The 72,089-nt window shown below is 36.8% G+C and overlaps 3 protein-coding genes, 3 long non-coding RNA genes and 1 pseudogene across 6 annotated transcripts in view; 3 read left to right on the top strand and 4 right to left on the bottom strand.

Annotated features, from left to right (window-relative positions):
- Nucleotides 1–19,650: 19,650 nt before the first annotated feature.
- LOC110900313 lies at nucleotides 19,651–21,134 on the top strand (annotated as a pseudogene).
- A 4,540-nt stretch (nucleotides 21,135–25,674) lies between these two features.
- On the bottom strand, nucleotides 25,675–34,898 carry LOC110902339 (putative disease resistance RPP13-like protein 1). Its single transcript, XM_022149027.2, has 2 exons — nucleotides 34,743–34,898; nucleotides 25,675–31,865 (listed from the first exon to the last, which is right to left on the bottom strand). The coding sequence occupies exon 2, from the start codon at nucleotides 29,620–29,622 to the stop codon at nucleotides 25,675–25,677; it is 3,948 nt and encodes a 1,315-aa protein (XP_022004719.1). The 5' UTR covers nucleotides 29,623–31,865; nucleotides 34,743–34,898.
- Nucleotides 34,899–35,810: 912 nt separating this feature from the next.
- LOC110900319 lies at nucleotides 35,811–37,557 on the bottom strand. Its single transcript, XR_002570909.2, has 3 exons — nucleotides 37,105–37,557; nucleotides 36,235–36,367; nucleotides 35,811–36,077 (listed from the first exon to the last, which is right to left on the bottom strand). It is a non-coding gene; the product is annotated as an uncharacterized LOC110900319 (long non-coding RNA).
- A 10,355-nt stretch (nucleotides 37,558–47,912) lies between these two features.
- LOC110900314 (protein SICKLE) lies at nucleotides 47,913–51,336 on the top strand. Its single transcript, XM_022147214.2, has 4 exons — nucleotides 47,913–48,191; nucleotides 49,802–50,098; nucleotides 50,725–50,795; nucleotides 50,862–51,336. The coding sequence occupies exons 1-4, from the start codon at nucleotides 47,930–47,932 to the stop codon at nucleotides 51,282–51,284; spliced, it is 1,053 nt and encodes a 350-aa protein (XP_022002906.2). The 5' UTR covers nucleotides 47,913–47,929; the 3' UTR covers nucleotides 51,285–51,336.
- A 14,967-nt stretch (nucleotides 51,337–66,303) lies between these two features.
- On the top strand, nucleotides 66,304–68,857 carry LOC110900317. The gene is made up of 3 exons (XR_002570906.2): nucleotides 66,304–66,687; nucleotides 67,057–67,197; nucleotides 68,002–68,857. It is a non-coding gene; the product is annotated as an uncharacterized LOC110900317 (long non-coding RNA).
- Nucleotides 68,858–69,056: 199 nt separating this feature from the next.
- LOC118485541 lies at nucleotides 69,057–70,468 on the bottom strand. The gene is made up of 3 exons (XR_004876578.1): nucleotides 70,287–70,468; nucleotides 69,695–70,089; nucleotides 69,057–69,602 (listed from the first exon to the last, which is right to left on the bottom strand). It is a non-coding gene; the product is annotated as an uncharacterized LOC118485541 (long non-coding RNA).
- Nucleotides 70,469–71,124: 656 nt separating this feature from the next.
- The window catches only part of LOC110900312 (putative disease resistance protein At3g14460), a 3,073-nt gene continuing 2,108 nt past the window's right edge, over nucleotides 71,125–72,089 (bottom strand). The window contains exon 3 of the mRNA XM_022147212.2: nucleotides 71,125–71,440. The gene's annotated coding sequence lies outside the window, so the exon portion shown is untranslated. The remainder of the gene's footprint in view (nucleotides 71,441–72,089) is intronic.

A 72,089-nucleotide genomic window follows, 5' to 3' on the forward strand; every position in this document is an offset into this window, starting at 1 on the left:
ACACGAACAAGACCTTGTTCGTGTTCGTTTGTTAAGAAATATATGTGTTCGCGAACCGTTCACGAACACTTATCGAACGAGATTTTATGTTCGTGTTCGTTTGTTAAGGAAATGAACCTGTTCGTGTTCGTTTGTGTTTGTTTGTTAATTTTAGGCAACGAACGTTGACGACCACAAATGAGCACAAACTAATGTTCATGAACACAAATGGAAAGAAACGAACACAAACAATCATTCATGAACAGAATATATAGTACTCTGACACTTATTAGATATTTAATTTGTCGGACTTTTGAAGTATTTAAATAAATGTAAAAACTAAAAACAGTAATGAACTATCAAACACAAACGAACATGTTACCGAACGTTCACGAACATAAATGAACGAACACTTCCTATATTCATGTTTGTTCATTTAACTAAACCAACGAAATTTCTTGTTCGTGTTCGTTTGTTTAATAAACGAACGAACACAAACAAACTTCCCGCCGAACGGTTCACGAACTGTTCGCCAAACGTTTGGTTTGTTTACAGCCCTACCCTTTGATATTATTGGCCAAACCCATTGCTTTTCAAATTCAATATAACAAGAATGTTACAAAAACAACTTTTTCCTTTGAAGATGATGTAGATCCTGTTGCATTTCTGTATCAGCTAAAAAAACTATTCTCAAAACATCAAAGTAATCAATTTTGAAGTCAATTTTAATTTGTTTGACCTCAAAAGTCAAACTGTACTTCATAATGTCGATGCAATTTCAAGTCATTTACGTTTAATGGTTGATGAGGTTATGTCTGGGGGTTGGACTGAAAAATTTAACTACATGGATAACGAGTCAAATGGGCAGATCCACCGTGGAGGGTAGGGCATATCCAAACACATGTTACTTTTTAAACACTCCTTTAGAAAAAAATATATATTAGGAGGGGTGATAAGAAGTTATTTCGAGAGGACCACTCTCCAATTAAAAATAAACGACAAACAAACTGGAACAATTTTCTTCTTGATTTCTTAATGCAAAATGAAAGACAATTTATAGGGAAATACTGTAACTAAACGTGATCCTAAATTAATGCAGGAAATGTGAAAATGGAATGAGTGGGTCCTAGATACATGCATGCACGTGGGAATTTAAAACAACTAAATTAGAAATGGTCTTCTCTTTATGCGGCTGGACGTGGGGCTCCACTTTCAATCTTCTTAACTGAATCGGTTGTTGGGTTTATACCAAGTCGGGTTTGCGGTTTTGGTTTAGATGGTTTGTGGGTCATATCAATACCCCGCCCATGAAAATTGACCTTGTCCTCAAGGTCCGAAATCTGTGCTGCAGCCGAGCGAGAAGGAGACGGAAGTGACCCCTTTAAGGTGATGGTGTTGCAACCTTGCTGAAAGGTGAGTGAAGGAACTGAGAAGTCGGCTGTAACTGGGCCCAATGAGCGTAACCAATCGAACCCATGAATAACATCAAATCCTTTGAATGGCAATACAAACAATTTAACCGTAAAGGAAGCCATGTGGAGTGTAATGGGAACGTCCTGGCAATAACCAGTGCATTGTAGGGGATCGCCATTCCCGATAAGGACTGGAAAGGGCGGTGCAGGTTGAACCACAAGGTGCAAATCAGCAGCTATGCCGGGCTGAATCAAGTTATGAGTGCTTCTGGAATCAACGAGAATTTGAACCCGTTTTTCGTTGATATAGCCGGTGAGACGTAAGGCGGTTGTAGGCGCCATGCCATAGAATGTTGTAGCGGATAGTGCAAGATAGTGTGGTAGGTTTGGTGCCTCCTCAAGAATGTGAACATGTGGTGCCGCAGGAGGGTTGGTTGCTTACACGTAATTGTCGGCTATGAGCAAGAACTGTGGTGGATCACATTTGTGGCCGGGGTGGTACTTGGCCGGGCAACGTAATTAAAGACAGTGATTTTCTTATTTTTCTTGTTCATGATGAACACTTCAATTTGAATGTTTGACTCCCTCACGTTTAAGTTGTGAGTGTGTAATAAGATACACATTTAAGCTGTGAGTGTGTAAGAAGGTATCATATGTAAAATATATGCATAGCCACTACAATCAAACAATCAATCATGCCGTGTGAATGTGTAATAAGATATAAAATTATATCGTTATTCTGTGTGAACGTATAATTAAATCAATATAAAATTGAGTTTGTTTAGGGGTAGAATTTTGTGTTTTAAGCAGTAACATCGCGCATGTTAAGGGGCAGAATTTTGTGTTTAGCAGGGTAGGGTTTGCTATTCAGAAAGGGGTAGCGGCGCAACTTGTTGCTCGTCTACCTGACATTAGTTTGTAATCGTATTGAGTTTGTTTATAATTAATATTTTGGTTTGTGAGTTAAAAAAAAGAAAAGAAAAAGGCATATAAAATTATATAGTTTGTGATAAAAACCAAAGAGAAAATAAAGATAAACTGAATTCTCATATTTCATTCTATTCAACATTACAATATATAGATAAACAAAACTATAAACCCTAAAGCCCATAAGTAATGGGTTGGGCCTAAAATATCTGGTTTATAACACTCCCCCTCAGACATTTAGAATTATACACAGTTTAACGACATACTTTAGGATGATGTTAAACAGGTACTTCAGGACCTGAATAAGTTACCATTAACTACCGTTAGGCAAATCTTTACAGTCGAAACTGCAGATGGAAATTCAATTGAAATCAATCAGGTTTTGCAAACATAGACATAGAACTTCTAGGTCATAAGTTTACTGCAAACCTATTTCCTATGAAATTAGTTGAATTTGATGTTGTGCTAGGAATGGATTGGTTAATAGCCAACCATGCGCAAATCATATGTGATAGAAATTCTATAGAAATCCAAGCACCCACTGGAGAGGTAATTAAGATTTCAGGAGATAAACCTCGGAAACCATTAAAGTTCATATCAGTAATGAAAGTTGCTAATTATGAACGAAAACAGGGAATAGTATATATGATTTCGGTAATCATTTGTACTAAAGGCAAAGAACTCAAGGAGATCCCTGTAGTCTCAGAATACCCAGATGTATTCCCAGAAGATTTACCTGGATTACCACCAGATAGAGAGGTAGAATTTAGAATTCATCTAATCCCAGGAACTACACCGATAGCCAAGGTACCTTATCGATTAGCTCCTACCGAAATGCTAGAATTGAAAAAGCAATTAGATGAATTACTAAGCAAAGGATTTATACAACCTAGTTCATCCCCTTGGGGTGCACCAGTGTTGTTTGTGAAAAAGAAAGATGGATTAATGAGAATGTGTATTGATTATAGAGAATTGAATAAGGTTACAATTAAGAATCGATACCCATTACCTAGGATTGATGATCTTTTCGATCAATTGCAAGGAGCTAGGTATTTCTCTAAGATAGATTTAAGATCTGGATACCATCAGTTGAAAGTTCAAGAAGAAGACATACCTAAAACCGCTTTCAGAACAAGGTATGGTCATTATGAGTTTACGGTTATGCCCTTTGGTCTAACCAATGCCCCAGCTGCATTCATGGACATGATGAACAGAATCTGTAAACCATATTTGGATAAATTTGTAATCGTATTCATTGACGATATACTCATTTATTCCAAAAGTCAAGTCGAGCATTGTCAACACTTGCATGCACTCTTAACTTTGTTAAGAAAGAAAAAGTTGTATGCTAAATTCTCAAAGTGTGAACTTTGGTTACAAGAAGTGCAATTCTTAGGCCATATGGTGAATCATGAAGGTATTCACGTAGATCCTGCTAAGATCGAAGCAATTACCAATTGGAAGATTCCTCAAACTGCAATGGAAATTAGAAGTTTTATAGGTTTAGCCGGTTATTATAGACGGTTTATTAAGGATTTTTCCAAGATAGCTGTACCATTAACTAAGCTAACCTGTAAAGCCACTAAGTTTGAATGGGGACCAAAGCAAGAGGAAGCTTTTAAAATCTTAAAGCAGAAATTAACCAATGCACCAATCTTAGCCTTACCAGAAGGAACAGAAGATTTTGAAGTATATTGTGATGCTTCAAAATTAGGATACGGATGCGTGTTGATGCAACGCAAGAAGGTAATTGCGTATGCCTCCAGACAATTGAAAAAGCACGAAGAAAACTATACGACTCATGATTTGGAACTAGGAGCCATAATTTTTGCCCTTAAGATTTGGAGACATTATCTGTATGGAAGTAAGTTTACTATTTATACAGATCATAAGAGTTTAAGATATATATTCGGGCAAAAAGAGTTAAACATGAGACAAAGAAGATGGATGGAAATCTTGAGTGATTACGACTGTGATATCCAATATCACGAAGGAAAAGCTAACGTAGTTGCAGATGCCTTAAGTCGTAAGTATAATGAAAAACAAAGGCGAGTCCGTGCTCTTAGAATAAATCTACAAGTAGATTTAAGAGAACAAATAAAAGAAATTCAGAAAACGGCAATCAAGGACGATGCCGAAGAAATGAAAGGATACCTAAAAGAATTGGAACAAGGAGATGATGGAATTTGGAAATTCCACAAAGATAGAATTTGGGTACCTAAACAAGGAAACTTAAGATCGAAAATTTTAGAAGAAGCCCATAAATCTAGGTATACTATACACCCAGGAAATAATAAGATGTACCAAGATTTAAAGAAAAATTTCTGGTGGATAGGAATGAAAAAGGACATAGCTGAATATGTATCTAAGTGTTTAACTTGTTCACAAGTTAAAGCAGAACACCAGAAACCCTCAGGCTTACTGCAACAGTTAGAATTGCCTGTATGGAAATGGGAACTCATAACAATGGACTTTGTTACTAAGTTACCCAAAACCAGAAAAGGTAATGATGCAATTTGGGTAATCGTGGACCGATTAACCAAATCAGCTCATTTTCTACCAATAAAGGAAACCTTTAGCATGGAAAGATTAGCCAAGCTGTATGTGGATGAAATAGTATCATTACATGGAGTCCCGCTTTCCATTGTATCGGATAGAGATAGTCGTTTCACCTCCCGATTTTGGACAAGTTTCCAAGAATCAATGGGAACTCGACTCAATCTAAGTACCGCATATCATCCACAGACAGACGGACAAAGCGAAAGGACAATCCAGACGCTGGAAGACATGCTCAGAGCATGTGTAATTGACTTTGGAGGTAACTGGGATAGCCATTTACCATTAATTGAATTCTCCTATAACAATAGTTATCATTCAAGTATTGAAGCCGCTCCATTCGAGGCACTGTATGGACGCAAGTGCAGAACACCCGTATGCTGGGCAGAAATAGGAGAAAGTCAATTATCAGGTCCAGAAATTGTGCAAGAAACCACAGACAAGATAACTCAAGTCAAGGAAAGATTAAAGACAGCAAGAGATCGCCAGAAGAGCTATGCAGACAATCGTCGCAAACCGCTTGAATTCCAAAGAGGAGACAAAGTACTTTTAAAAGTATCTCCTTGGAAAGGAATTGTAAGATTCGGTAAGAAAGGAAAACTGAGTCCTCGATATGTTGGACCATTCCCAGTGATTCAACGAATCGGACCAGTTGCTTATCGATTACAACTACCAGAAGAACTAGCTGGAGTACATGATGTATTTCATGTATCCAATCTTAAGAAATGTCTATCAGACGAATCCCTGGTAGTACCTCTTCAAGACATAGAGGTGAATGAGAAATTGAAATTCATAGAAAAACCTTTACAAATAGAGGACCGAAAAGTCAAGTTTCTCAAACACAAACGACTTGTACTGGTGAAAGTCAAATGGAACTCCAGGAGAGGACCAGAATACACTTGGGAACTGGAGTCAGAAATGAAGCGAAAGTATCCTCATTTATTCCAGTAAATCTCGAGGACGAGATTTTTCTTAAGGTGGGGAGGATGTAACAACTCTCACTAAATTAATAAATTAGAATGATAATTAGTCAATCATAATACCCTAATTAAGACACCCAAGTAATTTGGCACTAACCCTGAAATTTCCGGAATAATCGGAATCAGGATCAGGGCCCCTAAAAATCAGGGGGGTTAAACCCTGTTGGAGATTTATCTTAAAACTCTCGTTGTAAAACGCTGAAATTCGAATATAAATGAGTCACCAAAGCTAAAACGGTGAAAAGGCTAGTCTACAAGCCTAAACCGGTCCCTTACGGACCGTAAGGGTTACCTCTTACGGACCGTAAGCTGACCAGGTCCCTTACGGACCGCAAGGGTCGAGCCATACGGTCCGTAAGCGAGGCAAATTTTGGGCTATAAATAGCCGACTTTGGCATTCGTTTGAAAATGTTCACAGTTCGTTCAAATTGTTTCTGTGCAATACGTTCGAGCATTTACACCACAATTAACACACACCGCACACATTAGGTGCTGCCGCGAAACAGGGTAATTACTCGATCGCTATTACGATTCATTTCCGGGATCAATATATCCAAGGAATGCCTAAGTGCCGCCCACATTGGGTTATGCTTTATCTATCGTCGGTAATCCGATGACTGAGCCGAAGCATTGTACTTTATCGTTGTCGATAAATCGATAATGAGCCGAAGTACTAATACTTTATCGTTTGTCATTATTGATAAATGAGCCGAAGTATTGCACTTAGACATTCATTAGAAATTGATCTCGGAAACCGTCGTAACCGCTGTATTGATTACTAACTCTGTTTTGTGTGCGTTATTGTGAAATTAGGTTAACAGGGATAAAATCATATTCTGTCAGTACTAAATCTGCAAAGTGAGTTATTCTCTTTTTATAAATTCTTTTATCACAGTTTGTGATGATTTACAATACTCCAAGTGATTTTCAGAATTATAACTTACAGTGATTAAGTTTATGTGAATCACCAAATTACAGCCGGTATGTGGGGTATTGTATACATTACTTGATAATCGTCACCATTGGGGCAGCCATTGGGTGATATGACCATAATCACAGATACCATTGGACGTATGGGCCAATGGATCGAGTGGTAAAGTACTGTGGGTAGTTGGTTGATATCAGGGAACATTGTAAAAGATCTTATCACTGTGAATTATAATAAATGTGTCATTTTCCGGTAACTAGAATAATTCACTCAGTATTTCCCCGCTGACAAAATCTTTTTCAAACATGTTTCAGGTGATCTGCTGTAATTCAGGAAAAATGCAGGGGAAGCATTTCAAGCTTAAGATAGTGGCTCAATATAAAATAAAGAAATATGTTTTATCAAATAAAATCTTGTTATTGTAAATTACTGGGGTTTTATCCCGAATTGTGAAATAAAAATAATCGGGAAAAGTTTTAACTTAGCCGATCCTGAGAATAAAATTTTCCGCTGCTAAACTCACAATAAATCAATACCGCAGAATTTCTGTCTCGCGGGTCCGGAACCGGGTCAAACCGGGTCGGGAGCCGTGACACAAAACTTATTTAAGGGAAAAAGAGTACAGTGTGTATAATTCTCCCCGTGAAATCAACAAACATCTTTCAATCTACGAAGACCGATCTTGTGTGATAACTGCTCGAAACTGCTTCTAGGTAAAGATTTTGTGAACAGGTCTGCTAGATTTTCACTTGACTTGATCTGACGAACATCGATTTCCCCTTCTTTCTGCAAGTCATATGTTGAGAAGAACTTTGGTGAGATGTGCTTTGTTCGATCACCCTTGATGTAACCTTCTCTGAGCTATGCAAGCAACATTGTCTTCATAAATAATTGTCGGCTCCTTCTTGATTTGTTCTAATCCGCATGCTTCTTGTATGTGATTAATCATTAATCTCAACCACACACGTTCTCGACCAGCATCATATAGTGTTATCAATTCAGCATGATTTGATGATGTTGCTGTAAGTGTTTGCTTAGTTGACTTCCAAGAAATTGTTGTGCCGCCGTATCTGAATATATAACCTGTCTGAGATTTTGCTTTGTGAGGATCTGATAGATATCCGGCATCAGCATACCCAACGAGCTGGGACTTTTGATCTTTCTGATAGAAAAGACCTAAGTCTTCTGTCCCGCAAATATACCGGAATATATGTTTTACACCATTCCAGTGTTTAGGTGTCGGATTCAAACTGTATCTCGCTAGTACATGTATTGCAAATGCAATGTCAGGTCTTGTGTTATTTGCGAGATACATAAGGGCACCGATGGCACTTAAGTACGGTACTTCTGGACCAAGTACTTCTTCGCCTTCTTCTTAAGGGCGATAAGGATCCTTGTGTGGATCTAGCGGTCGGACAACCATAGGTACACTAAACGGGTGTGCTTTATCCATATTGAAACGTATTAACATCTTCTGGATGTAGTTTGATTGATGGACAAATGTGCCATTGCACAGATAGTCAAATTGTTGTCCGATACATAATTTCGTCATACCAAGATCTTTCATTTCAAATTCCTTCTTTAACAACTGAGCTGCTTTCTCTATCTCTTCAGGAGATCCGGGGATGTTGATATCATCAACATAGACTGCTATTATAGTGAAATTTGAGAGTGATCTTTTTATAAAAACACACGGTCTGATTACATCAGACTTGTATCCTTCTTTTTCGAGATATTCACTAAGTCGATTGTACCACATACGACCAGATTGTTTGAGACCATATAAAGATCTCTGGAGCTTTATAGAACACATATCTCGAGGTGTTGATTTTAATGCTTCAGGCAATTTTAATCCTTAAGGGATTTTCATGTACATGTCATTTTCAAGTGTCCCGTATAAGTATGCGGTGACGACATCCATTAGTCTCATATGAAGTCCTTCAGAGATTGTGAGGGCGATTAGGAACCTAAGGGTTATCGCATCCACTACAGGGGAATACGTTTCATCATAATCAACTCCAAGGATTTGGGAAAACCCTTGTGCTACAAGTCGAGCCCTATATCGTACAATCTCATTCTTTTCATTTCTTTTTATTGCAAACAACCATTTATAACCTACTGGATTGACGTCTATGGGCGTTCGGACTACAGGTCCGAAAACATGTCGCTTTTTGAGCGAATTTAATTCGGCGTTTATGGCTTCTTGCCATCTTGGCCAATCATTTCTGTGCATGCACTCTTCTAAAGTTTCTGGTACGTAATCATTTTCATTGATTACATCCGTTGCTATAGCATATGCGAATATATCATCAACACGTGTTTTATTCCGGTTCCACATTGTACTATCTTGTACATAATTAATAAAGATCTCATTTTCGTTTGGTACCGGTGTTTCATTTGAAACTTCATTTTCCTCTGGATTCATAGTTGTCTCTTCTGGGACACTTATAATCTTTTGTGAGTTTTCACCAACTACATTACTTTGCTCTTTTCGTTTCCGTGGGTTTTTGTTTGGAACCGATTGGTCTCCCACGCTTTCGTTGTATAGTAATCACTTCTAGGATTACTTCAATTCGAGCAGGTGCATTTGATGCTGGTACATGTGACTTTGTCACTCTATTCGTGCATGTGAATGCATCTGGTAATTCATTCGCTATTCTTTGCAAATGTATGCTCTTTTGGACTTCATATTCACATTGACCACTTCGGGGGTCGAGATTTGATAGCGATGATGCATTCCACATTCTTTGCAAATGTATGCTCTTTTGGTACATATACCGCACAACCAAAAATTCTAAGGTGGGACAAACTTGGTTCTCGTCCGGAGACCAGTTGCAATGGGGAGTATTCGTGATCAGCAGTTGGTCTCAATCTAATCAGTGCAGCGGCATGCAAAATAGCATGATCCCATGCAGAAGATGGTAATTTACATCTCATTAAGAGTGGTCTAGCGATTATTTGTAATCGTTTGATCAGAGATTCAGCTAAATCGTTTTGTGTGTGAACATGAGGTACTGAATGTTCAACATTGATCCCGATTGACATACAATAGTTATTAAAAGTTTGAGATGTGAACTCTCCCGCATTATCCATCCGGATGTTTCTAATTTGATTATCGGGGAAATTGGCTCTCAATTGTATGATTTGAGCTAAAAGTCGGGCAAATGCTACATTTCGAGTAGCTAAAAGGCTCACATGTGACCACCTTGAGGATGCGTCTATTAAGACCAAGAAATAGCTGAATGGTCCACACGGAGGATGAATAGGCCCACAAATATCCCCTTGGATTCTTTCTAAAAACGATGGGGTTTCATGTATCAATTTAGTTTGTGAGGGCTGAGTTATAAGTTTGCCCAGAGAGCATGCTGCACATGATAAGTCCTGTGGTAGCAAAACTTTTATGTTTTTGAGAGGGTGCCCGGTTGCACTTTTGATTCGTTTCATCATTATGCTACCAGGGTGACCTAGACGGTCATGCCATATATTGAATGTGTCTTTGTCACACCCCCAAATTACCACCTAGGGTATGTCCCTATTAGAGGTGCAACGATCCAAAAAGAGCCACCAATCATATCAAACACAAGTCATAATGTAATAAAATACCCAATTGAAAGAAATGTATCGTTTGAAAGTTAAACCAAAACCAAAGTAATGAGCGGAAGCATAAAAGTATAAATGTATAATTGTATCGAAACCAAATCAATGTAATCGTTTATTATGACCATAACCACTCCAGCAGCATCAGACGGCAAGTTCCCAAGTTCCTTCAATAGTTACCTACAAGCATGTAAACAAGTGTGTCAGACTACGCTGGTGAGTTCAAGGTTTGTGTTTGTTTACCAAGTTGTGTTACCGATCATGTGAGTAAAACAGTTTACAAGACGATATGTTGTTTGTTGTTATAATAGTTGATGTTTCGATGTTGTTATTACTCGATTACCGAATGGCCATATGATATGTGATTGCCAACCCCAATGCCTCTATCAAAGCATTGGTCATGTTTTAAGGTAATTAGTTCACGCCCGTTCTCCTCGAACGTCGTGAGGGTGCCAAACCTAATAGCGCTATCAACTAATAACCCCCGTTGCCCTACAAGCAACAACCCGGTAGATGTAGTGGTCTTACAATGATAGAAAACTGAGTACAATAACCAACATCCCATTACCCATGCATTCCTCATCGGAACGTTACCCGTTATCCCTTCACTGGGATCCATGCTTGAGAAAGAGCAATGAACTCACCTTTGGTTTGCTCGGTTAGATTAATTACTCGTTTAACAGATGGTCATGCATATCCTAACATAGTTACCGATAGTGATTAGTTTCATGTGCACACATGCTACATATTTCACTTACGATTACTTCACGTATTCCTTAATCACATACCACACACTTTAACGTATAGGTGACACGCATATAATTCAAGTCATCACAGTTAACATGTCATCCTACTATCATCAAGTAGTATCTTAGCAGGTGCTTTGTTCACAAGCAATTTCACATCATAATTTCATTACGTACCCGGCATATTACTTAGTTCTGTGCAACAATTATACTAATGACCCAACTAATACTTGTGTGGCCTAGTCGACCCTATAGGCCCAAATCGAGTATGCATGCTATCCGTTTAATACCCATACAATTCCACTCTTTATGTATATTGTTCATAACAGCCCCTACTAATTAAATGTGCTTACTCATGAAAGCCACGTCATACAGTTTCATTTACATCAGGAAGCACATATTGTTTAAGTTGTTACCCAGACGACGAAAGACCCAACTTTCGTCGCCCCTCATTCATGGCGAAACCCCTGTTTCGTCGACCTTATTCACTTGCCAAACCCAAATCATCACATAATAAAACCAAACATATCATGAACTCAATCCATTATTAAGTCATTATTTAATGAGAACACTTAGCAGACTTTAATTCAATTAGTCATACATGCGAAGCATTAATGAATGGTACATATGTAAACTATCACATGCTCCCTGCCAAACCACATGCATACATGAACAACATGGCTGACAATTTGTAATGATCACCCTCAACTGCTAACCTCCAACCTCACTGGACCGTTACCCTTTTAGAATTTCTCATAGTGGACTTCTCATGCATAATGGCCTACACTAATTAATGTCAACTTGATCTCAATTGGACCGTAATATATATATTACTCATTCGATTCAACAGCCTACTAGTCAAAGCCTGCTACCTATGACAGAACTCATGGGTTTCGTGGGGGGTCCATGTGTAGCCAGAATCTGCCGGTTTTGTTGTGGGTTTGAACCTGCAACCCTAATTTCTTACAGTTCTGTTTTATAACAAAAATTAATTAGAATCGATTCACATAACATCATTGATAGCAAGATCATAGCACTACCGGTTCTTATCGATTCCAAGTATTCAACAAACACCATCATGCACATCAGATCATTATCTCTTCAATACAAACATCATACATACAAGGTTCTGCTAATCCCACAAGATGTATTCATGTATCGCTATTTCAACTAATCATAATAATGAAAGCATACGACAAACAAAAATAGAAATTCATACTTTGTTCACATATAGTCAAAGAAATCAACCAAGTTAACAAGCCTTAGATAACACTAACCGAGAGAGTATGAAGAGTACGATGATCGTGATTGCGAAGGGGGTGTTCTACCACTGCCGCACGTACAAAGGAAGAATAGGGTTTAGTTTTTGAATTTCTATCAACTATCCCTATTACGTACATATATAACATGAAGGCTTGGTGGGTTCCTAAAATAACAAGGAAGTGGGCCGGTTATCTAAATAGGATTCCTAATTAATTAGTGATTTGGTTATCTAAGTGGGCTAGTGATAAAAGAAAACACCATACATGTGGCCCGATGCCAGATAGTTAGGTGAACCCAGATCGAATGATAATATAAAAAGGTGTTGGGCCGAAATCAACGTGAATGCTCAGTGGGCTCGGTTACACTCCAAATATTATGGGCCGAAGGGTAGTGTAAGGTGATTAAAGTGTGTGCTAATTCATATATGAGAATTTTTAAGAAATAGAATCGTGAAACTACAAGATACTAACCTTTCAAGTTCCGGGTTGTCACAGTCTTTATCTAACAACTTTTGGTTACTCACCATGTATGATTCGATAGGATTGATATTAGTACAATATAATCCAGATGATAAGGCTTCTAATCGTTCAACGATGGTTTCTTGACCATTTTTGTTTGAAGTAATTTGAAGATATTCAATATTATTTTCAGATATTGTTTTTAGGTGGTAACCGTTTTTTCGAATATCTTTAAAGCTAAGTAAATTTCTTCTGGATTTACTTGAATATAATGCATTATCAATTGTTAGTTGGGTACCCGAAGATAATATTATGTGTGCTCTGCCGGAGCCTTCGATAAGGTTAATGACACCAGATATAGTACTAATCGGTGTCTCTGTCGGAGACAACTCAGAAAAAAATTTCATATCTTTGAGAATAGTGTTAGTACTACATCTATCTACCAGACATTCATCACCAATAATAGCTCTACTGGAGCTAGCATGCATATTTCTTCAGGCAATAAATAAAAAAAATAAATAAAAGTTAATTCAAGTGCAGTAAATTCAAGTTTTGATAAGTTTGACATATTATCTACAAAGGAAAAACAAGGCATTTTAAAAACAAGCCTTCCAATGAAATGTACATTGTATGAGAACTTCGGGTTCCCTTTTGCTAGAACTGTAGGTTCTAAACTTTAAGTATGTTTATAAAGTAGAGAAGGAAATTAAAGTCATTTATGAATTTTGTATCCTGTAATGTGGTTGTCTGATAACATTATATTGGGTTAAAATTGTATCCCACTATATATGCGTACTAAAAAATGTGATTCTAATTAAAAAAATATTCGATCAAAACTAATATTAAATAATTATTTATTAATATGTAATGGAGAACATTTGGATCAAAACATTAAATAATAATTATTATTAACACATATATTTTAAAACCACCCTCCGGTTCTTTTTCCCATCGAAAACTCCAATAACCAAAAACTGTTTATATATATAAAATATGGAACCAAAGTAAAACTAAGTTTTCAATTCCATTTAGAAAATTCAAAATCATATGGATATTTAACATCCACATAATGATCCCGAGACAAATTGCATGTTTACTAATGCCTTTGGCGAGTGATAACTTTAGCAAAAACAAAGTTTTCAAATTCATTTTTCAAAACTACATGTATCCATTAAAGAACCCACATAGACTGTAACAAAATAAAAAAAAATGTATTCACATTTAGCCCATGAATTAAAAAATATATATATGGTCCATATGAAGGTTGTTTTGGGTTGCTACGATGTACTTGGCCATAATTAAAAAAAATATGGTCCCTTTTAATTTGCAAATGTTGTGTTCAGCCACATTTATGTGTGTGTCTATAAACCCTAAATGTAAAAATACGCCCACACTCTTCTCTACTCTTCATAATTCATTTACCCATTTGGGTACCTTCATAGGAGGTTTTGATGGTATGCGGGGAGGACCTTCGCACAAGACCCACGATTTCGAGGGACATACGATTAAAAAAAAAATCCGATACGTATATGTTATTTTTTTTTAAATAGTTAACACATACCACTTCCAATATAGGCCCCATTTACAATATTTTTTTATGGTTTAGAATTTTGTCCACTTGTAATTAGGTTTATTAAGCCTAATAGTAATTTGATATTTTTTAAATAATAACAAAACATAACAGAATCGGGAGAATTTTTGTTTTCGAATAGCAAGAAAGAAAGTGGACGGCAGCAAAGGAATTTTTGCGGCTATTGTTGTTCTTTTCGAAAAATAAGAGGCAGTTGACGACAAAAGCAAGTGGTGGCCAATTTATTGTTTTCGAATTTATTGTTGTTCTTTTTGAAAAGTGGACGTGAAGTAGGGATTTTTAAGTGGATTCCTATTATTCCACAACATTAGTTGATTGCTCCTTGATTATTAGTTGTCGACAACATTTAGGAAGGATCACACAGAAGAAAAATAACAATGGGTAAGATTGTTATGTGTGATGGTAGGAAGTGTTTGATAAAAAAAATCTAATTTAATTGTATTCAATTCCGTAATTATTGAAATTCAAATGTAATATGGAAGAACTGTTTTTCGTTTCAGTCCTAATTCACAGAAACAGGGTAGTCCTAGTTTGTTCTAAAGTTCAACAGAAAATTGCAGAAAAATTACTAGTGTGCCCGGATTTGATGAACGGCAATTATCTGAATCCAAGCCGGTAAATTCCCTAATGAATAGAGCGAATCGTGCTGATAACGTGATAAAAACCAGAGAGAAAATAAAGATAAACTGAATTCTCATATTTCATTCTATTCAACATTACAATATAGATAAACAAAACTATAAACCCTAAAGCCCATAAGCAATGAGTTGGGCCTAAAATGTCTGGTTTATAACAGTTTGCACGTTAATGAAATCATTTATCAAAAAATTAATAACTAGATCTAACAAATATGCAGATGAGTTAGTTATGTAGTCGCCCAGTCCTTTTTACGTTTCTTTTTGTGAGTGGGCTTCAACCCAGCAGGATAAAACCAAGACTGGGTCTTATCGTCTCCGCCTAATTGCTCCATGCGCATTTAGGTAATTATTATTGTAGTATTTAGTATGTGTAATATTGAAAGAATGATAGGGATGTAGATTAATAAAATTCATATTTGTTTGTTGATGTTCTTGGTCCTCTTGGTCAACATATTTTAACAATTCTTTTGTTTAAGAGTAGGTAAATTGTAGGTATATATAGTTGTCACCTACCTACATAACAACGAATTGGTTTGTACTTTTTTTTTTAATTAAATTTCATGAATTATATTTATAATTAAAGTCAAGTTGTCAATGGTTAAAGAATCGCTTTTTTTTTCTTTTCTTTTTGAACGGCAACTTTCATTGAAAGGCCAACGCCCACTAGGAAACAAAGCAGTAATGCTTGAACAATATGTGATTTACCAATGTTTTAACAATGTGAGATATGATAGCTGAAAGTTTGACTCCATGTTTTAACAACATATTCTCAAATCGGTGACCGGTTGGACATCATGAGATGACTCAATAAGTTAACAATGATATATACATAGGCAGGTAAGGTGATTGATGTTGCTCTATAAAATGATGATTTCAAATAGGCTCAACCTTTGGTTCAATATAAGTGAGAGTAATGATGGTATTAAAATATCCATTAATAATCATTTATGACACTAACTAATATATAAAATATTCTTTTTTTTTAGGTAAAGGGTTCAAAGTGCTTAAATCGTTAATTTTGTAATTTTATTTAAACATCCTATATAAAAAATTCCATTGTTATAAAATGTAGTCAACTTAATCAACGGGTATATACTCCTCCTATACCTGATACAATTTGGGCCTAGATGGGCTGAAAACGGGAAATTAAGTGGCCATTTGCCTATGATAGATAGTTGTTGTTGGGCTCAAACCAGCAGCCCAAATGCAATACATATTTTGAAAAAGAATCACAGTGGGCCGGTTGCAATTGTTCTTCAAATCAGGTGCGTGCGTTCGAACCATACTTTTTCCCATAATCACGCTCCCAAAAAGTAATTTATGCCTCCGTTTTAGTTGTTGTTTTGATTTCAACCGTTGCCCCTTTGTGGGTTTGTTTTTTATGCAATACATATTTTGAAAAAGAATCACAGTGGGCCGGTTGCAATTGTTCTTCAAATCAGGTGCGTGCGTTCGAACCATACTTTTTCCCATAATCACGCTCCCAAAAAGTAATTTATGCCTCCGTTTTAGTTGTTGTTTTGATTTCAACCGTTGCCCCTTTGTGGGTTTGTTTTTTATTGTAAACGAGTTTACGTTACCCGCGCGTTGCGGCGGAATGTTGATTATTAACATTTTAGCATCTCCATATTAGATGCGAAGATTAATAAGTGAAATCATCACTAATGAAATATTCTTTTCATTTATGAACCGACTTGGTTTTCTTGTGAATAGACATGTCCCTAACTTTTTATAATGCTTGGTATTAAATCAACATGTTGTATAAATCAATGTGACGGTTCGCATGGCGGTTATATGAACAAAATAAATCATAAATTGAAGTGTCATGACTTATTGCAAGGGGTAAAATGGTTCGGATGGAAGCAAATTAATCTATAAATGACTAGTAGATTTCTACGCGTGTTGCGACAGAGATAAGTGTTCGTTTTAAAGTTATCATTTTTATTACGTTACTTTTCAAAAAAAAATTTACCATATTTTATTAAAAGCTTTAAAGGGATTTAGTTAATTTATAAAAGTACTAAAATACAAAAATAAATTTTAGATTAGTTAACAATTTTATTTTAAAGTGATTAATTAATTAATTAAACTTTATTTCTACTATTTGATCGAAAAGACTCAGCATATTGAAAATCTTGATAAACATAATAAAACCACTGGCTCCCTCGGTTTTTAACTTACCAAATAAAACCATTTTTATTTCTGCCATTGCTAATTACTCCATTCCAATTCTCCATCACAACCACCGTTTCACCTTCCAATGATTCAGCGGACGATGGCCTGTTCTCCGGAAACCGCATGGATGCCGCCGCTATTCGCCGCCTTGTTCGGTCATCTTAGGTTGGCAAAAACCGCCAGCGCACAACCGCATCTCTCTCCCCGTCATCAGCGGTGGACGGCCTCCATGGCCAGTGCCGGAAGTCTGTTGGTTCGAACAAAGGGCAATTTTGTATTATATACCAAATTGATTAAGTGCTTAAGCAAATTGATTAATCGCATCTATTGTTAAAGACGATGAAGATGTTTAAAAAGAGATCTTTGAACACTAACAAAACAGGAAATAAAGAGAAACCTGCATCGATCTTTGTGCATTCGTGGGTATTTATGGGAAGGAAAACAACAGTGGCCGGTGTGCTGTAGACAGGAAGACAAGAGAAAAGAAAAGATGAAGATAGAATCGGCCGAAGATGAATGATGGTGGGGGTTATATAGTGCATGAAACGGTGGCAAACAGTGGTGAATCGGTTGATTCTTTTGACGCGCCGGTCTGGTTCTTTTCAAAAGGTGAATAAGTTTGGTTGTTGAATGTACGCTGTGTTCCAGAGATCTACTTAATAGGGGGAGGGGAAAGGAGGGGAGGGAAAATGGTGTTCCAGAGATCCACTTAACAGGGGGAGGAAAGGGAAAATGGGGTTTTTTTTGCCTGAAAATAGTCTTTCCAATTTGGAAAGACATGGAGGGGAGGGGAGGGGAGGGGAGGGGAGGGAAGGGGAGGGATTTTTAACTCGGGAACACACCGGTAAAGTGATGACGTTGAAAGACGCGTTGGTTGGATATTTTGTCAGTTCCATAGTGAGTTTGATTGTCAAATGTAAAGTTACCACGTCACGTCCAAAAGGCGTGTGGGTTGGAATATTGGCAGTTCAACCGTTTGGTGGTTTTATCATTTATGCGGGTATGTGCTCTTGATGAAACGACACAATGGTTGGGTGATACCTTAAGTTGATAATTGTATTATATAGTAATTTCTGCTATTTGTGACTAGTGTTTTCTTGTTTCGTGTTTTTTTTTGCGGTTGATTATGAACTAGAGGGCTTTTTTTTTGTGTTCAGTCCTTAGGATTTTTTACGCAGATGTGAAATTGGGAATCTATGTTGAGCTCTTGTATGTTTGTTGGTTTTGTTTTTGCTTGTTTTGGAAGGGATTTTAGCTACTGAGTTTGCATGCACACCAGGTGTTTGGTTTAATGCCTCAATGAAAGATGCCTCTTTTTGTTACAATTCTTTAAATGACTTTGTTTTCACTGTGTAACTATGTGGCGTTTTGGAGCGGGGATCTCAGGTTGTTAATTTGTTTAGAACATGAGATGATGGCTTTGGGTATTTTGTTCTATTCATATCTAAATCATAGATGTAATTGAACACTTAGTAAAATGAATTAGTTAAGCTGGCTTCTTATTTGAGAACCCATATAAAGAAATTAGCAATTACTCGATAACAAATAGGCTTACATGTATATCTGAATAAATTAGAATATTTCTTGCTCAAAACATTATCCCTTTGACCCGTTTTAACCAACCCGTTTCTGGCCTCCATTGGTGTATAGCCACTTTTTGTTTGTTTAAAGATGAATTTTTTATATATATAAATTCAGTTGTGGGGTTTGGAGAACATGCATGCTTGCCATTTCACTCTGTCTAAGCTTTTGTACGTAAGATATTTTTTTTAGTTTATAATTTATGGATCATTTTGATAGACAATACATTCTTGCTGAACTGAGGGAGCATAAAAACTCTTATACTGACTTTGACTTTTTTACAACTTGTTTTACTGCTTTCATGCTATTGGTTCAAACGACTTCAGTGTGTATGTAGTGTAGATTTTTAATAAAATCAGAAAATCGATCATGTGTATTCCTGAGCTTCTTTTGTAAACTAGATCGACATTCATGTCGTAGTATCCAGTAGATCGTTTTTCATGTCTAAATTGGGGATGAGTGCTAAATTAAGGTTCTTGAACCTAAAAGTATTGATTCAAAGTCAAAGAAGTGTGTAAATAACAGGTTATATGGATACCTAGACTCATATTTATATATGTATAAATTTCGCATACCCTTGAACGAGTGACCAACTAACCCGTTTCTTTTTCAGGAAAGTTTATGAGCTTTTATTAACTAATTATGTTATTTGTTCATAAAGTAGAAGTTTAGTTTGATGGCTGTGTATAGATTTGTATGTTTTGCATCATATGTACTATGCAGATTGCTATTAAAAATAGTCACTTAATCTGTTAATTTGACCTTTTTTTGGGATTCATTTGGATGTTTTAGGCTGCTAATGCTCATTTAGTTGTTAGATTACTTTTTACTATTTATTTTATTAATATACAACGCCTTAATAATTTTGTGTCCTAGGTTACATTTCTAATATTGCTAGCTTTTACATGACCACTCACTCTCTGTGTGTATAGAGATCTGGATGGGGAAAACGGTCAATTCATCAGCCAACATCCGATCGAAAACAGGGTACTCTGTTTTGGTCACTGGAGCAGCTGGTTTCGTCGGAACCCACATCAGCGCCATCTTGAAACGCCATGATGACTGTGTTTTAGGGTTAGACAATTTTAACAATTATTACGATCCTACCCTCAAAGGACTCGTCAAGTTTTGTTGGAAAAAAGTGGGATTTTTATTGTGGAAGGGGACATAAACGACCGTTTTGCTGAACAAACTCTTTGACGTTGTAAATTTTACTCGTGTGATGCATTTAGCTATCAAGCTGGTGTTAGATAAGCAATGCAGAGTCTGTAATTTTATATTCATAGTAACAGTGTCGGTTTTGTTAATGTTCTTGAAGTATGCAAAAATGCAAATTCACAGCCTGCAATTGTTTGGGCATCTTCTAGTTCTGTTTATGGGTGAAATACAAAGTTACCCTTTTCGGAAAAAGACCGAACTGATCAACCCATGAGTCTATACATCGCAACGAAGAAAGCGGGAGAAGAAATAGCGCATATGTATAATCATATTTACGGGTTGTCTTTAATGTGTTTGAGGTTCTTTACGGTTTATGGACCGTGGGGTAGACCGGACATATATGGCTGACTTTTTCTTCACTAAAGATATCTTGAAACGAAAACCGATTCCCATTTTTGAGTGAGGTAATCATTGGACCATTGCGTGTGATTTTACGTATATTGATGGTGTTGTAAAGGGTTGTTTAGGTGCTTTAGACACTACTGAAAAGAGTACAGGAAGTGGTGGGAAGAAAAAAGGGGCTGCACAGTTTAGAATTTTCAAATTTAGGGAATACTTCGCCAATACCTGGATCTTGTTAAAATTTTGGAGAAATTATTGAAAATGAAAGCGAAGCGACGTGTGATGAAGTTGCCTAGAAATGGTGATGTCCCGTTTACTCAGGCGAATATCAGTTTGGCGCAAAGGGAGTTTGGGTATAAGTCAATAACGGATCTTCAAACGGGGCTGAAGAAGTTTCTTAGATGGTATGAGAAGTATTATGGTTCGGGGAAGAAGAGTAATCATTGAGGCATGGCGCAACATGTTGATGCAAAAAGCGGTGAACTTGTACCTAAATTCTTATTCATTTTTTATATACTCGCATGATTCTTTTGTTAATATTGCAGGTTTTGAAAAAAAAAATTATCTTGTTTTCAACTGTTGCTATAAGATGTTGCATCAAGTAAGGAGGAAATAGGGATCTCACACGATGAACAAGTTTTTGTGGTCCATTGGGGTCTTGTTAACTCGCGACTAATAGAGCAAAATTTATATGGTTGGACTTGTATCATTTCATAGTATTCAAATAAACAGAACACAATTGTTTAAATGTTGTGATGTTTGTTGATTCAAGGTTGACTTGCCGTGTGTTTTTTTCCTTTTCTTTTTATTATAATTTTTTTTTCTTGATATGAGTTTGGTTTTTGTGATCTCTTGATAATTTTTTTTTCATTCAGGTTTGAGTTTATGATTTCCTTTGTTCTGTTACCTCATTACTTGTCTTTCTTTTTCTGGATGTTGGATACATGGGGTCGTTTGAATCTGCATTTAAACTTATTATTGTAATTTGTAAATTGAAGTTGCAATAGTATAAGGAGTCGTTTGGTTCGTGGAATTATATGGAACTGGAATTTATTCCGTTCATAATCATGTTTGGTTGGACATTGGAATGGAAACATCAAATTCCTTTTAGTTGAAGGAATTTAAGAATCTTTCCTCCTACCCAAGAAAAGTTTCCATTCCAATGGAATGTTGAGCAAATGACAACAATAACCCTTAAAAACAATTGGATCCACATTAACAAACTGGTCCAAATTTTCTCTATATCAAAATAGATTCTTCATATACAATCAAATGGTCATGTTTATCACAATAGGATGAATTTTTATAATTAAATAATATCTTGTGTTCTTAAGTTCCATTGATTATTTATGAGAACGAAATCAAAAGGAGACTGACTTTGTGTGGATCACAATCAAGCTAATACCCTAGATTGATTATTAGTTAGATTGTAACCAAATATTAATTAATCAATATGTCAAGTATCATTGTTTCATCGTTAATCGATTGAACATAGCAATAGAGTAGAAGAATAATTCTTTTGAGCACAAGGTGTTAATCAAAATCAAATGTTTCAATACATTATGTAAAACTTGTCGCAAATTTTACAGATGATTTCCTAGATATGTTAGGTTGGGTGGCTTGCAAATTCCCTCTGAAGTTTACACACATAAGTTCAAGCACCTAATTCATACACAACTGCTTGACACGATAAGCTATGGGGTCAAGTGATAATAAATTCATTGCAGACTCATGTTTTTGTTATCTTGTTGAGATGTATGGAATTGACAAGTGACAATTACGTATAACATCCTCTCAACAGATTGTCTTCGTCAAATGATAGGCTGATACGTGGCATCTCTTCTTCATTAGCGAGACTTCATCAATCTTCACTAGAGGTAACTTGCTTCAGTGGTAAGTTCTTTTAATCTTCATCAGATGGTAATTTGACAAGTTCCATTAATTCTTTATTGGTTATAAGTTCCAATCAGAGGTGCGTAACTTAGCTCATGAATGCCAAGTGCCATCAGACGCAACTTGTAACCGCTCCAAGGGTTCCTTGAAATTAATAGCCTAAAAAACAACAAATAAATATTTAGTTAAAAAACCCAGCCGTTTTTTACAAGCAGACGAAATTAATTGAAACTGCTAAAATTGGGGGAAAACCTTGGCTTCAAAATTGGAGCTCTAGATGACGAAATTGGGGGCTGAAATTTGGGAAAACCCCCCTATAGCATTTGTCCATGCGTGTGGCTCGTTGAGACGTTTATGTCCATTACTTATCCCCCATATAACTTCAAACGTACTGAAAGCTAATCCTTTTTTAGCATGAACCATTTTCCAATCCACTTCCGTGTGTCTAATTGCACCAAATACGAGTATGCTAGATCATTGATCAACTCTGTATCACCATCAATGTGAAGATTAAGCATTTGCACTTTTGTTTTCATTCACCTTGAAAATGAAATAACTTAACTAAATAGAAGCAAATATCTTCCTTCATCTGCAGCACATACGCAAATTCTTGAGCCAAACAAATTCTTTGTCCCTCTTGTGTTTCTTCATCAAAATAGTAAATCATGTCAAAACTTTTGCTTTGGTCATATGACATAACCTGAAGGTTGACTATTAAACCAGACCACATAAAATTTACAAATCAATGGTTTAGTTACATGATCAGAACGAAAAAGGAATGATCAATATGGGTTGTATTTTTACTAACCTGCAAAGCTGTAAACTTAAAGAAGCTTTGTGGATGAAAGCAACAATGTGATGAAACCATCTTTCTGGTTCGAATGCATCAAACTTGACCCTCCCTATTGCATATGGGCTCATAAGGTATGGTAATCTCCTTTCTTCACATCATATCCACTAGATACATCATCACCCCGCAAAGCATATAAATCAAACTTTAGAGAATGTAAAGTTACCCAAAGTGTATTTTAAAAAAAATAACACCCTTGACATTGATTTAGTAAAAAAATAGGCTATCATTGAAATAGTACTTCTTTTGTTGAGACACTAATAATTAATAATTATTAATTTATACCACCGGAACTGCTTGATGGTCTTGATAGTTCCGTTGAAATCTGCATGAAGATACTGCATCTTTTCTAGGCTTTCTTCACTCACACCGTTTGTAAATTCTACAACATTTATGCATTGTTTGTAAATTAGGCCTTATCTTGAAGCATGTAATTGAACCAAGTTAACACAGTAGATGTAGTCCCCTTTCCAGCAATTATGATGTATCTTGGACTGTTTTGTTGATTTGAGGAAACCTTGATAGATTTTCTTCTTTCTTTAACTGCAATTTTAAAAATTCAAGGGTCAAACAACACTCTTTGACGGTAGTGTCCAAACCCATTGCTTTTAAAATTAAATATAACAAGGATGTTATAAAACTAATCTCAAAACAATGAAGAAGAGTAGTAATCAATTTTGAAATAGATATAATCCGTTTGACATCAAGAGTCAAACTGTAGTTCATATTTTGTTGTGGATAAGACAATTTCAACTCATCTATATATAATACAAGGGTTCATGTGGTTATCTCAAATGGATCAAATAGTATTATGGAAAAGGTATACATAAAATGTGTTATTTATACTTATTTGTGTGTGTGTGTATAATATATGTGTGTAACATAATTCTTTGATATTTTGATTTACGTTTTTCACTTGAATCACACATGCTGTCAATACCAATTCCAAACGCATCTTTGAGTAGTGAATCCAATGTGCTATCATGAATAATCCTCTGTTATGTCATGAATAGAAATAATCAAAACCAGGTTGTTATATCTATGATAATGGAATGGTCAAATATTGTAGACTGAAAGGAACTTACACTTATGCTTTTGACAGTTTGATTGTCATTTGCTGGTTCAGTCATCATATATGCCCGAGATCTACACCATTTTCCTGAAGATTACACTGCCAAATCTCTCATTCATAGGTTGACACTTTCTCTGTTCTCTCATATGTCTCGGTCAACTGTGAATGTTCATCCTTTACAATGTCAAGGTTAGAGGATCCTGCAAAACAAAGTTGTATTATATAAGATATTTTATTCAATTATTCCACTAAATTGAAACTTGTGATGTAAGATAATGAGAAAGATGCTTGATCTATGTGTTTTAAAAAATCAAATGGATTGAAATTGAAAGGGCATGTTTTTAATGGAATTACTAAAAGAGAATCATTGAACAAACTCAATTCAAGCAATGCAAAAAGGATAATGAAACAGGCAAAGGAAAAAAAAAAAGCACATATCCATTCAGCCCCCTCTGATTTGAACAGATTATTGAATTCATCAAACCGAAAGTTAAGGTGATATAAATAGGGCTGTAAACAAACCGAACGAACACGAACAAGGCTATGTTCGTGTTCGTTCGTTAAAGAAATTTGGTTGTTCGTGAACTGTTCGCGAACACATGATGAACAGAAGTTTGTGTTCGTGTTCGTTCGTTAAGGAATTTTGGTTGTTCGCGAACAGTTCGTGAACACTAACCATGTACGCAAAGGAACACAAATGAACTTTAATTTCAAAAAATTAAAAAAGGCACCGTTAATCTTAAACGTTGTACACAAAGAAAGTAGTTAAATATAACCATTTAAAGATTGAAGGGATGGATGATATTGGGTTCAGTCGATTGAAGATGGGCTGAATGAAGAAGCGTGATATCAAAGAGGGAGAGGGCCAGAGAAAGGGAAATACATATGGGGGAAAGTAAAAAATTAATAAAACATAAAAAACTTTTTAGAAAAGTAAACATAAAAAACCGAACACGAACGGACATAAACGAACATATTACCGAACGTTCACGAACGCAGTTGAACGAACGAGACCTTTGTTCGTGTTCGTTCATTAAGCTTATCGAACGAAATTTTTTGTTCGTGTTCGTTCGTTAAGCTTATCGAACGGACATAAACGAACTTCCCGCCGAACGGTTCACGAACTGTTCGCTGAACGTTCGGTTCGTTTACAGCCCTAGATATAAATAATAAGTTCATGTCTAATTGAAATAAATTTGAATTAAGAAAAGAAAACATCAGAGTAAGACATGATTTCAATCAAAATGTTGTAAAAAAATAGATATTCAGTTGTGTAAACATCCACTTCCATCCACTTAACCCTTTGAGTTACGATAAACAGTGAAAACTGATTTCAACATATAACTCAGCCCCCTCGGAAGTCAACCGAAAGTCAACTAGATGTCAATCATATATTGTAAACAAAATAGAAATTTACTAAGTGTAGAAAATATCAATAACAATATTAAGATCTGTATCTGCAAGAATTTTATGAATAAAACAAGTACCTGCCGTCCATGTCGATGCAGGGGATATGAGAGATGAGTGGCCAGTATTGGGAGCCTCTTCCTTCACACCTTTCTTTCAATTTTGGGCAATAATATATAGTCAAACTCAAAAGTGAAGGTAACAGCGTCTCTGGTAGATCGTTCACCTTTGGGCAATTCCAAATTTCAAGATGTTGAAGGGATGTGAGGTGTTGGAGTCCCGTTGAAACTGATTCCAGTTTATCAAATTCGACTATTGTCAACTTTGTAAGAGAAGAAGGGAAAAGGTGGGACAACTGACTAAAGTTCCTCACATTGGGTTCATCCCCTAACGTTAGGTCAACAAGGGAAGTTGGAAAATTCAGATCCCCCCACTCTGATATGGGCTTCTTCTTCAACCCTTCTAGTGTAAGTGAGCACAATTTGGGAGGCCAACGCCCACCATGAATGGAAACATCAATACCTGGACACCATCTGATTTTCAGATCTTTTAACAAGGCGAGATTCTTTAGCTCAGGTAATGACACCAGACGTTTACAATCACTAATTGACAAAAAGGTGAGATTTGATAGTTCAGGTAATGACTCCAGACTTTCACATGTCCAAATTGACAAACTGGTGAGGTTTGATAGCTGAAGCTCTGGAAGTGACACGATATGTGGGCATCGCTTTATATCCAGGCTGGTGAGGTGAGTGGAGTTACTCAATTCACTGATTGATCTTAGATTTTCCCATTTATCAATATCTAGGGTTTCAAGCATTGGCATGCTTGTGTTGTTGATTTTTCCCTCAAGTTTATCACAATAGCTTATACGAAGTGACTTGAGCTTATTCCCTCCTCCTTTTGGGAGGTAGACATCTTTAATAACTGAACATTCTTCAATATCCAAACTCTCGATGCTATTTGGACAGCATAAACGCTTTATGCTACTACAATACCTTACATACAAACTTCTAAGAGATAACAGGCCGGTGCTGCTCCCAAAATTGTCATCCTCCTCTTTCTCTTCTAAACTTACCAAACCTGAACATCCCCCTAAACTCAATTCCTTTAATCTCACAAGAAGCTTACTTGCCTCTGTTTCTGATTCCCACAAGTATTCTATTTCATTACATCCCCTGATACTTAATACTTCAACTTCCTTAAGATACCTTATAACTCCTCTCCACACCTCATATGTAAGCCCTGATACATAACTTATTCTCAACTTAGTGACTGAAGAAGCTACCTGAACCAGACTTCTCAACACACCATCAGCACATTCCTCAATTTCAAGAACCTTGAGTGAAGGCAGTGCTTGAAGTGAGACATCAATCAATTGTGGACAATTCTTTACATAAAGCTCTTTAAGGCACGTAAACACTGCTGCTGAACCCTCATTTTTAGTTGACCACCCCTCCCATCCAGACATATCTTCAAATGTTAGAACTTCAAGCGAACGGAAGGCGTTAACATCATTTCCGGTTAACTCCAAACCTATGATTTTAACCTCATCCATGCCTTGAATCTGCAACCTCTTCAGTGATGGGAGCAACCCAAATGGGGGTAGAGATGTGCATTTTTTACAACCACGTATTGACACATCAACCAACTCATGAAAAGAGCGATCACCAGCCCAATTTGAAATTTGTGTTCCCCCATATGACACGACTGAAAGTGTTTTCAACGTATCACTATTAGGTTTCAGCTCATTGAGAACTTCCTCTTCAAGTGTATCCATTCGTGAGCCATCAAACACATCAACCCATTGCAGCTCTAATCCAGTAATCTTTTTTAGAGATAAGTTCGCCTCCCGTGCATGCTTTGCGCTTTGCACTTTGTGCAATCCCTCGATGGAAACTTCCCCGTGGAGATTTGTTAATCCCTTGAGCTCATTTATTGCAAAGCCAACACCTTCTTCAATGATCATTTTGGTGAGAGTTTGTAGGCTTTCCAACTCACCAATCCCGAATGGCAGCTTCACCAATAACGGAGTATTCCTTATGTCAAAATGCCGTAACCGTTTAAGCTTTAAGAAGCTTTCAGGCAACTTAGCCAATCTTTCGCAACCAAAAACAATCAATGTCTGTAAATTATAAAGATTGCTAACACTCTCTGGTAACTCTTTTATCATAGTTTTAGATAAATTAAGATACCTCAAGTGCTTCAAACTATTGATGAACTCTGGTACCTCAGTTATTTGATAATGACTCAAAGAAAGAACCCTTAATAATGTTAAGCTAGGAAGTAAGTCAACCAGAATCTTATTAGATAAGAAAAAGTAGTTCCAACGTGGATCCACACAGAGAGATACTGCTAAAAATGTTCTCAAGCTTTTGGCTCCTTTGAATGCCTTAAACTTATGGTAACCTACATACTTCTCGCGAGAAAATGACATATGGCGATAGTTTGCCAAGTCTTCGGTGCCTATCTTCATATGGTTGTCAAACCTTAAAAAAAGTTCTCCGGCAACAAGCATGGCCAAGTCATTCATCAGATCATGCATGATAAACAGTGATTCATCATTAGGTGCATGTTGAAAAAATGACCTTGATAACAATATTTCAAAATATTCATGGCCCAAGCGTTCCGGTGACTTAGTTGCATTTGATGGGCTCAAAAACCCTTCCGCCATCCACAATAATACCAACTCTTCCTTGTCAAACAAATAATCCTTTGGGAACAAGGAGCAGTACGCAAACAACTGCTTCAAATCTGCAGAAAGATCGTGGTAGCTAAGCCTGAGAGCTGGAACAATCTTATCACTATTTTCCAAATTCCATATCTCACTGTTCAACACGTCTTCCCAGTCTTCTACATTTGTTCTCGTCCCCAATAGCCTTCCAATTGCCTTCAAAGCCAAAGGCAAACCAACACACTTTTTCACAATGCCTTCACCATGTGGTTTAAGTGTTGTGTGTGAATTGAAGTTCTCTACGCCTAAAGCATGTAGAGCAAATAAAGATAGAGCATCTTCATGTGACAAACTCTTAAGGGAGTCTAGATGACCAAAATGTAGGTTTTTGAGCAGTTCCTCCTTACGAGTTGTCATGATTATCCTACTTCCAGGGGCACATGAATGAAATGGGCGCACTAGGTTTTCCCAATCGTTTTCGTTTTCATGCCACACATCATCGAGTACTAGTAGAAATCGTTTGTTTTTAAGCTGATTTGTAAGAGCCATATGAAGCTGATTTAAATTTTCAAAATTCTTGTTCTCATTAGAAACATCTTGAAACATGGTTTTGCTTATCTTAAAGACATCAAAATCATCAGAAACACAAATCCATACGTGGAGTTCAAAGTGACTCTGCACCTTAGTATGGTTATACAAAATTCTAGCCAGAGTGGTTTTTCCTACCCCACCCATACCAACTATGGGTACAATGCTAAAATTTTCCTTAGATGACCCATCATCCCCTAACAACTTCTTCAGCAATTTCTCTTTCTCAACTTCTCTTCCAATAACACTAGACCCATCTGGCAAAGAGGTTTCGTATCTTCTACTAGTATACTTTGGCTTTTCATCAATCTTAAGCAAACCTAGATCCGTTTTTCGTTTTTCTAGATTTTCTAACTCTCTGTTAATACTATCTAACTTGGGAGACAGCCTATGACTTAGTGAGAACTTTGTGCAGCATGATGAGATGAGCTTTCTTACCTTGCTGGTGGATGCTGCAGGCTCCTGCAAGGTGAGCTCACGATGCATGTCTTCAGTAGCCAAATCGTCGAGTACGTCATCGATATCGTAAGCCAAATGTTGGAGAGCATTCAGCCATTCTTTGACAGATTTATGGGTAACCTCCTTCTGAGAGGCATCCTGAAGCAGATCTTGGATCCTGGAGAGTGTCTTCTTCAACTCCTTGAGCTCGTTGTAAATGCCATGAGCACGAGCAACACGCTTGAAGGCTTCATCGGTCATCTTCTTAACAAGAACTTTGAGGAGTTCATTTGCAAGAGTTTCAGCCATGGTTTATAGTGATTACTTAAACTGGGAGCTGTGTGTGTGTGTGTGTAATAGGGATCTGAATGAAATGATGAGTGCACAGATCAAACAACGATTGAAACTGTTGTTTATAGTGAATTCTGCAAATTTTTTGGTCAAACTTTTATTTTTTTTTATTCTTATTGTGCATCTTCTGGCTGGTAGTCATTAAAAAAAACCACTTGTTTATTTACTCAAGAGGGAGTAGGTAGTGATTAAAAAAAAACCACTTGTGTATTTATTTACTTAATATTTGATGGATCACATGTGTTCCCAGATTAAACAATCAAATATATATGGATTCAACCACATTTGTTTTTTTTTATTATGAAAAATGTTAAAATCTTCCTAATAAGATTCGCTTTAGTGTTTTGACAACAAAGGCGAGCCCATTTTGTTCATAATCCATCTAGCTTTAATCTAAACCAACTATTTTTTTATTATGAAAAATATTGTTAAAATCTTCCTAATAAGATTCGCTTTAGAGTATGAAATTAACCGTTCAAAAAAACAACTATTTTTTTATCTTTTTTTTCTTTGTTTATTTATCAGTTTACATTTTTCACATACTGTCTTTGATGTAGGGTTGTGAATTTCAAACACAACCCGAAAACACAACACGAACCTAACACGAAATTCGCGGGTTTAGTTTTAGTCTAAATGGGTCAAGTTAGTTTCAGGTTGAACCCGTTTAGCTAAATGGGTCGGGTTCGGGTCAACCCACGCAGGTTGACCCATTTAACCCATTTATATCATGTTTTATTATTTTTTATAATATGTTATATAACATAAATTAATTTGGTTGTGTATTGTATGCATAATTATAACTTAAAAAGAGAGACTGACATAAAGTTTTATAATTAAAAAGCAAAATATACATTTGTGTTTTTTTTTTTGAAAATTCGGGTTGAACGTGTTGTGTTCGGGTCAACCCGCTAATATTCGGGTCGTGTTTGAGTTCATATATATGACAAGATTTTCGGGTCGGGTACGGGTTCATCTAAAATTTTCAGGTTCGGGTCGGGTTGAACCCACGAACCCGACCCGTTTAGCACCCCTAATTTGATGGTTCTTTTTTAAACAAATAAAAAGATTAAAAGTAAAAATAATACAAAGAAAAACATTAAAATAGTTCTTTTTAAATATATTATTTAATATAGCGTCTTTTTTTGTTTATGTCAAAAGAAATATCATATAAACATGAAGAAAGTATGAATGTTTAATCTATACGATTTTACGAATATATGAACAAGAAAGCTTTATTCAATCCGTGTGATACACGGACCTGTAACATATTTACTTACATTGGTTAATGCACATTTTCTCAATACACAAATTAGATATATTATTTTCCTAATAACAATGAGGTTTACTCACCGGCCTTTGTTGACTCAATAACTACTTTTACACGTGATACATGTGAACAGACATGAAGAGAAGATTTGGACATAGGATGAGCCTTAGTTAACAAGAAACACGGATAATGTAGTTTAGTTGTTATATGTCTCATATATTAAATTGTTTTATTTGGATTATCTGTTTTGTGGAACATTCAATATGAATTAATTATTATTTAAAGTAATAGCAAGTTATAAGCTTTGGATCAACTAATCACGCCCTGATCACTTATTCCGCTACGGATCAAAGTGTGATACTTGAATATTTGCTTTGATTCCTTCTACTTTATTCCTGCTTATAGTGATTTTATAGATGTTCTTGCTTGATGAACATTTTTTAACATTTCTTTTGTAAAGTATAGCTGTAAGCCACATGACACTGTCTTGATTATTACTTTTAATAATATTTAATGGATTAAATTAATGTCAAGTTGCCAACGGTTACTTTACATGAACATGCTTTCCCGTGTATTGTGGTTGTATTTATGGTCATCGTTTTTTTAATGAATATTTTAGTATAGTATTTATATTAAATATTAAATTAAATTCTTACGCGATTCACATACTCATTGAATTGTCATCATAAATAACTAAAATCATAAAGCAAAACCAGTGACACTTGAAGAATAAAAAACATAATGACATTTAATTAAAAAGTTAGGTTAAGCGAACTTACATTAAATCGATGATAATCAGAGTTGAAGTGAGAGTGGTGGTGGTGAAGTGAACGGAAACTGTAATTACAAGTATTACACGTCAGTCTCGACTAATATTCTTCACTTTCGTACAAGTATTACACGCGCGTCTCAACTAATATTCTTCACCTCCGCCCTTGGAAAATGGAACTGATTTAAGTCACATTGGAGATTGCTGGTCAAGTTGGGTCAAGTCCAGCTTGTTATATAAGTCAATTAAGCCCAAACTAACATTATTATCCACATTAAACCTAATCCAATCTTTAATAAAAAAAAAAACTAATTTTTCTTTCTTCCGTATACACAACCCAAGTCAATTTTGAATACACATTCACAACCCAACCCAACCCAACTGAAATTTTTATAAATTAATTGTAACATATGGTTATTTTTATTGTATTAAAAATAATAATATTAAAAACAAAAATGGCTTCGGCAGCATCGGTGACATTTCGCCTGAATCAGCCCTCTCAATCCCATTCTCTCAAATCAAAACCTCATTTCACCTTCCCTTTCAAACCCCTCCTCACCTTTTCCCCCTTACACAAACATCCAAAGCTCCAAATCGCCGCAAAATCTACTGATGTCAGACATACCACCGGCATCAGAACCCGTAGCTGAAACCGACGACTTCGATAAACACAGGTTAGAGGAGAAATTCGCAGACCTAAACACCGGAATTTACGAGTGTCGGTCGTGCGGGTACTTGTACAACGAGGCCGCCGGCGACCCATCGTACCCGATAGCTCCAGGACTACCGTTCGGCAGAGTGCCGGACGATTGGAGATCTATCTATCAATGTTTGAGGAAATTATGGATGAATTCAGTTACAAAATTAAGAGATGAATTCTATTTGCTACAATGAATGTGGTGATGATGTTGTTGATGCAAGTAAGTAAGAAGATGTCGATTCGGGGGAAGATGAATGAAGAAGATGAAACGTATATGATTACACAGCGTATATGAATGTGGTTGTGGCACTGGTGGCTGAGTGAATTGCAGGTGAAGAAGATGTCTTTTGGGGTTTATAATAATAAGGGTATTTTGGTCATTTCACATCAACTTAACTGAAAAAACTAACCCCCATCCACGCTAGGGACTATCCGGAAACGAAATTGAAAAAGTTGAGGACTATAGGTGTAATTTTAAAAAGTTAGTACTCTTTTACTATTCTTTTTTTATACATATACATAATATATTTATCTATTTTAATATTATCATACAAAATATATGAACTTTTTTTAGTCTCGCATTATCAGGTTATATTTGATGATCGGTCACTAATGATATTTGTCGACCTAAACTGTTAAAATTCAACACGATTTCACTTCATGATATATCATCTTATGATAATAAAGTAGGGATAATTGTTAATTAAGTTGGGTTAATCGACTTTGTTGTTAGAACTTACATATAAACTTTTGAGTTTATAAAAGTAAAAAGTGGTTGTTACTCCAAACAAAGTGTACTTTGGTAATTTGACTATAGAAGAGGGTGAAAAATAGTGTGTAAAAACCAACGGTGACACTGGTTAAATGCACTTAAATCAAAAGAGACCAGGTCGAATGGTGACTAAACCAGTCCAATAGTAACTTGTTCGGTCTATGCTCCATGAGAGACACCCTCCATTTGATAGCTTTGAGACAAAAATATATTAGTATAATAAAGGGGATAGTGGTTTAGGTCATGACTACACCCATAGGGTAGTGGTTTTAGATGATGGATTAGAGGTAGACCTGGCAAACGGGTCGGGTCGGGTCGGGTTGGGTCATGGGTCAAAACGGGTTCGGGTCAGAACGGGTTCGGGTCAAAACGGGTCAGTTAAAAAAAGGGTTGTTTTGGTTCGGGTTGTAACGGGTTCGGGTCGGAACGGGTTCGGGTTGAAACGGGTCCGGGTCAGAATGGGTTTCGGGTCGGGTCGGGTCAGTTTTGTTAAAAAAAATGCTTTTTTTTAAAAAAAAAGAGAGATTGTATAACAAGGTTTTGAACAGTAACTTTTGCACGATAATGTTTAGGGCAGTGAGTTTTGAATAGTAAGTTTTACATAGTGATATTTGAACAGTAATTTTTAACACCAACCATCTCTGGCTTGACTTTTTTTTGGCTTTTCGTGTTAACTTCTGGGTATGGGTATGGGCACGTGTTCTGTAGACATGTTTCACTCCTTTCACTCATATGCGAGAAGCTCGCGAAGCAATTATACGAACAAGTTCGTGACAAACAAGCTAATATTTCATCGTAGAAAACCGATTCATCGCGAAACAGTTCGGTTCGAAACGGTAATGGTCGAAACGGTACCGGTCGAAACGGTACGCGTCGAAACGGTTCGCGTCGAAACGGTTCGTGTCAAAACGGTTCGCGTCGAAACGGTTTGCGTCGAAACGGTACTGGTTGAAACGGTACGGGTCGAAATGGTTCGATTCGAAACGGTACTTGTCGAACCGGTTCCCGTCAAAACGGTTCGATTCGAAACGGTACGGGTCGAAACGGTTCGTGTCGAAACGGTACTGGTTGAAACGGTACGGGTCGAAACGGTACGCGTCGAAACGGTTCGTGTCGAAACGGTTCGCGTCGAAACGGTTCGCGTCGAAACAGTACGAAACTCGTCTCGTGCGGAAACTCGTGTCGGCCCAAAACCTGTTGCGATCCGAAACCCGACCCGAACCGACCCGTTTCTTTAAGACACTAACCCACATCGACCCATTTCTTTAATGTTGTCGACCCGTTTTGACCCGAAAATAACAAGATGGAATTTCAAGTGACCCATTATGACCCAATTAATTAAAATATCTTACCCAAATCAACCCATATAATTTTAAAAGCAACCCAAATTGACCCATTTGGAAGGCTTTGGGTCAAGATTGCCCTCTCTAATTAGAGGTGAGTGACATGACGCCTATGTGGAGGGTCATGATGGTCATGACCACAACCTTTAGCCTAAGTAACCATGTTGATTAGTCAAAGGTCCGGTTAAGACAAAGTATGAGAGATTGCGATATCTGAGATTGCATACCATTGGAACTATTCATTTAAAGCTGCATGAAGATATTGCGTCTTTTCTAGGCTCTGGTAAGAACATCTTCTTTGGTGTACTGGCTTTGGGATGCGGGACCATTGCCGTCACCACCTGGACTGCTTGTGTCACAAGAGGTGATTCGGGAATCCTGGATCATGCAAAATGGTATGATTGACATGAGAATCTTTTAATAAAAAAAATTGCTGGGAACAAACCAAGACTAGAATTTGATGGGTTAAGGTAGATATGACAATACCAATGCACTACTTAAGAACATGTAGACTGGGGCTACGTTTTATTTTCGAAAAGGTCAAATGGCTGGAACGGGTCAGAAGTTGTCTATCCAACTAATATAGTTTTTGTAATCAGGTTTGAGACTTGAAAAGAACACTAATGGTTTATAAACATATTTCAAATGTTTTGACATAAAGTATTTTTGGGTCAACCCAGTACACGACATGTTTGACCAGTACAAAGTTAACTCACTTTGACCTGTTATTCAAATTTCAACCCGTCCAACCAACCCATTTTGGCACCTTTAAAACACTTAAGCTCAGAATCTGCTGAAACTGTAAAGCTGTTCCATCAGGTAGAAATGTTCCATACAGTGGCGGAGCCAGAAATTTTTTCCTGTGGTGTCTTTTTTTATGGATACACCTATTTATAGTAACCCGGAGTCGAACTTTTTGGATCGATTCGGATCTAAACGGGTCAAATCACATAATAAAAGCAAATATTATAGTAAAAGTACAATGTCATTGAATAAAAACACATAATAAAATTACGAAGTCATTTAAAAAATATAAAAAATGCATTTAATAGTTGCTCTATACACATTTTCATGTTTTGAAAACGATTCATAATGTTTTCAATGGCAACTTGCAAAAAAAAAAAAAAAAAACCCCTCTTTTTCATTATAACAAACAAGTGCACGCATATGATCATCAAACATCTTGTTAGGTTAAACAATTGAAACAAAATCAATTAGACATGTGGCGATAATGCTTATTGGATTAAAAAAAATAAAAATTAAGCATGGACCTTTAATGATTTACAGTATACTAATTAAATTCAAGTAACTGTGCTTAATTTTTGAAATATAAATTTGTTTATTATGTAATTCTTTTAGAAGAAAACAAAACAATGGTGTCATTTGTAAAAAGAAAATGGTGTCGCCCGTAAAAAAACAATGGTGTCGCTCGAATTTTTCCTATTATACGTTGTATTTGCTACACAAAATTCAATGGTGTCGGACGACACCGTTGTTCAAAGTGTGGCTCCGCCACTGGTTCCATATGTATCTGTCACTGCATCAACGGGGGACGATATAACCTGTGAATATAAGAGAGTAAATTAGACATGTCCAGAGTGCTGCTATGCTAATCTCTAGGCATAAACATCTTGCATGGCCAGGTAATCATGACATTCTTACAAAATGTGAATGCATGAGATATGTTTGCTTCAGAACAAAACAAGTGCTAATAATCACCTTCATAGAGTTATCAGCTTCTTCAAAAACTTGGGAAAATTCGAAAGAAGTAACTGTGCATCAAGTTTGTGACGTAAAGCCTACAAGCTTCCGGTGATTCAAGTTTACTGTTATTGAATGTAGGTGTTGTTGCCTGAAAATATACGGTGTCACTCCAACGTCATGTACATACATCTATAACACATAAAAAGTACAAGTATCATGTGACACAGTCTTGATAAGGTGGGCCCGCTCATGGATACAATGAGCTAGATCAAAATGCATAACAGAGTTCAAGAATCCTACACACCCAAATCATGTTCTAACCCACCTTTCAGCCTTATTAGAAATTGAAGGTGATGAATGCAGAGTTTGATAGAACATCAGAAACAACGAAACAGTAAACTGACAGCATAAGAATGAAGAGTAATTTAACAACCCAGTCATATAACGTCACTAAATTTGAAATGTTCGTTTAATATAATAATCAGATGGGACCACAACAACATCAAATTAGGTCACCTCTACACACTGGCGTTACATTGAATCCATGAAAATCATGAACAAGAAACCTTAAAATTGTGGGTTCCCATGTAACCAATGTCCAACTTCCGGCAAACCCATAAACCCAATTCAATCAAAATCAGAATTCAAACACATAAATGCAATTAAAATTCATAAAATTTGAAGTACTAATCAGCAAATCAAACCCATCAATTGAGCTTCAAATCGAACAGTGCAAACAGAGTATCATAATAATCAGGGCACAAAAAATAGTAAATTACTAATCGAAACTCCATTTATCAACAAACGCATAAACCCAGATGTATCTAAATCAGAAATCAAGCATATAAACGCAATTGGAATTCATAAAATTGGGGTGATACTTACAGGATGCGTGTGTGGATGCTTTCTCTTGTACTCTCTAAACCCTAATTTCATCCTCTCATTCTCATCACAAACCTCCCAATCTTTCAGTGAATCATAACCCTACCTATTTAGTTTCAATCAACACCTGCTATTTCTCCACCAATCCGTGAAACCGACACCCATGAGAGAGGAAGAGATTTCATGAAAAGATGACGAAAAAGAAGATGATAAACAGAGTTGGGTTTGTGTAATTTAGGGGTAGCATCAGCTCTAGGACTGGCCAACTAGTATAATGACACAAATCAATACCCGGGATGAATCGGCGACGACGACACAATGGCCGGAAGTGAACTCCGTTCATCTCCAAAGCGGGAAGAAGATTAACTGGTTTAATAAGTCGCATAATAGGCCATTAATGATTAGGTTGGGCCAAGTCCAACTTGTTAAACAAAGTCACTTAAGCCCAACTTAATATTACTAGAGCCTAGGAAGCTAATTAAAAACTGGTTTCTTTGTAATTGGTTTCAAACTGGCCCGAAAAGGTGGTTTGTAATAAAAAAAAATGAACAATTAAGTTTAATAACCATGCAAATCAATTGCTTATTTTAATATAACAATCATTAATTATTAAAACTTAATCATATTTAATTAATTAAAAGAGGTAATTAACCTATGCAGTCTCTAAAGTCCAAACCCTCGTGGCCACCCCTTTTTCTTAATCATTTGAACTTTCCACTATTATACAAAGTATATAAACTTCTTAAGTCTCACACCATTAGGTTATGTTTGATGATCGGTCACTAATATTTGTCAGTTAAGATTCAACACAATTTCAATGACAATTAAGTAGGGATAATTGTTAATTAAGTTGGGTTAATCCACTTTGTTGCTAAAACTGACATAGGAACTTTTGAGTTTATAAAAGTAAAAAGTGGTTGTTACGCTAATGCCAAATGAAGTGTAGTTGGGTAATTTGACTATAGACAAGGACGAACAATAGTGTGTAAAAACTGACGGAGACGGCTGGTTAAATACACTTAAAATACAGAATGACATTAGGTTAAAGCGAACTTACATTGAACCGATGAAAATCAGAGTTTGAAGTGAAACTCCGGTGGAGAAGTGAATGGAAACTGTAATTACAAGTTCGTCTCTCTCGGTGGTATATGAATAATAATATTCTTCTCCAACGCCGTTTTGATGTCGTTGGAAGTATTATTTGCGGTGGTCGCCAGAAGAAGTGTGTTGTGATGGTGAATGAAAGCAATTCGAAGATAAATGATTCACAAGTCACATCAGCTGCTATTGTTGATTAAGTTAATTGGGCCAGCCCACCTTCTTAAACAACTCACGCAAGCCCAACTTAATTTTACTTGTAACATTTATAAAAGGTCATTTGATATCTTAAACTAGTAACGGAAGCCCAACTTTATATTACTTGATAATAGAGTCATTAAAATAAAAATAAAGTAAGGGATAATTAAGTTGGGTTAATCCACTTCTTTAAAAAAAAACTTATATACAAACTTTTAATTTTATAAAAATATATGAATTTTGTAATAGAGTGAAATTAATAGGAAAGTTGTTACTATAAGGCTAAATGAAGTATAGTTTGGTGTTTTTTTTACGAGTTAATTACTGTTTTCGTCCCTGTGGTTTGTCAAAAATCACTATTTCAGTCCATTGGTTTAAAAATTATGGTTTCAGTCCCTGTGGTTTCACTTTCCTAACCATTTCAGTCCACCTCGTAACTATTTCAGTCTCTGTACTAACTGAATAAATGGATTGAAATGGTTACGAAAGTGAAACACAGGGACTGAAATCCCAATTTTTAAACTAATGGACTGAAATAGTGATCTTTGACAAACCACAGGGACGAAAACACTAATTAACTCTTTTTTCACTATACATGAGAATGAGAAATAGCACGTAAAAATTATGAATACGAGAAGAATGAAATTCTTCATGTGGCAAACTCTCAACATTGCTTATGGTGAATGTTGGGAACGAAATGGAAACAAAATCAATAAAAATAACTAAATTTGGGGATATAAATAAACGTCAAAATCGGGCTGCAGATAAACTGAATTTGCATTACATCTCTCCATGGGCGGCCTTGAGATGGGTGGGGAGGACCACCGGTCAGAGCCTGATATTTCAAAGGGCACGCTATTTAAAAAAAAACGATATGTATATGTAAAAAAATACATTAACAGGGTATACCCATACAAACACCAACATAGGCCCACTTACAAAAGTATTTTTATGGTTTAGATTAGTTATTAGCTCATTGGCGTTAAGTGTAGACCTTTAGTGAGCCTACTACCCAATTTCATTAAGGCCTAAGAGCACGCTTTTTTGAGCTAGAACATGGTACACAAATTCTCAAGGCCGGCTCTACATCTCTCCAGAAATCTTAATAGAAAATCTTCTTTCTTTAACTGCAATTTTTAAAAGACAAGAGTATTGTGGTCAAACTCAATGCTTTATAAATCCAGATCAACAAGAATGTTACAAAAATAACAACTTAATAAATGCTTCTTAGAATATTGAAGAATGGTAATTGATGTAGGGTAAAATATACATATTTGTCCCGTGTAAAATGTATGATTATTGTATAGTTTTTATTTGTTTTATTTAGTTTTAGTATTATATTATATTGTTTTGTGTTTTGCTAGGTACTAGTGCGAATGGAATGAAAACGAATAATATGAAAATAACCAACCAGTTGAGTAGAGTGGTGGCGCTAGTGACCAAATAAAAATTGCAGCCATTTTTCGTGATTGGGTCGAGGCCACTTACCTCTATTTTATAAAGTCAAAGGATTAAAGTGCAAAGGTTGAAAGCTATTTAAAAATAGTTTATCAAAGTTGGGGGACTACTAATGCCAAATGGCTGGAAGTTGAAACTAATTCATTCCATGTCATGACAAAATAAAAAGAAAGAATAAGTTGTTTTGCTATTGAGATTCGTAGACATGTTGACCGAATTTATTGTGTTGACCACCCATAATTTCATTCATGCCATTGCTTCAAATTCTTGCGATTGGGCCGTTTGAATGACCACGTGAGCTAGCCCATTTGTTGTTTAACAATTGGATGAATTAAGCCCATGTCATCGACAGTGTTTTAGATATCAAATACAACACCATTTAACGGAAAGACTATTTTCAGGAAAAAAAACCCTCCATTTTCCCTCCCCTCCCCTGTTAAGTGGATCTCTGGAACACCATTTTCCCTCCTCTCCCCTCCCCTCCCCCTGTTAAGTAGATCTCTGGAACACAGTTAGGGGTATCGAGACAGTTGAGGACGGCAACACAGACAAAAAAAAAGAGTATATATTAAATTGCAACTTTTTGAGGAAGGGAGGAAGAGGAGAGCATACGCGACATCGGATATCGTTCGATCATGTGGATGAATTATTGGAATTTCTTTGGCAAGGTTTTGAGTCACGGAATCGTTGGGTTGAAGCAAGAAGCTTGGAGAGCAAGGAATAATCGGGTTTTGCCATTCGGTTTCTTTTATTTTTCTACTCTTTTTGTTTTAATTCAATGAATTCACTATTTGAACCTTGTTTGATTATTTTTGAGACTTCGTTTGTTATGATTCGCGGCTAGACTTCTTATTTACTACCTAGACATGGATGATTTATTGCTATATGTTTTGATTATATTATGGATTTATGAATGCTTTGGATTATTTATAAATTGTAAACGGCTTGTTCTATCGGTTAGATGTGTTTGCGTGCTTGATGTTGTTTGAATATTGATTATTGTTTCGTTCGATTCTTGGTGACGGTCTTTATCACATAATAGAGTCGGGCTAGGGTTTTAGGTTTTGGTGAGTGTCTATATCACATAAGTAGCCTTAGAAATAATAATTGGTAATCTTATAAACAGGCCCGGCCCGGAGGGTGTGCAGGGTGGGCGACCGCCCAAGGCCCAAACTCCTCTGGGGCCCGGAAGGTTTGTTTTAAATATAATAAGTATATATAAATGTTGTGTTTCTCTCTTGAATGCAAAAATGATGGTTGGTCTGGTGGCTTTCATCGACATGTAAAAGAGCTTGGATGGAGGAATGTGGTTTTGAGTTCGATTCCTTCTTAAGCTTCCTTGATTCTTCTTTCTACCAATCTCGTTATTATCGTTTTTTTTTCTTTTTCCCCCTATTTCAGCAACTTTATTCTTAGGTTTTGTTTTTTCCTTTTGGGAATGTATGTTGCGCTCTTGTATGTTTGTTGGTTTTGTTTTTGCTTGTTTTGGAAGGGATTTTAGCTTTTGAGTTTGCATGCACACCAGGTGTTTGGTTTAAGGCCTCAATGAAAGATGCCTCTTTTTGTTACAGTTTTTGAAATGACTTTGTTTTCAGTGTGTAACTATGTGGCGTTTTGGAGCGGATCTCAGGTTGTTAATTTGTTTAGAACATCAGATGATGGCTTTGGGTATTTTGTTCTATTCATATCTAAATCATAGATGTAATTGAACACTTGGTAAAATGAATGAAGAGACGAAAGTAACACCATTGGTTTCAATATGTTGGGAATAACCAAGGTTTTGTGAAATGAGTGTACACCAGCATATTTGATCATATATTTGATTTTAGTTTCATTCTGGCTCAATCCAGTCGAATGCTTTTGGACCATTTGTATTCCAACTGATATTCACTCTATTCATGCAAAAAATAAGTTGAATGTATCATAAAAAGCTCTTATGAATGGTACTAGTGTTATAGTAAGGGCTTATAACAATAATAACATTGCATTTGTAGATATGTTTACCCTGTTTTAAGAGTACACTTTCATGTGATTGACACTACCGCATTAGAACTTTAGAAGAAAGGGCATAATTTGTTAACTATTGTTTTTTTAGTTAGACCTTAGATAATCTGGAATTGGAAGTAAGAAACAAACTCACTTTTTTCTAACCATAACACTAAAAAAGTTAGTTAAGCTGGCTTGTTATTTGAGAACCCATATAAAGAAATTAGCAATTACTCGATAACAAATTGGCTTACATGTATATCTAAATAAATTAGAATAGTTCTTGGTCAAAGCATTATCCTTTTGACCCGTTTTAACCAACCCGTTTCTGGCCTCCACTAGTGTATAGCCACTTTTTCATGTCGTAGTATCCAGTAGATCGTTTTTCATGTCTAAATTGGGGATGAGTGCTAAATTAGGGTTCTTGAACCTAAAAGTCAAGGTTTTCCATTTAATTGATTCAAAGAAAAAGAAGTTTGTAAATAACATGTTATATGGATGTTGATATACACCTATACTCATATTTAGGGTGAGGTTAGGCTACAAAGTCCATTTTTCCTACAAAGTGTACAAAGTCATAAAACACCACAATTTTAGCCGTAAAACAGACTCAAATCCCACAAATAACAGAGTGAATATCACTAAAACACAATATCCAAACCCTAACAGCCCATAAAAACTTCAAATACACCATCGTCGAACTATGAATAAAAAACACAACATGATAATCAACATAAAACACACTAATGTTAGTCATTCGATAACCAAAGCCTTATCATCCAAAACACAACACAAAACCCATAAATATGGCGTTTTAGTAATCTTCACTTTGGTATTTGTGGGTTTTGAGTGTGTTTTATGGTTGAGATTATGATGTTTTATGACTTTTTACACTTTGTAGGGAAAATAAACTTTGTAGCCAATTCCCACCCATCATATTTATATATGTATAAAATTTGCATACCCTTGAACGAGTGACCCACTAACCCGTTTCTTTTTCAGGAAAGTTTATGAGCTTTTATTAATTAATTATATTATTTGTTCATAAAGTAAAAGTTTAGTTTGATGGCTGTGTATAGATTTGTATGTTGCATCATATGTACTATGCATATTGATATTGAAAATGGTCACTTAATCTGTTAATTTGACTATATCTTTGGGATTCATTTGGATCTTTTAGTCTGCTAATGCTCAGTTAGTTGTTAGATTACTTTTTACTATTTATTTTATTAATAAACGCCTTAATAATTTTGTTTCCTAGGTTACATTTCTAATATCGCTAGCTTTTACATGACCACTCATTCTGTGTGTATAGGGATCCGGATGGGGAAAACGGTCAATTCTTCCGCCAACATCCGATCGAAAACAGGGTACTCTGTTTTGGTCACTGGAGCAGCTGGTTTCGTCGGAACCCACATCAGCGCCATCTTGAAACGCCATGATGACTGTGCTGTAGGGTTAGACAATTTTAGCAATTATTACGATCCTACCCTCTGTTGATACATATTAATGGATACGGCTCGCTCGGTTCGAATACGTTACAAGTTGAAGACCGAGACTCGACATCCTCCGTCGTGTCTCGAATCGTTATCTACCGCGTCTGCAAGTATTATATGTTCTGCATGATTGCTGAACATACCTGTTGCTGCTGTGTTTGTACCTGTTAGACCTGCATTTGCAAACATGACGAAACTCCAGGTCCTGCTACTGATGTCGAAACTCCAGGTCCTGCTGCTGATGACGAAACTCCTGGAAGTTTCGTCATCATGGTCTTTCAACATGAGGTTTCGTCGACCTGCTGAATGTTTCGTCGGCTGCTGTGCTTATATAAACAGCAACTGAAGACACAAGACAGCAGCACAACACAGAGACAGCACACAGAGAGACACTCGAGAGAACTGAGAAAGTTTGTGGTACTTGTGTCTCGATCTCGGTTTGCTTTCCCGGTTGGATTCCGCACAACCAGGTCTGTTCGCATACAAGGATTAGGCGACTAGATCCTCCGCTAGTTGGACCTACACCCTCAAAGGGCTCGTCAAGTTTTGTTGGAAAAAAGTGGGATTTTTATTGTGGAAGGGGACATAAACGACACCGTTTTGCTGAACAAACTCTTTGACGTTGTACATTTTACTCATGTGATGCATTTAGCTATCAAGCTGGTGTTAGATACATCATGTAAAAATAGTCACAAATTAAAATTCAAATTACAGACGATTTCCTCTGAAGTTTGCACACATAAGTTCATGCACCGAATTCACATTCAACTACTTGGCACAAGAAGCTGGGGTTGAAGTGATAATAAATTGAATGAAGACTCGTATTTTTATTGTATAATGTTGAGGTGTACGAAATTGACAAGTGACAATTACGTATAACATCCTCTCAACAGATTGTCTTTGTTGCTAACACGTGGCATCTCTTCTTCGTTAGCGAGACTTCATCGAACCTCACTAGAGGTAACTTGCTTCAGTGGTAAGTTCCTTTAATCTTCATCAGATGGTAACTCGACATCATAGGCTAGTTCCATAATCCTCATTAGTGGTAACTTGCCATTAGAGGCAAAATTCCATTAATTCCAATCAGAAGTATGTAACTTAGACCATGAACGACAAGTGCCATCAGACGCAACTTGTAACCGCTCCAAGGGTTCCTTGAAATTAACGGCCTAAAAAACAACGAATAAATATCTAGTTAAAGAATCCCGCCAATTTTTAAAACAGACGAAATTAATTAAAACTGCTAAAATTGTGGAAAACCTTTACTTCGAAATTGGAGCTCTAGATGTCGAAATTGGGTGCCGACAGTCAGGAAAACCCACCTATAGCATTTGTCCAAGCATGTGGCTTGTTGAGACATCTATGTCCATTACTCATCTCCCGTATAACTTAACTTCAAACGTAATGGAAGTTATGCCCTGTTTAGCTTGAACCATTTTCCAGTCCACTTATGTGTGTCTAGTCACACCAAATATGAGTATGCTAGATCATGGATCAACTCTGTATCACCATCAATGTGAAGATTAAGCATCATTCTGTACTTTGCACTTTTGTTTTCAATCACCTTGAAAATGAAACAACTTAACAAAATAGAAGCAAAGATCTTCATCTGCAGCACATACGCAAATTCTTTGTCCCGCTTGTGTTTCTGCATCAAAACAGTAAATCATGTCAAAATCGTAAACAAATAATATACATTTTATGATAATCTAGATACTTTTGCTTGGTCATATGACATAACTTGAAGGTTCACTGTTAAACCGGACCACATAAAATTTTACATATCATGGGTTTAGTTACATGATCTGAATGAAAAAGAAATGATCGATTTGGGTTGTAATTTACTAACCTGTAAAGCTGGAAACAAAGGAGCTTTCTGGATGAATGCAACAATGTGATGAAACCATCTTTCTGGTTCAAACTTAACAAACTTGACCCTTAATATTCCATATGACTGATAAGGTACACTATCCCCTTTCTTCACCTCATAATCAACAGACAACATCATCAGCTGCAAAGCATATAAATCGGCATCTGATGGTAATGTTTCCACCTAAACATTTCAGTCTAGTAAACAAGAGCATATGAAAAGTTTGCACATTTGTAGTACTTCACTTTTTTTTAATCAACTTTGGAGGAAGTAAAGTTACCCAAAGTGTATTTTTAAAAAAATAACACCCTTGAAATTGATTTAGTAAAGAAATTAGGCTATCATTGAAATAATACTTCTTTTGTTGAGACGCTAATTATTAATAATTATTAATTTAAACCACTGGAACTGCATGATGGTCTTGATAGTTCCGTGGAAATCTGCATGAAGATGCTGCATCATTTTGACTTTGAGGCTTTCTTCACTCACACCGTTTGCTAATTTTACAACATTTGTGGCATTGTTTCTCGTTTTTTGTTGTTTCTTTGATTTCCGTTGCAGCCTTATCTTGAAGCATGTAAGTGAACCAAGTTAACACTGTAGATGTAGTGCCCTTTCCAGCAATTTGATTTGAAGAAACCTTGATAGATTTTCTTCTTTCTTTAACGTAAACTGGCAGCATAAGAATGAACAGTAATTTAATAACCCATTCATATAACGTAACTAAATTTGAAATGTTCATTTAATATAATCAGATGGGACCACAACAACATCAAATTAGGTAACCTCTACATACTGGCATTACAAATCATAGTCTAACTGTATCCACCGCTCAGTGAGGTGAACGAAGGTTGAGTGTTAAATTAGACCACATTCAATTTTATCCATGATTTAAACGAGAACGAAATGGTTAATATGGGGTTGTACTGTACCAACCTAATCATTTTAACAAAAAATGGATTTTTCTTTATAATAATGCAACTTTTTTTGACACACAAATTATTTACGTTTTCTTAAAACAATTTAGACCAAAAAATAAAGGCTTTGGGTCGACTCAACCTGTTCCAGTTTGAACCTCTTATAGCTACTAGTAACAATGTTGATTAGTCAAAGGCTCGGTTAAGTCAAAGTATGAGATATTGCTATATATTTGAGTTGCATTCCACTTCGTTTAAAGCTGCATGCATGAAGATATTGAGTCTTTTCTAGGTTTTGTTCACTTACACTGTTGGCAAATTCTTCAACACCCGTGACATTTTTTCTAAGCTGCCCAGGATGCTTTCAAAGCATGCAAACGAACCAAGTCAAGGTAGTAGACGCAACGTCTATGTTTAATATTATATCTCTCACGTTTTGCAGAAACCTTGATATAGCATCCCTGTGCCCAAAAGGATGGGTGAGTTCGGTTTGAATTTTCATTGATCAGGGGGAATATCATCTTCGACTGCAACTTTAAAATTTCAAGAGTCAAATAACCATTGCTTTTCAAGGTCAGTTCAACAAGAATTAATGTTACAAAAAACTTGTTAGTCGTGTTTTCATTCAAGATGAAGGTCTATCGTACCAGTGATGTCTCTTGTAGTCGGTTCAACCGGTAATTCCAACCGATTTTTAAAATTGTGTTTATTAGGACCACATGACACTTTAGTATTTTTGTTGGTGTGGCATTCTACATCATCAGTCACTTGGTAAGTCCAGTCATAATTACTTTTTAACATTTTTCCACAACAAATTAAAAAATAGAGTTAACTTTCGTTTTGCTTCTCGTGGTTTGGTTATTTTAAAGGTTTTGCTCCGATAGTTTAAAAATAGACATTTTCCTCCCTGATCTTTCGAGTTTGTCACCAGTTTGCTCCCTGGCTCTAACTCAGTTAAAACGTTCAATTAAAAGTAGGGGTATTTCGATAGTTTACTCCCTGGCTCTAACTCAATTATAACGTTTAGTTAAAAGTCGCGGTACCCGAGGTCGGCAGATGGTTGTTGAAGGTGGTGGTGGATGACAGTGGCCGGTAGAAAAAGTGGTTGAAAAGATGACCAAATCATAGGGAGCAAAATGGACTCTAAAAAATAAATAAACTCAAAGCGATGGATGGTTTCAAAATGTAGCAATACTTCAGGGTCTTTTAGGTAATTACACTTTAAATTTGGACCAAACCTGTAAGAAAATTAATATAAACAACGTCCGCATAAAAAAACTTTGAAATTTTCCGTTTGTTGAATTGAAGGCTTGCTTTGATTTCTGCAACGTAATACAGGTTTCTTCTCTCTCTTTCTCTCTCGTTCCTGTTTACTCAAATTTCTAATTCGTAGTATACTTATAATATGTATATGTATGTTTCCGTATTGTTCTAGGGTTCGCCAATTCCTGATTTAAGCCCTAATTTGTTGCCAAATTGCTTAAATTAATGTAAACTGGTAACTTATCACGTTTCCAGTCTGATTGCTGCATACGTGTTTGGGTTATTATTATTATTATGTGGTATTATGGAATTGAATTCGTATTTGAGGTTTGAAGTTGCAATCTCTGTGGTTTTGTAATGCCACATTGATCAAATAAGTTATGTTCTGGCTTCTAATAAATCGATATGGTTGTTGTTTATAAATCTCTTACTTCGGGTGCCTTTTATTTATATCAGTTAGTTACCTCACTTACACATCCTGATTTCACATTTCTTATATGTGTGTATGCAATCGTGCAGTATATGTATATATTCTCTGGTCAATGGAAGATTCAACTCAGAGAAGAGAAAGACTAAAAGCTATGCGATTGGAAGCTTCAAAGGAGGATGCAACTCATAACAAAGATCATTCAGCTGTTAGTCTCGCAAACCCGTTACTTGAATCCACAACTAACTCTGAAACTGAGGTGCAGATGACTTCTCGAAGCTTTAGTTATTACACCAACCCAATGGCTGTGTATTCTGGCAACAAGCAGAGGAGCCAGGTCAGCCCTCAGATAACACAGAATATTTCATCCACTCCAAGTAATACCATATGACCTTATTCTTATCACATACTTTTGAATTTCTTATATTATGTGTGCTAATTCGTTGGTGTTCTATATATATTCTTGATTTCACCATTTGAACGTGAAAGCTTATATCTCTGCGTGACTTGTTGGGGCTTAAACGGATAATCATTGAATCTGTGTTTAGTTAATTGACCTTTTAAGATGATTGGATTGGAGGCAAATTACTTTTGAGAGATTGTCACTAAACAAGTAATATTAATTGCGAATTGATGCTATGTTTTTATATATGTAGCAATATGAATATCAAATGGGTGATCATGTTGTACAAGTCTAAACGGGTCAATTTTACTAACCATTCTAGTCAAATTATATTTCTTCAGTAACATTCTTAATTTTTGAGTGATCGAATTAAGAGGTTTTATGAATTACAAATACACTTTGAGCAACTTTCAGCTTGTATGACCCGTTCCCTTTTAAGCCATCTAAAACACATTATTTTACTCATTTATAACTGGAATTGACCCAATTAGTAAATGGGTGGAAATTGCCACTTCTTATGCATACAACGGTAGTTTGATTTTCTTTATATTCATTTTTCTTATGTTTTCGGCAAGCATTAAATTGCCTTTCTTATTAAATATTTTTGATTTTTTAGAATAAAATCGAAACGGTTACTACACGGCCGATTTGTATAGAATAAAATATTTTCCTTCATAACCGGTTTACAACCAAACCGTTTTAACTCAAAATGGTTTTGACCAAAGTTGACCAAACCGAGCCGGTTTTTCTAAAAAAAAAACAATACACCTATACAACATTCTATAGATGAAATAGTTTATGTTGGGCTTAATCACAATTACTTTTTAACATTTTCCCACAATAAATTAAAAAAATAAATAAAGCGATGGATGGTTTCAAAATGTAGCAATACTTCAGGGTCTTTTAGGTAATTACACGTTAAATTTGTACCAAACCAGTAACAAAACTAATATAAACAATGTCCGAAAAGAAAAACTTTGAAATCTTCCGCTTGTTTGTTGAAGACTTGCTTTGATTTCTGCAACGTAATACAGAGGTTACCTCTCTCTCGTTCCTGTTTACTCAAATATTAATTTGAGGTTAAATTTCTCATTGGTAGTATACTTATAATATGTATATATATGTATGTTTCCCTATTGTTCTAGGGTTCTTCGCTAATTCCTGATTTAAGCCCTAATTTGTTGCCAAATTGCTTAAATTCGTATACTTATAATATGTATAACGTTTCCGACTTATTGCTGCATACGCGTTTAGGTAGTTGTTATTGCTGTATTTTGGAATTGAATTCATATCTGAGGTTTGAAGTTGCAATCTCTGTGGTTTTGTAATGCGACATTGATCAAATAAGTTATGTTCTGGCTTCTAATAAATCGATATGGTGGTTGTTTATAAACCTTTTAGATATAAAATTTGTTTGATTTGTTATATGCTTTTAACTTTTAAGCACATTGATATCAGTTGTTGAGTTGAACTGTTGAAGTTGAAACTCTTACTTCTTCGGGTGCCTTTTATTTATATCAGTTAGTTACCTCACTTACACATCCTGATTTCACATTTCTTATATGTGTGTATGCAATCGTGCAGTGTATGTATATATTCTCTGGTCAATGGAAGAGTCAACTCAGAGAAGAGAATGGCTAAAAGCTATGCGATTGGATGCTTCAAAGGAGGATGCAACTCATAACAAAGATCATTCGGTTGTTAGTCTCGCAAACCCGTTACTTGAATCCACAACTAACTCTGAAACTGAGGTGCAGACGACTTCTCGAAGCTTTTGTTATTACACCAACCCAATGGCTGCGTATTCTGGCAACAAGCAGAGGAGCCAGGTCAGCCCTCAGATATCACAGAATATTTCATCCACTCCAAGTAATACCATATGACCTTATTGTTATCACAGAGTTTGAATTTCTTATGTGTGCTAATTCGTTGGTGTTCTATATATATTCTTGATTTCACCATTTGAACGTGAAAGTTTACATCTCTGCGTGACTTGTTGGGGCTTAAACGGATAATCATTGAATCTGTGTTTAGCTAATTGACCTTTTAAGATGCATTGGATTGGAGGCAAATAACTTTTGAGAGATTGTCACTAAACAAGTATTATAAATGGCGAATTGATGCTATGTTTTTATATATGTAGCAATATGAATATCAAATGGGTGATCATGTTGTACAAGTCTAAACGGGTCGATTTACTAACCATTTTAGTCAAATTATATTACTGCAGTAATATTCTTAATTTTTGAGTGATCGACTTAGGAGGTTTTATGAATTATAAATACACTTTGAGCAACTTTCTGCTTGTTTGACCCGTTCCCTTTTAAGCCATCTAAAAAACATTATTTTACTCATTTCTAACTGGAATTGACCCAATCAGTAAATGGGTTGAAATTGCCACTTCTTATGCATACAACAGTAGTTTGATTTTCTTTATATTCATTTTTCTCGGCAAGCATTAAATCGATTTTCTTATTAATTTACATAATTATTTTTTGGTTCAACAGATTTGCAGACCAATGAAACGTTTCTCACCTTCCCTTCAACCCCATATAAACCAATCGCCAAATCCGCAAATGCAACAATCACAGGGATATTATGCAAGTTCTAATCATGCTTGTTCATCTAACCCACCACAAAGTAGCTCTTTACCGAACCCGAGTTGGAGGGGCAAGTCGTCACCCTAGAGGTTACTATAGCCCACCAGGTGTCGGTTTTCCTATCCCGCAAACCCACTTCACAAGTGGTCCAAGATATGGGAGAGGGAGAGGCCATGGGTCAAGGACAGGGTGGAGGGCGAGGGCGAGGGCGGGGCCATAATCAAGTATCGGCAGAAGAACAACGGCCCGATTGTTTCATCAACAAGTCAATGTTGGAAGACCCTTGGAAGTTACTAGAACCCGTAATTTGGAAGTCACTCAAAAAGCAGTGGCTTCCACCTTCTCTTAATGCGAAAAAACCTAGAGTTTCAGAATCTCAAAGACAGTCTAGTTCGCAACCTAACCTTGCTGAAATATTGGCTGCATCTTTTAATGAAGCTGTAGAGGATGTACCCGATGCTGAATGATTTTTCTAAGGTTTTGTTTGGATTTGTTTATGGAGGATGACGTGATGTGCAGACTTTGAATTGATCATAGTCTAGGCCCTCTCACCACGGATCCTATGTGTAGGTCCCTATCCGGTGGAGGATTACGAACCTAAACCTTGTTATACAAACCTACTAGCGAGTGCGGAATCCAAGCTAGCAAGCAAACCGAGTTAGTAGCAAGTAGAGAAACAAACACACAAGATTCACCGATTAACACTAGTTGTATTAATGCAATGAGGGTTCGGTTACAAGCTCAATGTTTACAGAAGTGTTCTATAAACTCTCTAAGTGTGTGTGTGAGTTCTGGACAGAAGGCTCTCAAAGCTCTCTATCTCTCGGTGATGTAAAATGGCAGAACTCTCACTCACACATACATTGCATGGGTATATATATACCCAAGTACAGCAGGTCTGTCCGAAGGATGTGACAGATGGTCCGAAGGATCATCTGTCGACCACATGTTGCACGAAAGATCAACATGGACCTCGAAGGATCATCCTTCGAGGTCTAATGGTCGAACCATATCGAACCATATCTTTCGAACACCTCGAAGGATCAGGTGTATCCTTCGAGGCTATCCTTCGATCCAGACAAGCATCTTTCTAACTGTTCTAACTGTTGACTGAGTCAAACCAGGAGGACGGTTGACTTGGTCAACTTACATGAATGACAAGGACATCGTTTACAAAGTGATCGAATACAGACAAAGTACAGACACAAGTGCACCAACAAACTCCCCCTTGGCTGTAGCTTTGTCTTGATCTCTAAGCTTTGTCTTGATCTTCTAAAAGAGTAGACGCGCCTTGAACTTCGACGGTCTTTGATCTTCAAGTCTTCAAGACTCTGATGTCCTTTCAAGTCTTTAATGTCGGAGGATCTTCAAAGTCTTCACGCCTTGAAAGTAGAAAGTGTATCAACAAACTACCCGTATCATGTAGGAAGTGTGTTGACAAACTCCCCCTTAACATAAGCTCCCCCTTGAGTTATGCTCGTGAAATACTTTAACTTTATGAAGTGAGATCCTTGTGGTGTTGATGATGGCCAGCAGCAACTCGATCATCTTCATCAATTGAGTGCCTTCACGTCGTGTCTTCATTCCAAAACTTGTCATCGACCATGTTCTCCTAGCCTTTAGAATCTGCACATGCAAGAAATCTAAACGCATAATAAGAACACCTGCTTGGAATATAGTTAAACATAAGACACACGAATGACCATGTCACAATCAAACACCGTCCGACAGTTTGAAAGTTTTAGATAAAATTTATCAATTTCAATTTCTAACTTTCAAAACATGCAAATTTCGACCGTTTATGAAGATTTAGTCATTTCGGTTTTCGTTCAGGTTTCAGGCAACGAAGACTTGAGTTCCAACATCGTACGATCGAAAATAAAGTAGAAATAAAATCTTTTTGGATTTTTGAATTTTTCAAATATAAAGACTGAAAGCAGTAAATAAATATATACAAACAATCTTTTTGCGAGTTTCGAGGGTAAGAGAATCATATCAGTGTACGGTCATGCCAAAACACTCTTGTTGTTCAGTTAATTAACATTAAGATAAACATCCTATAGCAATTATCGGTATTGTTGTCCACTTAAGCTCAACTAATCAGATGTAATCATGTTTAGGAGATACGTTAAGGTATGATTTAAAACCTACCGACCGGTGTTCATCCACATCACGACACATTCCCGTATCAAGGTATGCACGAGGGTTCATCTTACCGGTGAGTATACCGATTATCATCTGTTTGACCGTATAATGATGTGAGATTCTCACTTATTTTGATTTGAAAACAAGCCCTATGTGATATAATCACTTATTTATGAGGAACTTGATTTTCATATGCATGAGGGCACAGGTGCAAGTCCGTGAACAGGTCAGTACTTCCGTACAGCAGAGAGACGAACTTGACACCCGGATAAATGTGATATATTCTCACTTATTTGAGTTGGACATGTGATTGTTTATCACTTATTGAGGTCGAATGCAGAATGTATTATGTACACGTATGTATAGTATCATGGAAGATCTTAGACTTTGTCTATTTATAGAAACAACCATGATACCCAGATGATAAGCAGCATAAAGACCGAATATCTCAGAACCTCGGCAATCTATCAAACGAAATTTCGGTACTAAGACCATATGCCAATGAATGGTTCCCACCTGGTCTTCAGTCGATTAAGATTTATATCACCCTGCACACTTTAAAATGATTGTGAGCCTACCGATACATCTTATATAGAGCTGCTTATCGTTTTGCATTTAAGGTTTAAAGAGGTTTGGATAGACCACTGATGTACTATCATTTTCTCTTTTTCTCGCCCGGAAACTCATTTTTGATTTTCTATTGTTTTTGGGTTTTGAAATTTTTCTATGTTTTTGGATTTTCTGATTTTTGGATTTACTCCCCCTAAAATCAATAAACTAAGACAAATTTAAAAACACGAAGATATTTACAAAAATGATTTTCCGATGTTGGTTTTACTCTTGCTTGACCTTAATGCCGTTTACCAATAATAAAAAGTCAAATCTAGATTTGTCAAAGGCTTTGGTAAATAAGTCGGCACGTTGGTCATCGGTGTGGACCTTAACAACATCGATTAGCCTTTTGTCAAAGCAATCACGTATGAAGTGATATTTGATTTCGATGTGTTTGGTCTTTGAGTGCTGCACAGGATTTCTAGTGATATCTAAAGCAGCAGAATTATCGACGTATATAGGAGTAGTTAGAAATTCAAAACCGTAGTCCCGCAATTGTTGTTGGATCCACAGAACTTGGGAGCAACAACTTGAGGCAGCAATGTATTCAGCTTCGCATGTTGAGGTAGCGACACACGTCTGCTTCTTGCACTGCCACGTGACTAGGCGATTTCCTAAAAACTGACATCCAGCCGTTGTGGATTTGCCGTCGATCTTGCATCCGCCAAAATCAGAATCACTGAATGCTACCAATTCAAAGTTATTATCCCTAGGATACCACAGACCGGTGTCCGGGTAAGCCTTCAAATAACGAAAAATCCTTTTAACAGCAGCAAGATGAGATGCCTTCGGATTAACTTGATATCTGGCAAGCAGGCACGTTGGGAACATTATATCTGGCCTTGATGCTGTGAGGTACATAAGAGATCCGATCATTGCGCGATAGTTTGAGGGGCTAACAGCATCACCCTTCAAGTCTGGAGTAATTCCGTGACTAGTTGGCAATGGGGTACCAATGGGCGTTGCATCAGACATCTGAAACCGGTTCAGGATGTCACCAACATATTTAGTCTGATGGATGAATATCCCAGACTCCGTTTGTTGCACTTGAAGGCCCAAGAAGAAGGTCATTTCCCCCATAGCACTCATCTCGAATTTCTCCTGCATAATGCGCTCGAATTCCCTACACAAGACATCATTAGTAGAACCAAAAATAATATCATCAACATATACCTGTACCAGAAGAAGGTCTCCATCTTGGTCTTTGATGAAGAGAGTACAGTCGATAAGACCACGTCGAAAACCGTTCTCCAGCAGATAGTGAGATAAGGTTGCATACCAAGCTCGCGGTGCTTGATGAAGACCATATAGAGCTTTGTTGAGCAACCAAACCCGATCGGGATGGATAGGATCTTCAAAACCTGGAGGCTGTTCGACATATACTTCTTCTTCTACCACACCGTGTAAGAATGCACTTTTCACGTCCATTTGATAAACCTTGAATCCTTTGAAGGACGCATAGGCTAAGAAGATTCGAATTGCTTCGAGACGTGCCACCGGTGCATACACTTCGTTGTAGTCGATGCCTTCAATCTGACGAAAACCTTGAACGACTAAACGCGCTTTGTTTCGGATAACAACTCCGCGGTCATCCTTTTTGCACTTGAAAACCCAGCGGGTACCAATCTTCTTGTATCCAGGAGGTTTCTCGACAAGTTTCCAGACACCCAGTTTCTGGAATTGCTGCAATTCTTCCTGCATGGCTTCCACCCATGAGTTATCTTTCAAGGCTTCTTTCCAAGTTCTTGGTTCTTCCTGTGAGACATAACACGCGAAAGACCAATCGTTTTGTTGCCCGGATTCTCTGATTGTAGCATACAGGCCTGCATTGTTGTTATTTCGCAACATGTTTCTCGTTTGAACGCCACTCTGCACATTACCAAGGATGTTTTGTTGAGGATGGGTATTATGGATCCTTGTTTCAGGATTATCTCTAACTGGAATATTGATACCCAGGTTGTTGAGATTAAGATCAACAACCAATTCAAGACCCGGAATTGACGAAGAGGATGATGCAGTAGCTTCAGCTGTTCTTGTGGTATCCACTGGAGGAGTACCTTCTGAAGCACCATGAACTGCTGTTGTAGGAGCTTCTTGATCTGCATCTAGAAATTCATCATCCTCTGAAGATTCGTTCAATTCGGTTGCATCATGAAAATCCTCATTGTTGAGAGTATTGTTGTTCACCGAAGAAGATGGTTCTTGATTGACAAGAATTGGTCGAACCACCGGTGAAACTGTTGCATTATCACTCTCGAAAAACATCCTAGCCGCAGCATTTTCTTCAACGGCTTCAACATTGATCGAATTGAAAAAGTCATCGTACTCAAACATCCAAGGCTGACCAGGACATTTGACTGGCAAGGTGTGCCTTTGTACTCTGACCTCAGACCATTCTTCAACCCTTTTTGTCTCTAGATTCCAGACACGTAAGTTAGGGGTGGCATACCCAAGAAAGTATCCCTCAATTGCTTTTGCCCCAAACTTTCCATTAGGATCGATCATTGTGCAAGGAGCTCCAAACGGTTCAAGATAAGACAAATCTGGTTTCCGTTTGTTAATCAGCTCAAAGCAGGTCTTGTTGTGCCTTTTGACTGTAAGGACTCGGTTCAATGTATAGCATGCAGAGGCCACAGCTTCAGTCCAGAATGGAATGGGTAGCTGCGACTCCACCAACATTGTCCTAGCAGTCTCGATCAATGTGCGGTTCTTACGTTCAGCGACGCCATTTTGTTGAGGAGTATAAGCTGCACTAAACTCATGAAGAATACCCCTTTCAGTGCAAAACTCCGTCATGGCATGATTTTTGAATTCAGTACCATTGTCGCTACGTATCCGCCTAACCTTTAGTTTGAACAAATTCTCAATCTGAACGATCAAGTTTCTGATAATCCCAAAGGTTTCACTCTTGTGTGCCATGAATGCCACCCAAGAAAATCTTGAATAATCATCTGTAACAACGAGACAGTATTGATCACCCCGAATACTTTTGTGTTTCACAGGACCAAACAAATCCATGTGCAAACGTTCAAGGGGAACTGCCACCGTGTTGATCTTCTTTGTAGGGTGCTTCTTCTTTGTTTGTTTACCCTTTTGGCACGAAACACAGACGTCTTGAAGATGGAAATTTTTGAGAGGAACACCATTCACCAGTTCATTTGAAACCAAATGATTCATCTTGCGCAAGTGAATGTGACCCATACGTCTATGCCAAGAGATTGTGTCTTTTTCTGTGGCTTTTGTAACGAAACATGTTGCTTGTGCAGACGTTGTAATAGCCTGACTCATATCAAGGACGTACAAATCATTTATCCTTGGAGCCGACAAGAGAATCCATTCTTTTGGAATCTTGAAGCCGGGTTTTAGCACATAACATCCATTAGCATCAAAATGCACTGAGAATTGCTTGTCACAAATTTGAGAAACGCTAAGAAGATTGTGATCAAGTTGTTGCACAAAATTGATATTGTCAAAGCTGACAACCCCGTTAGATATCATTCCTTCACCCGTTATATATCCACCTTTATCTCCAGCAAAAGCAACATAACCGCCTCTAATAGATCTTACGTCATAAAGAAGCTTCATGTCGCCCGTCATGTGCCTGGATGCCCCACTATCAACAATCCAATGACTACTGACAGTTCCTCCTGGAACACCCTGCACATGAACTCAAATGATTAGTTGGAGATGGGGACCCAAGCCATTGTGGTCTTGGGTCTTCCATTTTCATCAATGACAATAACTTCTTGTCTTTGATGGTTGGTGAATTGTGATGGTCCCCCTGATTTAACAACCGCTTTTGGTTTCCAAGTCTGTTTGGTTTCACCAGTGTTATTCTTTAAAATTTTAACTTCTTTGTTGTTTGAAGTTTTTGGGTTAACTGGTTTTACAGAAACAGATTGTTTTTGAACCACATCGGTTTTAATTGCTTTTTCAAGTTTCTTGACCTGTTGGCGTTTCTGTTTCTTTTCCCTTTCTTTTACAAGGCGGGGATCCTGCTTTACAGAAACAGATCGCTTATGGTCATTATGGTCACGGGGATCATCAACCTTTTCTTTTTGCTTATGAAGATATGGGCAATTTCGAATTATGTGCCCAATGGTTCCACATTCAAAACATGATCTTCGTTCAACAAACCCCGAAGTATCATGTGATCTCTTAGCCGATGATGTTGAACTTTGTGAACTCGAGGTACTAGGTTTTGAACTATTTAGTTCATTCCTTTTCTGCACAAAAGCTTTCTTGACAAAATCTAAGTTAGATTGATTTTCAAACTTTTCCATTTTGTCTGTTCCCGTCGATTTCACAAAATTAACATTTTTCTTCTTTTTCTGATTCGGCTTCTTTTCAGCTTGAGCCGGGGATTTTCCTTTAGGTTTGGTGTGATTCTGCTGTTTTGGCACTGTTGGTAATTTCTTGTTGCCAAATTGTTTTCGAACTTCGGCCTTGGGAATAGGAGGACACTGTGTAACTGTAACCTTAGGTCCTTCCTTTCCCAAAAACTTACTTGTCGAATTTTCAAAAACTTTGCTGATTAAAGATTGATTAACATTTTTAATCGGAAAGTCTTTGTCTGAATAAATTTTCTCATCACCAACCAGAGTGTACAGCAGATTCACACTCTCCGACTCTTTCTCAGACACAGGCTCGACTGCAACAGTCTTAGCGGGTTTGGCTGGAGGATCACATAAAATGTAATTCTCAAGAGGTATGTCCTCATCTTTAGCCACTGCATCAGACTTTGCTTTGACAGCATCATCAGATTCATCATCAGAAGAATCAGCATCCTCAATGACAGGAGGATCCTGATTCAGTTCAGCAGAAGACACACTCGTTTCTGCTGACACAGCTGAATCTGAGGATACTTCTTTTTGGTATCCGAGACCTGCAGCAAACTCTTTAACATCTAAGGGTACAGATGGCTCAAAATGAGTTCTGTACTCCTCATCAGGCATGGCATCAAAATTTTGTCTAACTGGTGGTGGACATTTCTTGTATCCTATGCATGTGACATCCCTTTTCTCTTTCTGAACGTCGATGATGTGGTCCAACACGTAGCTAGAACTCAAATAACTGTCTAGCTTAAGCTGGATCGCATCACTCTCGGTTTTTACACAAGCCATCTCTTTTTGCATATTCTCAAGACGTGAGATATACAAATTAATGTCCGTTTGTTTTCTGGAAACCATTTTAGTCAATTCAGTTTTATCTTTCTTTAATGTCTCAATCATTGACTTAAATTCCTTTTCATGGTTTTCATAAAACATATTGGCTTCTGTGCATTTGCAAAGATCCACAGTCAATTTTTGATTGTGGATGAATGTCACATCATATTTCTCTTGCAAAGCTTCGTGTTCGCTTTGCAATTCACACCACTTAGCACTTAAGGAACCATGTTTGTCTTGCAGGTCAAACAAACTAGCTTGTAAAGCATCATGTTTGGCCCGCAACTCAGACATGTTTCCCTCTAAATCAGCACATTTAGCACGCAGGCTATCACAGTCAACACAATCTATAACAGTGGGTTCATCGACACATACCTGACTTGATGAACTGCCGACATTAGCCATAAAGGCTGAATGAAGAGAAGACGAAGTAAAAGCAGCTTGATCCACCAGAATAGATCTTCTTTGAGTTTCTGCTGCAGATTCCTCCAAAAGTTCATCAATGTCTGCATTGATTGCTGCATTTGATGTCTCGCCCACATGATCATCACCAGAATTGGATGATTCTTCGTCAACACTCCTGCTGTACCCAGAAGAGGAGTCTTCATCTTCAGATGATTCACCACCATTGGCGGAAGATTCTCCACCACTGGTGTGAACTAGCTCCTTCACAACTTGAGCAAAACAAGCTGTTCCATCGGGTGCATCACTACCCAACTGGATTGACCAGTCACAACCTTCATCCACCTGAACTGCAAGTGCACGATTAGTTTGGTTGTTGACAGGCACCAATGTACGCTCGTTGTTTCTGTTTTGCTGGTTGCCTTGGTTTCTGAAGGGGTTTTGGTTTCCATGCTGAGCTGGCTTTGTACATTCTCTTTTAAAATGACCCCGTTCACCACAGTTGAAGCACTTCACTGCCTGTTTGTCGAACCCATACTTGGTGTCTCGCTTACTTTCCAAGCTGGTTCTTCCAGTGCTCTCCATCCAATCCTTTGCTCTTCTTACAGCACTCGCAAAGGCCCACTTGATATCCATCAGATCCATCTCTTCCTTGTCAATCTGCCTGTAATCTTCCTGTGTCAGATTTATGTTGCCAATCTGACCTTCTATCAACCCACAGTACGCGCTCACTACGGTGTTGAGCAGCTCCATATGTTCTTTAGCTACTTCCACACTGACTTTAGAAAAGCTTGAAGTGTCAAGCTGCACCGTACTTGGCTTGGTTGATTGACCAGCAGCAGATGATGTTCCTCCATAACATGCACGTTGTGTTTGAGCGGGAGGAGGAGGAGGTGGCTGTATTGGATTTCCATACATGTCTGTGGTTGGAGGAGGCTTAACAGGAACTTGCACTGTATTGCCATACATATCAGTGCTTGTGACAAATGCTGTCTGCAGAGGGGCATGCTGGCTGCTTGGCACAATAGCTCTTGAGGAAGAAGAGCTTGTAGTTCCATAATACATTTCTGGATTTTGTGGCACTGGAACTCTCTTAGCTTTCAAGGTCTCTTCTTGATCCTTGTTCTCCAACAACTGCACGAAGTCGTTGATGTTTGTAGTAGCCATGACCCCATTATACTTTAAAATCTCCAGAAAACTGTTCCACTGGGGAGGCAATGCATCAGCAAACTTCTTCACAACCTCTGTCTGAGTTGTGGTAACACCAAAATTGTTCAACTCAGTAAGCAAATGATAAAATCTGCTTGTCATATCTCCCAATGACTCCTTGTCTAAGCATGCGAAACCGTCAAATTCTTTCTTGAGCAGATCATGCCGCAACTGACGTGTTGCTTCATTCCCTACTCCTCTAGTCTTTAAACCGTCCCACAACTTCTTGGTAGTCTTGAAGCTGACAAACTGATGATATATATCTTTGCTTAACGCCTGAGTCAGAATGGCGTAAGCTTTCTTCTCCAGATCATATATTTTCTTTTGATCCTCTGGAAGATCAGCAAATGTAGCAGTTGAAGAAGCAGCAACCTCAATAGCTTGATCAAAATCTGTGGTAAAACGTATCCACAGTTCTGTATTTTGACCCAGAACATACGTACGAAAACGATCAGCCCAACCCGGATATTCATTTAGATGCATCAGCTTTGGAGGTCGATTCAAACTCCCTGTTTCACTTTCACTGAGCAGAATACTTTGGATGCTCGGAGTTTGATTTGATACCAACGCCCACTGATTTCCCTGAGAAGATGTCGATACCGGAGACTCAGCCCATGAAGGCGATAGACTTGTAGACGTGTATTTCCCACTGTCTGGCGCCGGTGTACCCCACCATGATGGAGTAGAGCCAGAGCTCGTATATTTACCGCTGTCGGGGGCCGGATTCCACCAATTCGGATTCATGATTGATAAGCAAAATAAATGCTAAGTAAGAATAATCCGAAAGATCACACAGCCGAATGATCCTGGTCGAAAGATCTGAAATCACAGAAACTTGTTAACAATAAACAGACCACAGTCGAAAGATCAAATCTTGTTCGAAGGATCAACAGTGTTCGAAAGATCACTGTTGTATCTCGAACAATGATTTCGAAAGATTCAAGAACTCGAAGGATTCCCTTTTTAAAGATCCTTATCTTTCGAGCTTAATCCTTATCTTTCGAACAGCAGATCTCGAAAGATTCACCAATACGAAGGATCCTTATCTTTCGGACTCTTGTCTTTCGAGAAGATTTCTTAGTCGAAAGATATAATTCTGACTTCGAAGGATGGGTCGAAGGATGTTTATCTTTCGATCCTTCCTTAATCGAAAGATGATCGAAGGATGATCTTTCGATGTCGAAAGATATCTTTCGAGACTTCTGACACACGCTGATCTGATGTGATAGGTTGGTGAAAAAGGTGATGGGTTGATAAAGTACTTTTCGACAGAAAGAATGGTCTGACCTTCCCTTTTTCACCAACTTTTTGACTTTCAAAAAATTTTACCAAAAATGGCAACAAGCTTATCCAAATCAGTTCACCGGAGAAACGATCGGAGGATGACCGGAAAAATCAAAGTTTCACAAACACGATTTTTATGTTACCCAAACCGACCCCGAACACTCCCGATAGGTTTAGAAACCGTTTTTATGCAGAAAACCACCAAAAACGGGTACTAAACCAAGTGTTCAACACACCAAACTTGAACAAAAACCCGATTTTAAACAAGGTAAAGAGCGAGGCTCTGATACCACTTGTAGGTCCCTATCCGGTGGAGGATTACGAACCTAAACCTTGTTATACAAACCTACTAGCGAGTGCGGAATCCAAGCTAGCAAGCAAACCGAGTTAGTAGCAAGTAGAGAAACAAACACACAAGATTCACCGATTAACACTAGTTGTATTAATGCAATGAGGGTTCGGTTACAAGCTCAATGTTTACAGAAGTGTTCTATAAACTCTCTAAGTGTGTGTGTGAGTTCTGGACAGAAGGCTCTCAAAGCTCTCTATCTCTCGGTGATGTAAAATGGCAGAACTCTCACTCACACATACATTGCATGGGTATATATATACCCAAGTACAGCAGGTCTGTCCGAAGGATGTGACAGATGGTCCGAAGGATCATCTGTCGACCACATGTTGCACGAAAGATCAACATGGACCTCGAAGGATCATCCTTCGAGGTCTAATGGTCGAACCATATCGAACCATATCTTTCGAACACCTCGAAGGATCAGGTGTATCCTTCGAGGCTATCCTTCGATCCAGACAAGCATCTTTCTAACTGTTCTAACTGTTGACTGAGTCAAACCAGGAGGACGGTTGACTTGGTCAACTTACATGAATGACAAGGACATCGTTTACAAAGTGATCGAATACAGACAAAGTACAGACACAAGTGCACCAACACTATGTGCAAGCTGGATATCCTAAGGCTTTAGCAGCCTCCTGGAGATCAGCTACAGCAGAGCTCGGGAATCGTAGATCTGTTTTGAAATCCTGTGAGCGATTTCTCTCACGAGCCTCTGGGACGGAAGTTTCATAAGCTCAGTACTCTAGAGGTTACTATAGCCCAGCAGGATAAAACCAAGACTGGGCCTTATCGTCTCCGACTAATTGCTGCATGCGCGTTTAGGTAATTATTATTGCAGTATTTAGTATGTGTAGTATTGAAAGAATGATAGGGATGTAGATATTAATAAAATTCATATTTGTTTATTGATGTTCTTGTTCCTCTTGGTCAACATATTTTAACAATTCTTTTGTTTGGCTGTAGGTATATATAGCTGTCAGCTAGCTACATAAGAACGAATTGGTTTGTACATTTTTTATTAAATTTCATGGATTATATTTATAACTAAAGTCAAGCTGTCAACGGTTAAAGAAATCACTTTTTTTTTCTTTTTAAACGGCAACTTTCATTAAAACGAACCAAAGAGGCCAACCACAGTTAACAAGAAACTAACACGGAGATGCTAAAAAAAATCATTTTATCGCTGTGTCACCCCCATGGTCCGATGAAAGAAATTATTTTTTGAGTTTGAATGAAAATAAACTAATATCAAGTTTGACTCCATGTTTTGACAACAAATTCTCAAATCGGTGACCGGTTGGACGTCATGAGATGACTCAATAAGTTAACAATGATGTATACATAGGCATGTAAGGTGATTGACGTTCCTCTATTAAATGATGATTTCAGATAGGCTCAACCTTTGGTTCAATACAAGTGTGAGTAATGATGGTATTATAATCTCCATTAATAATCACTTATGACACTAACTAATATATAAAATATTCTTAACATATAAAGTGCTTAAATCGTTAATTTTGTCATTTTATTTAAACTTCCTATAAAAAAGTCCATTGTTATAAAATGTAGTTAACTTGTAGCAATAACAATGTGTATATACTCCTATACCTGATACAATTTCGGTCTACTATTTGTACATGGGCTGAGAATGGGATGTTAAGTGGTCATTTGCCCATGACAGATAGCTGTTGCTGGGCTCAAACCAGCCAGCCCAAATGCAGTACATCTTTTTAAAAATAAAAGGAATCACAATCACAGGTTAAAAACCGATTATGAATTGAATCCCATTTAACCCTATTACTAAAACCATGTGTAGTGGTAGACATGAATAATGCCTCCACCTATGGGCATTGTGCGACACGTGTCATCTCAGTCAGCAAAGGGGCATTATTAGGCGTTTTTCATATATGGGTGTAGTGGGATAATGCCCAATAATTCTCCATTAATGATTACCCAATTATTATATTTTACAAAAATAAAAGAAACAATATTAGTTGGAATATTCTTATCGGACAAACAAAAAATAAAACAAATAAGTGTTCTTAAAGCACGCCTCCCCCCATTTTTTGAAAACAACGCCCAAGGGGGCGGTCCGATGGCGTTAAGGGGCGATTTTTTGGGGAAAAAAATGCCCAAAAAGCCCCCACTACGGGTGGTCTAACCTAATATTGCGGAAAATTCCCAAATCTCAAATTCAAACCCCCAATTATGTTTTCCAGATTACCATTATCGTCGTTCACATATGTATACAGATTTAGGGTCTACTTGGTACGAGATAACAGAATTGACGAGGGAGTTGAATAGATGAGGTAATGGAATGGACAAAGAAATGAAATTGATCATTAGTGTTCTATCCTCTAGTTTGGTTACCAGTTGCATTAAACTTTTTGTAACCATATCCTAAAATATTTAATATAAATCCCCGTTCAAGTTTTTTATTCTTGCTTTTCATAATTCATTTGGATTTATAATGGTTTCAAAATAATATCCTAGCAAAGCCTCTTAATAATTCTTAACAACATAATTTGATATTATTAGTTATATTAATACTAGCTTTTTCTGTTTAAATTAAATATGCTTAATTTTTGACAAACTAAGAAACAACTCTATATAATTTACTGATACCAGGCTCATATTTATATTTGTAAATCTTAATAATCATATAATCCTTTATATTTACAATTTTCTAATAACATTATTATATAGAGACCAGTTAACGTACAATACGGCTTAACGTACATCACGTGCGGCAGATAATAACGCAAGTTCATTTGAAAATCAAGCACGTTATAAATTCAAAAAACCTAATCACGCATGTTGGAAACATAGATCACGCACGTTATCACACATGCCCTACCTCCCGGATCAAAAATCGCATCCCTTGTTCTACGATCTGAAACCATTGTTACTGCCCTCTGACTCCAATCGAATCAAAGCTTGGTCATGTTCCCGCATCCTCTGTTCTACGGTCTGAATTAAAGCTTGGTCATGTTTCTTCATCCTCTGTTCTACGATTTGATTTCGAGAGTCAACATTTTGATGAAACTTTTCAAAATCAACCATGAATTTGAACTAGGGGTGTGAATTTCTGACACGACCCGAAAACACAACACGAACGTAACACGAAATTCGCGGGTTTAAGTTTACTCTTAACGGGTTCAGGTTAGTTTCAGGTTGAACCCGCCAACCCATTTAGCTAAACGGGCCAGGTTCGGGTCAACCCAGTCGGGTTGGCGGGTTGACCCGTTTAACCCATTTCTATAATATTATTTTTTTTACAATATGTTTTATGTTATAAATTAAATTTGGTGTGTAGTTTATGCTATACTTATAACTTAAAAATAGAAATTGACATAAGATTTTATGATTTTAATGTAATTTTATTATCTAATTTGTATTTTTTTTTGTAGTAGATATTAATTTTAATATATTAATTTGCTAACAAAAATAAAAAACTTTGGGTTGAACGGGTCGGGTTCGGGTCAACCTGCGAATATTTGGGTCAGGTTCGGGTTCATATGTATGAAACGATTTTCGGGTTCGGGTCGGGTTCGGGTTCGCCTAAAATTTTCGGGTTCAGGTCGAGTTGAATCCGGCAACCCGCGAACACGACCCGTTTAGCATCCCTAATTTGAAACCAATTCGATGAAATTGACCGTACAATAGCCAATTTGAAGTGAAACGAAAAGAAAATTGAAACGAATTTGACGAAATTGATCAACCCAAGCTAAATGAAAATTTGATATAATCACGCATGTTATATCAAATAATCACGCATGTTGTCGTACATGATGCACGTTAAGCCGTAATGTATTTTACACTTTTTTTTTTATTATATAACTCATTTAGTAAAATCTAATTGTAAAATTATATTCAGAATATATTATGTGATAAGGCTAAAGTATTGTAAGCTAGAAATCACTATTAGAGATGCACAAAATAACCGGTTATATAGCTGAAATCGTTTATTAACCGAAATTGTAATTGATTAACAACCAATTAGTGAAATTTTTAACCGTAGATTCGTAACCGGTTAAGGAATTTTTAGAAAAAACCAGTTTTATCTTATTTACACGTTAACCAAAAAAAACAAAAAAATTAGAAAAATAAGAAAAAACCGGCCAAAGTGGATAACAAAAAAAGATAAATCCCGGTTAAAGCAAAAATGAGATAAACCGACGATTTGGTTAACAAAAAAAACCATTTTCTCCACCTCTAGACTAGACTGCCCCTCCACCTCTAGACTAGACTGCCCGGTGATTTATTGGGCTTACCCCCGGCCCATTGAGGGATGAAACACTCAAAACACCCTTATATCGCCCCTTCATTTGATTCTAACATCGTGTGCAACACAGGAGGGTCTTTTATATACCTTCCCTGTTTCAGGTGAGTTTAATATGAATGAGATAACCACAGCTGGAGGAGAGATTCAGTTGATTGATCTTTCTAATCTGTTGCACTTGTTCTTCACATCAGTTGCGTGCTTGGGTTCGAACCACCACTTTTCCCCATAATCACGGCCCCAAAAAGCAATTTATACCTCCGTTTTAGTTGCTGTTTTCATTTCAGTCGTTGCCTCCTTTGTGGGTTTTTTCCGTAGATGTGAAATTAGGGACGTATGTTGCGCTGTTGTACGTTTATTAGTTTTGCTTTCGCTTGTTTTGGAAGAGATTTTGGCTATTGACTTTACATGCATACCAGGTGTTTGTTTTAATGCCTCAATGACAGATGCCTCTTTTTGTTTCAATTTTTGAAACGACTTTGTTTTCGGTGTTTAACTATATATGTGGGGTTTTGGAGCATATCTCAGGTTGTTAATTTGTTTAGAACATCAGCTGATTGCTTTGGGTATTTTGTTCTGTTCATATCTAAATCATAGATCGAATTTGAACACACTTGGTAAAATGATTGAACAGACCAAAGTAACACCCTTGGTTCCACAATGTTTTGTTATCCACTTTTAGAATAGGCTGGTTCGAGATTAAAGTTAATTCAGATATTTTTTTTTGAATTTGGTATTATTACTTTTAGTGTTATTAACTTTCTAAAGCTGTTTTGTTTATTTTTCAGCTTACAGATTGGGAGGAATGACATTTGAGAAAATATTAAAGACTCGAATCAAGTCAAGCCACAGGTAGAGCCGAGGTTGACTTGAAATTGTCAACCAAAGAGCATGAAGACTCAATTTCAGAAGAGGCTCAGATTGTAGAGGTTGGTTCTTCGTTTTCATATATTTGAACTTAAATAAATTTGATTATATAGCAGTTAAATTAAATGTGTCCTCAACAGATTATATAGGTTGACCCGCAAACATTTATACTTCATTCCTTTTTTAACTAAATGTTGCTTTAGTAATCTTAATATTCGAATAAGTTAATTTAGGCTGATGCATGCATTTAAATAGACATTTGGCTACTCTCAGCCCTTTCTTTTTTTAAGTACGTTTAGATTAAATACACCACTAATCATTCATTTATAAGTAATCGGGTCGAATTTGCCACCTCTAGCTATAACTGAGTTTCAATTGCTGAGTTGTCACATATGGTTTTATAGATGGTTATTGTATTGCATACTGATTTTTGATGGTGAACTATGAAGCTTACTTTTCTTGTGGTAATGTTACACTATAAGAAGAATTCACACCTCGATCTGAAACTATTGAAGCTATACGCCTCTTTTTGGATGCGTTTACACATGCTTATGTTAGAAGGTGTAAAATTTAGATACTTAAATGTTAGGCAAGCGCTGTTTATTTATGAAATTAATAGGTAAAATGACCAAAACTGACATTTAACATTTTGGGAATAACTAAGGTTTTGTGAAATGAGTGTACTTGATCATATATTTGATTTTAGTTCCATTCTGACTCAATTCAATCGAAACCTTTTGAACCATTTGCATCGTGCGGGTTCCTTCTAGTGTATTATTATACAATGCCTTAATAATTTGTTTGTCCTAGGTTACATTTCTAGTATCGCTATTTTTTACATGACCACTCACTCTCTGTTTGATTAGGTTAAACCAGGAGCTGTTTGTGTGTATACGGATGCAGATGGGAAAAACGGTTAAGTCATCAGTCAACATCCGATCAAAAACAGGGTACTCTGTTTTGGTCATCCGTATAATCATATTTACAGGTTGTCGCTAACGGGTTTAAGGTTCTTTACGTTTTATGGTCCGTGGGGTAGACCGGACATGGCTTACTTTTTCTTCACTAAAGATATCTTGAAAGGAAAACCGATTCCCATTTTTGAGTCCAGTAATCATGGGATCGTTGCGCGTGATTTTACGTATATTGATGATATTGTAAAGCGTTGTTTAGGTGCGTTAGACACTGCTAAAAAGAGTACAGGAAGTGGTGGGAAGAAAAAAGGGGCTGCACAGTTTAGAATTTTTAGTTTAGGGAATACTATGGCTGTGCATGTTTCCGATCTTGTAAGTATTTTGGAGAAGTTGTTGAAAGTGAAAGCGAAATGGTGATGTCCCGTTTACTCGTGTGAATATTAGTTTGGCGCAAAGGGAGTTTGGGTATGAACCAACGACGGATCTTCAAATGGGGTTGAATAAGTTTGTTAGATGGTATGAGAAGTATTATGGTTCGGGGAATAAAGGTGATCATTGAGGCAAAAAGTGGTAAACTTGTTCTTGAGTTCTTATTCGTTTTGATATACTCAAAATGATTCTTTTGTTAATTTTGCACTTTTTGAAAACAACTTACATTGTTTTCAACTGTTGGTATATGATGTTGCATCAAGTTAGGAGGAAAGAGGGATCTCAAACTCGTGCAAATGTAATTTTTATGTAGCATTATTATTGTAGGATTGTTGACTAACAAAGCAAGTTTATGTGGTTGGACTTGTATGGTTTCTAAGAAGAGGTAATAATTAAAAATGTTTTTCGTTTTCAGCTTCTAATTTCTATTTATTTTGAAATTTTACTTGTCAATAAAAAATTATATCAAGATAGAAGGTAAACGGGCAACAAGCTACACGACTATCCCTTTTTGAATAGAAAAACCAAGTCTTTTAAAAACTACATTACTAAATCGAATGTTTCAATACATAATGTAAAGCTAGTCACAAATAACAATTGAAATTCAAGACGATATCCTAGCTATGCAAGATTCTACGACTTGCAAATTTCCTCTGAAGTTTGCACACATAAGTTCATGCACCGAATTCACTCTCAACTACTTGATACAATAAGCTATGGGGTCGAGTGATAATAAATTCAATGCGGACTCATGTTTTTGTTATCTTGTTGAGATGTACGAAATTGACAAGTGACAGTTACGTATAACATCCTCTCAACCGATTGTCTTCGTCAAATGATAGGCTAACACGTAATATCTCTTCTTCATTAGCGAGACTTCATCGATCTTCACTAGAGGTAACTTGTTTCAGTGGTAAGTTCCTTTAATCTTCATCAGATGGTAACTTGACATCATAGGCTACTTCCATAATCCTCATTAGTGGTAACTCGCCATTAGAGGCAAAATTCCATTAATTCTTCATTGGTTATAAGTTCCAATAAAAGGTATGTAACTTGGACCATGAACGACAAGTGCCACTAGACGCAACTTGTAACCGCTCCAAGGGTTCCTTGAAATTAACAGCCTAAAAAACAACGAATAAATATCTAGTTAAAAAATCAAGCCCTTTTTTACAAACAGTCGAAATTAGTTGAAACTGCTAAGATTGGGGAAAACCTTGAGTTCAAAATTGGAGCTCTAGGTGTCGAAATTGGGTGCCGAGAGTCAGAAAACCCGCCTATAGCATTTGTCCATTCATGTGGCTCGTTGAGGCGTTTGTGTCCATTACTTATCCCCGTATAACTTCAAACGTAATGAAAGTTATGCCGTTTTTAGCTTGAACCATTTTCCAGTCCACTTCCGTGTGTTTAGTCGCACCAAATACGAGTATGCTAGATCATGGATCAACTCTGTATCACCATCAATGTGAAGATTAAGCATCATTCTGTACTTTGCACTTTTGTTTTTAATCAGCTTGAAAATGAAACAACTTAACAAAATAGAAGCAAAGATCTTCATCTGCACATACGCAGATTCTTGAGCCAAACAAATTCTTTGTCCTGCTTGTGTTTCTGCATCAAAACAGTAAATCATGTCAAAATCGTAAACAAACAATATACATTTTATGATAAATACTTTTGCTTTGGTCATATGACATAACTTGAAGGTTGACTGTTAAACTGGACCACATAAAATTTTACATATTAAGGGTTTAGTTACATGATCTGAACGAAAAAGAAATGATCGATATGGGTTGTGTTTTACTAACCTGCAAAGCTGTAAACTTAAAGGAGCTTTCTGGATGAAACCAACAATGTGATGAAACCATCTTCTGGTTCAAACTCATCAAACTTAACCCTTGCATATGGTACGGTATCTCCTTTCTTCACCTCATAACCAACAGATACATCATCACACCGGAAAGCATACATAAATATGACATCTGATGGTATTGTTCCACCTAAACATTTCATCTTAGTAAACAAGAGCATATGAAAATTGAAACATTTTAATTACCTCACTTTTATCTTTATAGGATATAAAGATACCCAAAGTGTATTTTTTTTAAAATAAGATCCTTGAAATTATTTTAATAAAAAATATTAGACTATCATTGAAACATTACTTCTTTTGTTGAGACCCTAATTAAAGTAAACTGCCATTTTGGTCCCTGAGGTTTGGTCAATTTTGCCACTTTAGTCCAAAACTCAAACCTTTGGGTCCGTGTGGTTTCACTTTTATTGCCATTTTGGTCCAAAAATGAAATCAACTGATATTTGGCTAATAAAATCCTGTTATTTTGTCCTTTTCATCGGGGGCAAAACAGTCAATATAATTTTATTATAATACATAATTAATTAAATTAATGAAATCAGCTGATATTTGGCCATTTTGCCCCTGAGGAAAATGACAAAATAACTGGATTTTATTAGCCAAATATCAGCTGATTTCATTTTTTGGACCAAAATGGCAATAAAAGTGAAACCACAAGGACCCAGATATAAAAGGTTTGAGTTTTGGACTAAAGTGTCAAAAGTGACCAAACCTCAGGGACCAAAATGACAGTTTACTCCCCTAATTATTAAAAATAATTAATTTATAATTTTTAGACAAAAAGAGCTTTGGGTCGGCCTAACCTGTACGAGACTCTCCTGTAAGTCGAAGTATGAAGATTTTGCAATTTTTTCTTGGCTTTCTTCACTCACAGCATTTGCAAATTCTACAACATTTGTGGCATTGTTTCTCATTTTTGTTGTTTCTTTGATTTCTGTTGCAACCATATCTTGAATCTCATGATGTTTGAAGCATGTAAGTGAACCAAGTTAACGCAGTAGACGTAGTGCCCTTTCCAGCAATTCTGATGTATCTTGGATCTGTTTTGTTGATTTGAAGAAACCTTGATAGATTTTCTTCTTTCTATAACTGCAATTTTAAATATTCAAGGGTCAAACAACACTCTTTGACGTTCGTGGCCAAGCCCGTTGCTTTTCAAATTAAATATAACAAGAATGTTATAAAAACAACTTTTTTCCATTAAAGATGATGTGGAACCTGTTGCGTTTGTATCCCAGTTATAAAACTATTCTCAAAACAATGAAGAAGAGTAGTAATCAATTCTGAAATAAATATATAAAAAGCTTAAAATGTATTAAAAAGCTTAAAACATATATATTAAAAATCATATTTTTTTAAAAATTTATGGCCGCGGGAGATTTGGGCCTCGTGTGGTCGGCCGGCCCATCCACCCCTAAGAGCCGGCCGTGGTATGTAATATTAGAAAAATAGGGGTTTGAAAAGGTGAAACGCTTTCAACACGACCCAAACCGATTTGTATGGGATCAAATATTTTACTTCATAACCGGCTTACGAGCAAACTGATTTTGACTCAAAACGGTTTTAACCAAACCGAGCTGGTTTTGGCAAACACCCAAATGAACACTATTATGAATTATGAAATAGTTTATGTTGGGCTTAATAACATTCCTTAATTGTAAACCAGTTGGGCTTCCAGCATTAAAACAGGCCCAAAAACTAGAAAGAAACCAGTAGCCAAAACTTTGAAAATTAATAA

The sequence above is a fragment of the Helianthus annuus genome, chromosome 13, assembly GCF_002127325.2.
Source record: "Helianthus annuus cultivar XRQ/B chromosome 13, HanXRQr2.0-SUNRISE, whole genome shotgun sequence".
Lineage (NCBI taxonomy): Eukaryota > Viridiplantae > Streptophyta > Magnoliopsida > Asterales > Asteraceae > Helianthus > Helianthus annuus.

Excerpts from the sequence above, each read along its gene's own strand:
- LOC110900314 (XM_022147214.2), top strand. The coding sequence starts at position 47,930 with ATGGAAGATTCAACTCAGAGAAGAGAAAGACTAAAAGCTATGCGATTG. Across the intron at positions 48,192-49,801 it reads GAATATTTCATCCACTCCAA|TGTATGTATATATTCTCTGG; the intron begins GTAATACCATAT and ends GCAATCGTGCAG. Across the intron at positions 50,796-50,861 it reads CAATCGCCAAATCCGCAAAT|CTCTTTACCGAACCCGAGTT; the intron begins GCAACAATCACA and ends ACCACAAAGTAG.
- LOC110902339 (XM_022149027.2), bottom strand. The coding sequence starts at position 29,622 with ATGGCTGAAACTCTTGCAAATGAACTCCTCAAAGTTCTTGTTAAGAAG.